Source organism: Chiloscyllium punctatum, chromosome 19, assembly GCF_047496795.1.
Source record: "Chiloscyllium punctatum isolate Juve2018m chromosome 19, sChiPun1.3, whole genome shotgun sequence".
In the NCBI taxonomy this organism is placed as follows: domain Eukaryota; kingdom Metazoa; phylum Chordata; class Chondrichthyes; order Orectolobiformes; family Hemiscylliidae; genus Chiloscyllium; species Chiloscyllium punctatum.
The window spans coordinates 94053045-94119520 of record NC_092757.1 but is presented as its reverse complement, the minus strand read 5'-3'; the positions used below and the strand labels follow the sequence as shown (position 1 = coordinate 94119520).

At 42.1% G+C, this 66476-nt stretch overlaps 1 protein-coding gene and 1 long non-coding RNA gene across 2 annotated transcripts; one reads left to right on the top strand and one right to left on the bottom strand.

Annotated features, from left to right (window-relative positions):
• Nucleotides 1-6475: 6475 nt before the first annotated feature.
• On the bottom strand, nucleotides 6476-16698 carry LOC140491640 (uncharacterized). Its single transcript, XR_011963348.1, has 2 exons — nucleotides 16344-16698; nucleotides 6476-8851 (listed from the first exon to the last, which is right to left on the bottom strand). It is a non-coding gene; the product is annotated as an uncharacterized lncRNA (long non-coding RNA).
• A 54-nt stretch (nucleotides 16699-16752) lies between these two features.
• Nucleotides 16753-59078, top strand: crk (v-crk avian sarcoma virus CT10 oncogene homolog). The gene is made up of 2 exons (XM_072590099.1): nucleotides 16753-17857; nucleotides 51265-59078. Exons 1-2 carry the CDS (start codon nucleotides 17072-17074, stop codon nucleotides 51400-51402), a joined length of 924 nt encoding a protein of 307 aa, XP_072446200.1. The 5' UTR covers nucleotides 16753-17071; the 3' UTR covers nucleotides 51403-59078.
• Nucleotides 59079-66476: the final 7398 nt, after the last annotated feature.

The window sequence follows — 66476 nt, the reverse complement described above, 5'->3', positions numbered from 1 at the left end:
CCCATATCCCTCCAAACCCTTCCTATTCATATACCCATCCAAATGCCTCTTAAATGTTGCAATTGTACCAGCCTCCACCACATCCTCTGGCAGCTCATTCCATACACTTACCACCCTCTGTGTGAAAAAGTTGCCCCTTAGGTCTCTTTTATATCTTTCCCCTCTCACCCTAAACCTATGCCCTCTAGTTCTGGACTCCCCAACCCCAGGGAAAAGACTTTGTCTATTTATCCTATCCATGCCCCTCATAATTTTGTAAACCTCTATAAGGTCACCCCTCAGCCTCCGACGCTCCAGGGAAAACAGCCCCAGCCTGTTCAGCCTCTCCCTATAGCTCAAATCCTCCAACCCTGGCAACATTCTTGTAAATCGTTTCTGAACCCTTTCAAGTTTCACAACATCTTTCTGAAGGAAGGAGACCAGAATTGCACACAATGTTCCAACAGTGGCCTAACCAATGTCCTGTACAACCGCAACATGACCTCCCAACCCCTGTACTCAATACTCTGACCAATAAAGGAAAGCATACCAAACGCCTTCTTCACTATCCTATCTATCTGTTATATTTATGTGGCACCTTTAACATAATGAAACATTTTAACCCATTTCACAGGACAATTAGGAAACAAGTTATGACCCTTAGCCATGTAAAGGGATATCAGGTAGTGACTACACAAAGCTCCAACAAAGAAGGATATTGCAGAGGGTGGGAGAAAGAGGCAGAAGGGTATACAGAGAGTATTCTACAGTTTGAGGTCAAGGAGAGACACACCAGTGGTGGAACCACTGAAGTCAGAAGTGTTTAGGAGGGTGGAATTGGCAGAGCACAAGGGTCCGAGATGGTTGTGAGCGTAGAGGAGATTGCAGAGATCGGGAGAGGTGAGAGCAGTGAGTATTCTCGAAACAAGGATAAGAATGTTTAAATTGAGATGTAGCTGGTTTGGGAGTCAGTGTGAACAATGTGAGGGGTGATGTATGGACAGGATGTGGTGAGAGTTGAAAATATATGCGGCAGTTTTTAGTTAAATTTCAGTTTGTGGAAACCTTGAACATTTCCTAGAGATAAGAGGAGGCTGGTCTGAGAATAAATAATTCTCAAACTTTCAGACAATGGGCATAGACAGCTGTGTAGCTGCTGAGTGGCAGCTGGAGGATGCTCTTGTACCAATCTAATTTTTCCCTTGTGTTAAAATATTTACTTACATCCATGGCACTGTGAAATACAGACTACTTTTAAATTAAATCAAAATGGAAAAACAAAATCATTTATTATCTCCTCCCACACTGTGTGCTGCTGTGAAATGAATGAGCTGCTGTAACTGCTCAGCTCTGCTGGAAATTTCTCATTTCTATTTAATATTGTCCCTTGATATTTCTGGGCATTATCCCTCCTTGTTAATTAACAGTAAGAAAAATAGGATTTGAACTGAAGGAGTGCATGGGAGAAAAAGGGACAGTGGGTGGATTGCGGGAGTAACACAGAGAAAGGTGGATAGGAGCAACAGGGGAGGGGGTGGGGGGCATTGTGGGTGTGGAGCTGGGGGGAGGGGAATGACTGCAAAGGAGGGAGTCAGTTTACGGCAACAGGAATGAAGCTGGTTGGGAATGTGGGGGAGGGAGGTGTGGTGTGTCAGAAGTGAGGAGACAGGTTCAGAGTGGTTAGGGCAGTAGGTGAGGAAGGAGATCTTTTTGATAGGAGTGAGGGAAAGTGGAAGGGGAGGAAAGTGCAAATAGTAAGGATAGTAAGTAAGGATGGAACCAGACAGAGAACAGAAAAGGAGGTGAGGGATGGGAGAGTGGTGGGTGAGGAAGAGGAGGAGCAATAGCAAGAGGTTTCAAGTACAGGAGCACAGATGACTTACTACAATTCTACAGGGCCTTGGTGAGACCATACCTGCAGTATTGTGTGCAGTTTTGCTCTCCTTATCTGCGGGAGAATGTTGTTGCTATTGAGGGAGTGCAGTGAAAGTTTACCAAACTGATTCCTAGGATGGCAGGACTGACATATGAGGATATTAACTTGATTAGGATTATATTCACTTGAGTTCAGAAGAATGAGGCAGTAGGTATCATAGAAAAATCTATAAAAGTCTAACAGACTAGACAGGGCAGATGCTGGAAGGATGTTCCTGATGGTGGGAGAGTTCAGAACCAGGGGTCATAGTTTAAGGATAAAGGTAAACTTTTTAGTACTGAGATGAGGAGAAATTTCTTTACCAGTGAGTGATGTGCATGTGGGATTCACTATCAAACAAAGTGGTTAAGGCCAAAACAGTGAATATTCAAGAAGGAAGTAGATTAAGCTCTTCTGACTAAAGGGATCAAGGGTTAAGAGGGAAGGGATGGGATTAGGATATCGAGCTGCATGATCAGACATGATCATATTGAATGGTGGAGCAGACTTGAGGGATCAAATGGCCCATGCCTGCTACTATTTTTTTGGACGTAGTGTTGAAATTAAAGGGGAAGATGATTCAGCTGAGGTTCAATTGGTTTTGGTCCATGGATAAAACTTCACCTCCATCCTCTACAATACAACACGATTCTCACAAATACTTTGTTTCTCTCTGAGTCAGTAGAGGAGTATATTCGGCCCCTTAGGTCTCTGCCAGCTTTCCTGTTCAAGACAAGCCACCTTTGTATTACAGCACCATCAAGTGGCTGTAAAGTGCACTACACCAGAATGATGCACTAATTCCATCAATTTTGATAATTTTCAAATTTAGATTATATTAGATTACTTACAGTGTGGAAACAGGCCCTTCGACCCAACAAGTCCACACCGACCCGCCGAAGCGCAACCCACCCAGACCCCTATTACCTAACACTACGGGCAATTTAGCATGGCCAATTCACCTGACCTGCACATCTTTGGACTGTGGGAGGAAACCGGAGCACCCAGAGGAAACCCACGCAGACACGGGGAGAACGTGCAAACTCCACACAGACAGTCACCTGAGTCGGGAATTGAACCCGGGTCTCTGGCGCTGTGAGGCAGCAGTGCTAACCACTGTGCCACCCAAAATTATCAAAATTACTGTTCAGAACTTCAACCTGAAAATGGAATAGTCATTGAATTGTCATGAACAATATCAATGTCTCTTCAATGAAATGTTAAACTGATTTCCCATCTGGCCTCACAGAGGGACGAGAAAGATCACCTACCTGCCACTAGATTGAAATGTTAGGGAATTTACCATGGAGTCCAGATCAATATTTAACTGCACTCCGTATAGATGTGTGAGTATTTAAAGTTGAATGTATAAAGGCAAGTGTTTGTAATCCTACAATCAGTAGTATGATCCTAACCTGATTTTTTAAAAATTCATTTACGGGACAAGGGCATCGCAGGCTATGCCCAGCATTTATTGCCCATCCCTAATTGCCCAGAGGGCAGTTGGGAGTCAATCTCATTGCTGTGGGTCTGGAATCACATGTCGGCCAGACCAGGTAGGGATTGCAGTTTCCTTCCCTAAAGGATATTAGTGAACCAGATGGGTTTTCCTGACAATCGATTCATGGTCATATTAGACTCTAGATTTATTTTAAATTCAATTCCACCATCTGCCGTGGCAGGATTTTGAACCCAGGTTCCCTGAACATTACCTGGGTCCCTGTGTTAACAGCCCAACAATAATACCACCAGGCCATCACCTCCCCCTAAAGGTTTAATAAGTAATGTCAGTTAATAGGTCAATGTTGCCCACAAAACTAGGTGAACTCCCCTACAATTCGAGTTACTTGTATCAGATCTGTAAGCGCAAGAGACAGCAGGCAAGGTCATGGTTTAACATTTCATCTAAAAATGGAGCATCTCCCTCAGCACTGATCCTTCGACAATGCAGCCTTCCCTGAGCACTGACCCTCCAACAGTGCGGCAGTCCCTCAGTACTGACCCCCTGATAGTGCAGCACTCCCTCAGCACTGACCCTCTGACAGTGCGGCACTCCCTCAGCACTGACCCTCTGACAGTGTGGCGTTCCCTCAGCACTGACCCTCTGACAGTGCGGGTCTCCGTCAGTACTGATTCTTTTACATTCTTTTGTTAACTCTAATTTATTGACTTTCTTCAATGAGTTTGTCAAAGGAACCACTTCACTGTGATACTCAAAAATCTCCAAGAAAATCCATCCATGTGAGCATGTCACAGAATTCTGTCTTCTGTCTTATTCACAGGAGAATCCAGGAGTGTCCTATGTTTCTGTACTTTATAAATTCATAAGATATAGCAGCAGAAATAGGCCATTTGGCCCATCAAGTCTGCTCCGCCATGGCTGAAATGCTTCTCAAATTTTCCTGCCTTCTCCCCATTACCAATTAAAAATCTGTCTAACTCCTCCTTAAGTTTACTCACTGTCCCAGCATCCACCACATGTTGGGGTAGTGAAATCCACAGATTCACAACCCTTTGGGAGAAGTAGTTTTTACTCAACTTTGTTTTAAATTTGCTACCCCTTATCCTACCACTACCATCTCTTGTCCCAGAATGCCCCACAAGAGGAAGCATCCGCTCCCCATCTATTTTATCCATACCTTTTATCATCTTGAATACCTAAATTTGATCTTCTCTCATGTTTCTAAATTCTACAGAGTATAGGCCTAAACTGTTCAATCTCTCTTCATATGACAAACCCCTCAACTCTGGGATCAATCTAGTGAACCTCCTCTGAACTGCGTCCGATGCTACTACATCTTTCCTCAAATAAGGGGACAAAACTCCACACAATACTCCAGGTGCAGTCTCACCAATACCGTATAGTTGCAACAATATTTTCTTACCTTTATATTCTATTCCTTTAGCTATAAAAGCGAACATTCCATTGGCTGTCTTTATTATCTGCTATATCTGCATGCTAGTTTTCTGTGACTCCAGAACAAGTACACCCAGATCCCTCTGCAACGGAGCACCCTGAAGTCTCTCCATGTTTAGATAATACATCACCCTCCCATTTTTTCGATCAAAATGAATGACCTTACACTTATCCACATTAAACTCCATCTGCCACATTTTAGCCCAGTCTCCTAACCTATCTAAATCCAGTTGTAAGGTTCTTATTTTTTTCTCCCATCTATTTCTGCGCTGTCCGCGAATTTGGCTTTCGAGCCTTCTATCCCTGTATCCAAGTCGTTAGTGTAGGTTGTAAATAGCTGGGGCCCAAGGACTGTGGCATCTCACTCGTTACAGCTTGCCATCCAGAAAAAAAAAACTCATCTATCCCGAATCTCTGTTTTCTGTCCATTAGCCAGTCACCTATCCAAGCTAATAAATTACTGAATCCCATATGATCCAACCTTGTGAATTAACCTTATCAAGTGCCATCCAGAAGTCCAGATATGTTACATCACAGGATCCCCATTATTCACTTTACTTATTCTCAGTGCTGCTTGACTTTGTCCTGCAGTGTGGCCCAAATATGTCATCTTCAGTTTTGTCAATTCACTTTTCACCAGATTTATTACCAAAGTGATGTTTTGGATCCAAGCAAACAATTTGTGTTGTTGTTGTAACTGTTCTTTCCAAGTTTGGCTGAACACAACCCAATCGCCAGTGTAAACCTCACAATTGTGTAATCCTTTTAAGACTTTGTTAAGACTTAATTAGCAAAACGTTGGCATGACTGGTGTAAGGATTGTGTGACTTTATTTTGTGCCTTTTGAAAAATTGTGAACTTAATTAAGAACGACCCAGTGTTTGAAAGGGTGGCTATGTGTTCTGATAGGCAAGTAACCTGACAGCCATTTCGAGTGTTGTGAAAACAAGCAGTAACTGAACTGTACATTTCAGACAATTTGAGCCAAGATGGTGGACACATGCTGCTCTTGTTGGCAACAAGTCTATGGACTAGTGTCCAGTTATTAATGACAAAGATGCTTTTGCCTGCCTGTGTGATTGATTCTCAGGTGACTGAACAATGGGGAGCTGGGAACATGTTACAGAGAGTTCAGTTCACCACAGGCGTGGTCTCTCTGATCTCTGTGGTTGGAACTCTATAAATCTGAAGAAAACATTATCTCAAGTTTATCCGTCTGGTAATCCGTCTGTTGTTAGCTGTGATTTTTGGACAAAAAAAGTCAGCAGTTATAAGGGAACCAGCCACCTTGTGTCTCTTACCAACCAGTGGAAGTATCCGGAGAAAGACAACCGATGCCACAGTTGGCCAGCAGCACACAAGTCATAAGATTTTCACAATAACTGAACTGAGGAACAAAGGTGATTGAACTCTTTTTCTCGTGTTTCTCCTTTATAAATAACCTATTTTACCTTGTGTGTTTGTCTGTGTGTGTTTTTTTAAGCAGGGGTTTATAAGGGAATTAGATTTGAATTAATCATGTTTTATACTGACTGATATAATTGTTTATCTGTAGCTAGAGTCTAATTACTTGTAATAAATATCATTCTTGTTCAGTACAGAAACTCAGTCCATGCTTTGTATCAATCTAGGTCCGAAAGTCAAGTAAATATGAGAACTTTGCATACTTTATAAAATCTTTAATGGTTGTGACATCACTGGGCATAGTGAGATTCAATTTCCAGGGCACTACCCAAGTGAGTTGTACACTTTACATTGATAAAGTTCATTTGGTGTTAACAAAAACTGAAATGTGGTTGGAATTATCAATTAATGGAACTTACCGATATCCTTTAAACACATCAATTTTAGTAAAATTAAAAATGCTTGTCCAATCTTCTCAATACAATATTCCAGTTGTGAAATCAGATATAAATCTGCCTTTTTTTTCACATTGACTTTGATTCAATGATCAATAATCTTTGTGACCAATCTGGTTTTTGCTCAATAGCTGAAATCAAGCTCCTATGATGCAGTTCATTGAACATAGAACATTACAGCGTAGTACAGGCCCTTCCACCCTCGATCAATAATATCATTGTCCATCATGAACTTAATTTCTTCCCTCATTTGAGCTAACTTCTTTGGAATGAATCTGTAAGGATGTTTGTTTATAGGTAATGCAACCCCTATATTAACATCAGGTATAACTAACTGCATTTTGCTTGTTTATTCACACAAATTGATTCTTGAATCTGGAATAACTTTCATCAGTTGCTTCAATGATTTTCTGGAAGAGAATATAATATTATATATAACTTTTAAGTGCATCTTGATTACCCAACTTTTTAAAAAAGCATTCATGGGATTAGGGCATTGCTCGCTAGGCCAGCATTTATTGCCCATCCCTAATTTTTAAAAATTCATTTTGTGGGACTTGATGGTTGCTGGCTGGCCAGCATTGATAGTCCATCTCTATTTGCCCTTGAGAAGGGGTTAGTGAGCTGCCTTTTTGAATCACTGCAATCTACTTGCTGTGGGTTGACCCACAATGCCAAAAGGAAGGAAATACCAGGATTTTGATCCAATGACTGGGGAGGAAAGGCGGTATATTTCCAAATCAGGGTGGTGTGTGGCTTGGAGGGGAACTTGCAGGTGGTGGTGTTCCCAAGTACTTGTCCAGAGGGCAGTTGGGAGGCAACCACATTGCTGTGGGTCTGGAGTCACATGTAAACCAGACGAGGTTAGGATGGTAGTGTCCTTTCCTAAAGGACATGAGTCAACCAGATGGGTTTCTCCAACAATCAACAATGGTATCATGATCATCATTAGACTCTTGATTCCAGAATTTTTTTTACTGAATTCAAATTTCACCATCTGCTGTGGTGGGATTTGAACCCGGGTTCCCAGAACATTATCTGGTCTCTAGATTAACAGTCCAGTGATAATACCATCAGGCCATCACCTCACCCCAATCTGATTAATAGAGGGTCAATGTTTCAATTTTCAATTTCAGATTCAGTTTGTATTTGTTCTGATATTTTTGTTTCATTCCTTACTTCATTTCACCACAGTAAATACAGTCATTTTTCCTAACTTTTCTTCCTGTTATAATAACTCTTGAAAATAGTTACATCATACCCTCACTGGTTTATCTTCTCCTGTCTGAAATACTCAGTACAGAATTCACATCATTGAGTTTAGTTTTGCTTTGATGAGGTTCAGTGAATCTCATTTCAAATGTTATCCCAAAGATAGGTATTAATTCAAAGAGCTTGTCTGCAGCAACAAAACTCCAAGCTTTGGTCATGATATCTGCTCTAGTTTTCATGGTTTGTTGAGCAATTTTCAAATCTTATTGGCCAACTCACAAACTTAGTTTGGTTATCTCTGAAACATGAAACATAGACTGCGTATGTAGCCTAGGTATTGGTTTATAATTTTAATTTTAATTTGATGAGTCCTTTCATCTCATGTCTGTACACCAATTCAAAAGGGTTATGTCCTGTGTACTCATTATAGACATCACAAATAGTAAATAATAACAAGGAAAATCAATTATCATTTGGACATTACTAACAATAAGCTGGAATAAGCTGTTCTTTAAAATTTGATGCCACTATTCCAAGACTCCTTGTGATTCTGAATGATAAGCTGAAGATGTAAGGTTTTATTATTCACAAAATATTCATTACTTCTTTGAACATTTGTAAAAATAAATTTGAAACTTGATATGGTTTTTTTTCTTTGAGTAATCCACGTCTTGTAAGAAACTGAATTCTAACCCAAATCAGATTTGAAATCCAACTACAGTAAGTCTGCAGACTCACCTGTATCCACAACAAATGTTACTCCTTCAGAAAAGGCCAACACATTTATTAAATACATCACTTCAGTCCATCCTGTTGACACACGACTGTGCAGCGGTGCACAGCTTGAACCACATCATCAAGTTCGCTGGTGATATGAATGTAGTGGGTGTCATCAGCAGGAACGATGAGTCAGCACACAGAGAGGGGGTGCAGCGGCTAACGGCCTGGCGCAGAGCCAACAACCTGTCTCTGAACATGGACAAAACAAAAGAGATGTTTGTTGACTTCAAGAGAGCATGGACCGACCACTCTAGACTGGATATGGATGGCTCCCCCGTTGAGATCGTGAAGAGCACCAAATTTCTTGGCGTTCACCAAATCTCATCTGGACCCTCAACCCCAGCTCCATAGGCAAGAATGTCCAGCAGCGCCTTTACTTCCTGCACAAGCTGAGGAAAGCCCCCCATCCGCCCCCCCATCCACCCCCCACCCCTACCCTCACCACATCCTACACAGGGTTCATTGAGAGGACCCTGAGCTGCTGCCTCACCGCCTGGTTCGGGAATTGCACCATCTTGGATTGTAAGACCCTGCAGCGGATAGTGAGGACAGCTGAGAAGATCATTGGGATCTCTCTCCCCTCCATTACAGATATTTACTCCACACACTGCAGCATTGTGGAAGACCCCACACATCCCTCACTCAAACTCTTCTCCCTCCCGCTATTCGGCAGAAGATACTGGAGCATTCAGTCTCTCACGGCCAGACTGTGCAACAGTTTCTTCACCCAAGCGATCAGGCTCCATAACTCTGTATGATCGGACTCCTTCTGAAACCCTTTGCACAACTTCGAATTGCTACTAGAAAAATGTCTATTATTTATCATTACTAGATTAGATTCCCTACAGTGTGGAAACAGGCCCTTCGGCCCAACAAGTCCACACCGACCCTCCGAAGAGTAACCCACCCAGACCCATTTCCTTCTGACTAATGCACCTAACACTATGGGCAATTTATCATGGCCAATTCACCTGACCTGCACATCTTTGGACTGCGGGAGGAAGCCAGAGCACTCAGAGGAAACCCACGCAGACTCTGGGAGAATGTGCAAACTCCACACAGTCGGTCACCCGAGGCTGGAATTGAACCCAGATGCTGTGAAGTAGCAGTGCTAACCACTGAGCCACCTATATGCTTCTACGACACTGTAACTTGCGTGTTTTCCACTTTTATGCACTTTATGCTGTGTACGATTGTGTACTTGTGCTGTCCATATAGCACCCTCCATCCTGGAGGAACGCTGTCTCGTTTTTAGTGTATCTGTTATTTTTGTTAGAAATGACAAATAAAGCTACTCTCTCTCTCTATTTTCACAGAAACCAGACTGTCTCTTCCAATTAGCTTCAGTTTTCCTAAATGGACATTTTTAACCTCCTTAATAATCAATTCTAACATATTCTCTACATGGATATCAAGCTAACCTGCATATAACGTCCCGGCTCCCTCTTTCTTAAATACAGTAGTTATATTTTCTAACACAAGAACAGAAGTTGCCGGAGAAGCTCAGCAGGTCTGGCAGCATCGATGAAGAGAAATCAAAGTTAATGTTTCGGGCACAGTGACCCTTCCTCAAAACTGACAAACCATTCTAAGGAAGGGTCACTGGACCCAAAATGTTAACTTTGATTCTCCTTTACAGATGCTGCCAGACCTGTTGAGATTTTCCAGGAACTTCTGTTTTTGTTTCTGACTTAGAACATCCGCAGTTCTTTCAGGTTTTTTAAAGTCATATTTTCTACTTTTCAGTCAAACAGAACCTTTCCAGAATCTATCTTACTTTGGCTAACGAACAACATACATCTATCATCTCATTAGCCACTGTTTCTGAGATCACTGGATGAAGTCCATCAGGATTTGTCGGTCTGCAACCCTATCGGTTTGCTGAATACCACTCCCTCCCGTCACAGTTATTACCAAAATGTTTTTGTATCCCCTACAGTGATGACAAAAAGCAAAATATTTCTGAATTCTGAAGAAGAGTCATACCAGATTGAAACGTTAACTGTTTCTCCCTCCACATGTGCTGTCAGATCTGCAAAGTTTCTCCAGCAATTTGCTTTTATTTCAGATTTCCAAAACCACCGTATCTTACTTTTATTATTGAAACAAAATATTTGTTAATTTAAACAATTTTCTTATTGCATGCTATTAACTTCACATACTCACTCTCCTGATGAAGGGCTTTTGCCCGAAACATTGACTCTCCTGCTCCTCAGATGCTGACCTGCTGTGCTTTTCCAGCACCAAACTTTTTGATTTTGACTCCAGCATCTGCAGTCCTCACTTTTTCCTCACTCTCTAGAGGACCAAATTGACATAACCTTTTCCTTTTTAAAAAGTCCACTTTCTGTTTTACATTTCTAGCTAACGTCCCCTCAGATTCTAATTTCTTTTTACAGTTTAACCTTTTAGTTATTCTCTGCCATATTTTATATTCTGTTCAATGATCTAACTTGCCACTCACCTTTGTGTTTTTTCCCTTAGGTTTGATGATTTCCTTAGTTTTATTCAGTTAGCCATAGATAATGAGATCTCCCTTTAGAATTTGTCATTCTCGTACATATTCTGATTCTGAGTATTTGATCTATCCTCTCACCCACAATCACTTCAACTAGTTTAGCTTTCATGCCTAGATGGTTGCCCAATTTAGGTTTAGAACACTAGTCTTTATCCCAGTCTTTCCCCTTTCAAACTAAAATATAATCATATTGTGATTGCTGCCACCCACGAATACAAAGAACAAAGAACATTACAGCACAGGAACAGGCCGTTTGGCCCTCCAAGTCTGCATTGATCCAGATCCTCTATCTAAACCTGTCGCCTATTTTCTAAGGATCCGTATCCCTCTGCTCCCTGCCATTCATGTATCTGTCTAGGTACGTCTTGAATGATGCTATCATTCCCGCCTCTACCACCTCCATTGGCAACGTATTCCAGGCACATACCACCCTCTGTGTGAAGAACTTTCCATATATATCTCCCCTAAACATTTCCCCTCTTACTTTGAACTCGTGAACCCTAGTAATTCAGTCCCCCACTCTGGGGAAAAAGCTTCTTGCTATCCATACTGTCTACACCTCTCATGATTTTGTAGGCCTCAATCAGGTCACCCCTCAACCGCCTTCTTTCCAATGAAAATAATCCTAATCCACTCAACCTCTCCTCATAACTAGCACCCTCCATAACAGGCAACATCCTGGTGAACCTCCTCTGCACCCTCTCCAAAGCATCCACATCCTTTAGGTAATGTGGCAACCAGAACTGTACGCAATATTCCAAATATGGCCAAACCAAAGTCTTATACAACTGTAACATGACCTGCCAACTCTTGTACTCAATACCCCATTCGATAAAGGCAGGCATGCCGTATGCCTTCTTGACCACTTTATTGACCTGAACACCCAGAATCTCTCTGTATTTCAATTTTCCCCAGGACATTTCCATTTACTATAAAGTACTTTGCTCTGGAATTGCATTTTCCAAATTGCATCACCTCGCATTTGTCCGGATTGAACTTCATCTGCCATTTCTCTGTCATCTCTCCAATCTATCTATGTTCTGCTGTATTCTCTGACGGTCTCCTTCGGTATCTGCTACTCCACCAATTTTAGTGTCATCTGCAAACTTGCTAATGAGGCAACCGACACCTTCCTCCAAATCATTTATGTATATCACAAGCAACAGTGGTCCCAGGACAGATCCCTGTGGGACACCACTGGTCACAGGTCTCCATTTTGAGAAGCTCCCTTCCATTACTACTCTCTGTCTCCTGTTGCCCAACCAGTTCTCTATCCATCTAGCTAGAACACCCTGGACCCCATGTGACTTCACCTTCTTCATCAGCCTACTAAGGGGAACCTTATCAAATGCCTTACTAAAGTCCACGTATATGACATCTGCATCCCTTCCCTCATCAATCAACTGTGTCACCTCTTCAAAGAATTCTACTAAGTTTGTAAGACGTGACCTTACCCACATAAAACCATGTTGCCTATCACTAATAAGCCTGTTTTCTTCCAAATGGGTATATATTCTATTCCTTAGTATCTTAGCCAGTAGCTTTCCTACCACTGATAGAAAGTGTGGTGCTGGAAAAGCACAGCAGGTCAGGCAGCATCCGAGGGGCAGGAGAATCGATGTTTCGGGCATAAGCCCTTCATCAGGGATGATTGATGAAGGGATTATGCCCGAAACGTCGATTCGTCTGCTCCTCGGATGCTGCCTGACCTGCTGTGCTTTTCCAGCACCACAATCTCAACTCTGATCTCCAGCATCTGCAGTCCTCACTGTTTACCTACCACTGATGTCGGGCTCACGGGTCTGTAATTATCTAGATTATCCCTACTACCCTTCTTAAACAAGGGGACAACATTAGCAATTCTCCAGTCCTCTAGGACCTCCACCGTTTTCAAGGATGCTGCAAAGATATCTATTAAAGCCCCAGCTGTTTCCTCTCTCGCTTCCCTCAGTAACCTGGGATAGATCCCATCCGGTCCTGGGGACTTGTCCACCTTAATGCCTTTTAGAATATACAACACCTCCTCCCTCCGTATACCAACTTGACTGAGAGTAATCAAAGATCTATCCATAACCTCAACATCCACCATGTCCCTCTCCTCAGTGAATACCGATGCTATTTACTCATTTTGTCTGACTCCACGCATATCTTTCCTCCTTTGTCCTTGAGTGGGCCAACCCTTATCCTAGTTACCCTCTTGCTCCTTATATATGAATAAAAGGCTTTGGGGTTTTCCTTAACTCTGCTCGCTAAGGATTTCTCATGACCCCTTGTAGCCCTCTGAATTCCTTGTTTCAGATTGGTCCTATATTTCCAATATTCTAACAAAGTTTTGTCTGTCTTCAGTTGCTTAGACCTTATGCACACATCCTTTTTCCTCTTAGCTAGTCTCACAATTTCACCTGTCATCCATGGTTCCCTAATCTTGCCATTTCTATCCTTCATTTTCATAGGAACATATCTCTCCTGAACTCTAATCAACCTCTCTTTAAAAGCCTCCCACAAATCAAATGTGGATTTGCCTTCAAACAGCTGCTCCCAATCCATATTCCCCAGCTCCTGCTGAATTTTGCTATAGTTTGCCTTCCCCCAATTTAACACTCTTCCTTGAGGACCACTCTCATCTTTGTCCATGAGTATTCTAAAACTTATGGAATTGTGATCACTATTCCCAAAGTATTCCACCACTGAAACTTCATCCACCTGGCCGGGCTCATTTCCTCACCCCAGGTCCAGTGTGGCCTCTTCCCAAGTTGGATTACTTGCATATCTTTACCCTGAGGTCATGAATTATTACAGACATATTGCATTATGTATTGACACATTGGATGAAGGAACTGAATGCATTGTTGCTAAGTTTGCAGATGACACAAAGATAGTTGGCAGGTCAGGTAGTGTAGAGGGAATGGGGAGGTTGCAGAAGGACTTGGCAGTTGGAATACAATGTGAAAAAGTGTGCAGTTTTCCCATTTTGTACGAAGAATAGGTGCATACACTATTTTCTAAACAAGGAAAGGCTTTGGAAATCTGAAACAGAAAGACTTGGAACACCTAGTTCAGGATTCTCTTAAGGGTTAACATGCAGGTTCAGTTGACAGTTAGGAAGGAAAATGCAATGTTTGCATTCATTTCAGAGGGCTAAAGTACAAGAGCAAGAGATGTGCTGCTAAGGCAGTATAGGACTCTGGCCAGACCATATTTGAAATATTGTGAGTAGTTTTGTGTCCCACACCTCAGGAAGGAAATGCTGGCGTTGCTGGCAGAGAAGGTTACAAGAATGATCCCGATGATGTAGGGCTTGTCAGATGAAGAGCGGTTGAAGACTCTGGGTCTGTACTCAATGGAGTTTCAAAGAACAAGGAGGGGATCTGATTGAAACTTGCAGAATACTAAGAGGCTGGATAGAATGGACGTAGAAAAGATGCTTCCACTAGTAGGAGAGACAAAGACCCAGGGGCACATCCTCAGAGTGTAGGGGCAACCCTTTTCTTTGGTCTGATAGCCATGACTCTGCAGAACTCATTGCTGCAGAGGGACGTGAAGGCTAAGTCATTTAAGACAGAGATAGGTTCGCAATTTTTGCGAAGATTTGTAGCTCAGGTTGATGATAAGTATGTAAGTTAGCTCACTGAGCTTGAAGGTTTATTTTCAGACATTTCATCACCATACTAAGTAACATCATCAGTGACAGTGTCTGGTGAAGCAGTGGTGGTATGCCCTACCTCTCTATTTGTAGGTCTTGGATTTTTAAGATGGGTGATGTCATTTCCAGTTTGTAATTGGAAAGGGAATCAAGGGTTATGGGGAGAAACCAGGAAAATGGGATCGAGGAACATAGCAGCCATGATCAAGCAGCAGAGCAACCTTGATGGGCCAAATGGCCTAATATATCTATGGTTGAAAAACAAGTGATTCTGATTTTTGAATTCCTCCAGGGAGAGATAGTGTTCCTCCATATCTCCCAGATTCTCAATTCTGTTACTTGAACATCCCAATGTTAATTGATCCATCACTGGTAGTTTTGCTATCTGGGCTGTCTGGGCTGCATGCTGTGGAGTTGTCTTAGTCCAACACATTATATATTTATTAAGCCAACAAACAATCCAGGTCTTTTTCAATATATAATTTCAGTTACATCACACTGTAAACTTTTGCTATAAATTCTGTGTCTTAAAATCTTATTCTCCACAACCACCTGATGAAGGAGCAGCGCTCTGAAAGCTAGTGCTTCCAAATAAATCTGTTGGTCTATAGCCTGGTGTTGTGTGATTTTTAACTTAGCCAGCTATGAAGAAAGGCTGGATAAGCTCATGATTTGGAGATGCCGGTGTTGGACTGGGGTGTACAAAGTTAAAAATCACACAATAGCAGGTTATAGTCCAACAGGTTTAATTGGAAGCACACTAGCTTTTGGAGCACTGCTCCTTCATCAGGTGGTTGTGGAGGACACAGTTGTAAGACACAGAATTTACAGCAAAATTTTACACAGTGTGATGTAACTGAAATTATACATTGAAAAATACCTTGATTGTTTGTTGAGTCTTTCATCTGTTTGAATACCATGATCGTTTCACTTCTTTCATGTATAAATCACAAAACTTTTTTTTTAGAAGTTGCATTCTCAGGTTAACTGTAACAATTGGTGTTAGCTGGACAATATGTTGAAGGTGTTAAGCCACACGTGTTCTCTATCTGTGCCATAATGTTTAGGCTGATTCTAATCTAAATAGAACAAGGGGCCACAATTTTAAAGTGAAAGGCAAGAGGTTTATGGGAGAATTTGAGGAAATATTATTTTCACTCAGAGGATGGTGGAAGTCTTCAGGGTAACTGAGGCAGAAAATCTCACAACCTTTAAAAGTACTTGGATGATCAACTGAAGTGTCATAACATTCAAGGCTGTGGGCCTTGACAATTCCAGATAATGGGGACTGGTGTGGATGTCAGCCTATTTTTGATGGTACAGACTCGATGGGCCGAAGCACCTCATCTGCACAGTATAGTTCTATGAATCGGTAACCTAAACTTCTCCACCCTCCCTCAGCCCTCAGGGCCTACCTGATTGTCAAGCTAACGTGACTTTAAGCGTTTCAGTCCCAAACACAATCTTCCCTTAGATGCTTCAACATTAAATCTTGGTTTGATAAGTGAAGCGTCACTGACCTCGAAACACTGACTTTGTCTTCTCTTCACGGATGCTGCCGGACCTGCTCCGTTTCTCCAGCAATTTCTGTGTCTGTTTATTTCAGATCCGCATTTTTTTTTCCCTCTCAGTTTTAATTTTGTTTGATGATCCCCCCTCGGAGCGCCCTGACACTTTTCTCTTGGTTGACTGGGGCAGTGCGACTTGTCATTGAGCGACCTCACCAAGATGGCGGACGGCATTACCCATCCCGGCCCGGCCCCCAACGAAATAGCCACCAACCGCCCTTCCGGGTGGGGGGGTGAGGTCATCGCGCGCCCTCTCTCTTCACCTCCCCCCACCCCCAATTCAAACACGCTCCAGGGAGTGCGCGTGCGCAGCGGGGAAGGGGCGGCCCCTTTTAGAGAACAAACGCCCTCGTCAAAAGTCGGCGGATAGAAATCGGCTAAAAGGGTCGGGCGCAGTTAACGATCTCGCGCGCTATTTTCCAATAGATTTACACAGAAAGAGGGAAAGCATAAGTTTCACAAACAAGAGTCCCAGCTGAGATTGACAGGGGGAGGGGCGGATTTTATGAAGTAAACCCGTGTCCGTTTGCCGCCCCGGGGGCTTTTTTTTTTAAATTTTATTTAGTGTGTTGTGAGGGGAGGCCTGAGGCCTAGGCGGTGAGTAGGCCGCTGCCGGCGCCGTTGGGCAGGCAGAGCAGAGCGGAGCCCGGCCTGGGGGCGCAGCTGACCACACGGAGGACATGGCGGCTAATTTCGACGTCCAGAAGCAAGAAAGCTGGTATTTCGGGCCGATGAGGCGGGACCAAGCCGTCTCTCTGCTGCAGGGCCAGAAGCACGGCACTTTCCTGGTGAGGGACAGTCGCACCATCCCAGGGGACTACGTGCTGAGTGTCAGCGAGAACTCCAAAGTGTCCCATTATATCATCAACAGCCGGCAGCAGCAAGGCCCAGGCCCCGGGCCCGGCCGTTACCGCATTGGCGACCAGGAGTTCGAGCACTTGCATGGCCTGCTGGAGTTCTACAAGATCCACTACCTGGACACTACCACCCTGCTGGAGCCTGTCCACAGGCCCAACGCCTCGTACATGCCTGCCAACAGCGTCCCGCCCGAGGAGGCCCACTTCGTCCGAGCCCTCTTCGACTTCCCCGGCAACGACGAGGAAGACCTGCCGTTCCGCAAGGGCGACGTGCTCCGTATCCTGGACAAGCCCGAGGATCAGTGGTGGAACGCGCAGAACGGCGAAGGCCGCTGCGGCATGATCCCCGTGCCTTACGTGGAGAAGTGCCGGCCCAGCTCGCTGCTCGGCCCGGCGAACAGCCCCGAGGGCGGCCCGGCGGCGGCGGTGGGGGCGGCCCAGCACCAGCCGCCGTCGGGGCTTGGCGGAGTCGGGCAGCCCGAGTTCGGGCCCTATGCCCAGCCCAGTGTCAGCGCCTCGCTGCCCAACCTCCAGAACGGGCCGGTGTATGCCCGGGCCTTCCAGAAGCGAGTCCCCAATGCCTATGATAAGACAGCCCTGGCCCTGGAGGTAGGTATATCCTCGTTCATTCTGTTGCCTCCCCCCTTCAGCAGTGGCCCTCTCATGCCTCAGCTTGGTCGCTACACTCATGGATGCAATGGCAACTCACTGAAGAGGCTGAATAAAATCGATGACGAGTACTATCAAGAATAAGAACTCTCCGTATTCTGCCCAAGTTTAAAAGAAAAGTCCGGTTGGACTTGAAACGTTAAGGTTTTCTCCAGGTGTTACCAGGCTTGCTGAGTTTCTCTAGCACTTTGTTTTTTTTTTATTTCAAGTTTCTAGCATCACGGTTTGTTTTTATTCAGCCTGAACATCTGACCTGGATTAGTATTGAGTTTTTACTTCACATTCTTGTTGGGTTCAGTGGTTAGCACTGCTGCCTCACAGCGTCAGGGGCCCAGGTTCGATTCCAGCCTCGGGCGACTGTCTGTGGGGAGTTTGCACATTCTCCCCGTGTCTGCGTGGGTTCCCTCCGGGTGCTCCGGTTTCCTCCCACAGTCCAAAGATGTGCAGGTTAGGTGAATTGGCCATGCTAAATTGCCCGTGATGTTAGGTGTATTAGTCAGAGGAAAATGGGTCTGGGTGGTTATTCTTTGGAGGGTCGATGTGGATTTGTTGGGCTGAAAATCCTATTTCCATACTGTAGGGAATCAAGTCTAATCATGTCAAGTAACTTGGGATGTTGAGGGTGCTACATCAATATTTGTGCAGTGTTGAAAAGGAAGCTGAGATTGTTCTATTTAAAAAATGAAAGTTATGGGGCATCTGGTGTCTTTGCTTAAAACATCACAAGGCACAGTGCTGTTATTAGATATGGTTTGAAATGTCACTTGAACTGATGTTAGAACAGGTGACTATTTTTGTTAGAAGTGAACTTAAAAAGGATAATGTTTGGGAGGGAGATGGATTCCAGAGTTTTAGGCATCAACTGCTGATGGCACAACCACCAGTAGTGGGCCAATTAAAATTAGGAACAAGCAAAATGCCAAAATTATGAATCTGGTTTGTTGAACTGGAGAAGCTTGTAGGAATCTGACAGTGATGCTTTGGACAGGTTTGAACACTAGGCACAATTTTAAAATTAAAGCATAATCTGAAGAAACTGGGGCTTTTTTTCTCATGCAGGAAAGATTTAAGGAGGGGTGTGACATCGTGTTTAAAACTCAAATAATTTGGGCAGGCTAGACAAGGATGAAACTATTTCCATGTCAGAAAGATCTGGAACCAGACAGTTTAAAAATCTCTCAACACCAAGTTATAGTCCAACAGGTTTATATGGAAGCACTAGCTTTTTGGACACTGCTCCTTCATCAGGTGGTTGTGGAGTATAAGATCATGCACCCAGAATTGGCTATAAATTCTGAGAGTGATCTTAACCTTCACATCACCTGATTAAGGAGCGGCACTCCGAAAGATAGTGCTTCTAAATAAACCTGTTGGACCATAGCCTGGTGTTGTGATTTTTTTTAACTTCATCCACCCCAGTCCAATACCGGCATCCCCAAGTCACGCAACCAGAAAGTACTAATTTATAGCTGTTGTCAGCGGACCAATGGGGGAGGTGAGATTTTTAATGGCAAATTATAATATAGAATGTGAAAGAGTGGAAATAAAGACATTATCCATTTCCACTTTGGAACCAATAAATATCTGGAAACGAGGCAAGGAATGATGGCGTTGGCCTGGGGAGATGAGTTGGATAGGTCTTTTAGACTGCTGGAAAGGGCTTAATGGTCATTTTCTGTTCAGGTGGTATTCTGTGGTATTGGGATGAGGGCCTTCAGTTGGGGAGATTGGAAGTATTGAAATTGCCTCTTTGGAGCATGATGGGCTAAGTGGCAACTTTCAACCAATTTGTTTGTAGGTGGTGAAAAGTTTCATTTGTAACCAGAGGGCATAGATTGAAATAATTGGCATGCTAGCAAGTTATGCTCTGGAATGCAGTACCTAAGGCTATAGTGAAGATGGATTTTGCATTTTTATACTACCGTTTGTCAAGTTGCTAGGAAATATTTTTTGAATAATTTTTCCTTTAACATGGGAAGTTGTGACCACCAATTTGCACACCACATGATTCGCAAACAGCACTGAGACAAATAAGAAGATAATCTGTTGAGAATTAAGTATTGTTCCAAGAAGCCAAGGAGAGAACTTCATACTTTTAAAGAGCAAGGTTGACCTAGATTTAGATTACTTAGTGTGGAAACAGGCCCTTCGGCCCAATAAGTACGCACCACCCCTCCAAAGAGCAACCCACCCAGACCCTGAGACAGCAGGGTTGGCTTGGGAAGAGGTTTACAGAAACAACATGTCTTCAGTGCATTGTGTAGGAGCTGGGATGTTGTCATGTGCCTGTGCAGGACATTGGTCAGGCCACTTTTAGAATACTATATGGAAAACTACAAGACATAGGTTTAAAGTGAGAGGGAAACGATTTTAAAAAAGAGCTGAAGGAGACTTTTTTTTCATGTAGAGGTTTGTGCATGTATAGCATGAGCTGCCAGAGGAAGTGATGGAAGCTGGTACAATTTATAACATTTAAAAGGCACCTGGATGGGAATATGAATAGGAAGGGTTTGGAGTGATATGGGCCAAATGCTTGCAAGTAGGACTAGGTGAGATTGGGATATTTGGTTGGCATGGATAAGTTGGACTGAAAGGTCTGTTTCTGTGGTGTGTGTGTGTCAATCATGTAAAATGTCAAATTAACTGGCAAAAATCAAGATACAAAGAAGTAGAGAGGAATGATGACTGAAAGCTTGGTTAAAGATGAGTTTTAAGTAGCATTTTTTTAAAAATAGTGTCAAAGGAGCTAATGAATGGAGAAATTGAGTTTATGGCCTGGCAGCTGAAGGCACAGCTGTCAAGTTAGAACACAGCAAGTGAGAGTTGGGGGGAGGGAAAATTCTTGATTGGTCTGAGAGCTGGAGTAGTTACAAGGATAGAGAGACAATGTTCAAACAACTTGGGTATAGACAATAAATGCGGATCTACTTCGTTGCTTGCATTCAACTGAAACACACACCATACAGCAGTGAGACAAGCATTTCAGAATTGAGGTGTAGGTTACCAGAATAACTAAAGTGCCTTAATTTTCTGTGAAGAGATGAGCGAAGTGGAAATGCTGTCATCTATTGGAGGGATGTTAAACGAAGGTAACTGCCTGTCGTAATGGAACACTTGGTGTTCTCTGCTCATGAAATGCATTGGTGGACACTGCTATTTCACACTGTGGTAGCTGTAATGCAGATAAAATGGTAACTGTTTTGGGCACAGCATGTTCCTGCAAGCAGCCTTGATGAATGATCATTTCACTTAATTTATTCCCTCAATATTGGAAAACAATGAAAGACTTGTGGCTCTATTTCTATATCCACAAAAATTGCAAGGCTGGACTTATATTTGATTTGAATGTTCCCTCTGATTCCATTACAACTTAGGGTCAAAGTTCTTAGTGTCTTTGCCAGTATTCCTCCCTTAGCCAACACAGAGGGGGAGTGGGATATGGTTTCCATGGCTTAAGGTTGGCACTGAATAGTTTGTCTTAAGACACTTACTAGTATTGTAAGCAAAGTATTTGGCAAACCTGCTTTTTCCTCACATGAGGATACCAAAGAAAAAGGGGTGTTAAGGGGTGCAAAAAGATGCGTTCTAATTGTTGAGAGTAATCAAGATGTACTTTGGTTTCCTGAAGCTTTCCAGTTTAGTTAATACTGTGACTCCGAATTAAAATGCAAGCTTTTTATGTGACAGTTTGTCAAGATTGCAACCAAAAGTTGTTTTTATTAAAATAGATATTGAAATATTAAGAATAAAGTCAGGGTCTAAATCACACTTGTGCATTAGCAACATTGGTACTGGGAAGAAGTCCCTGAACTTGTCGCATGATATAGAATGTTTTGCATGACATTTTCAATGCAGATCTCCATAATTTGTGCAACTCCATTAAATTTTGGCCCAGTCAGTTGAAACTCAAGCAGACTAGTGTTCTTAGAAATATTAAACCAAGGCCTATCTCGGATTAAAAAATCTTGGGGCCCTATTTGAAGTGAGCAGAAGAAACTCCTGGCGTGCTGCTCACATTCATTCTGCAACCATTGCCATCAAAACCCATTACTTATTTTTTCAGTTGTTTTGGAATTTAATTACAGTAAACTTCAAATATAATTGGAACAATGTTATACTTCAAAAGAAAATGTTTGTTATTTTGACCTGCCTATGCTTTTAGATGCTCATTGAGTTTGAGCTGAATAGGCCAGGATAATTCTGGTTTGGGTTGGAGGAGGGGGAAAGTGACCAGTGATTCTGCTCCACTTCGTGAACTTTATCCACCTGATTTTCTAGGAGTATCAGGTGAGTACAGGATTTGCATTGGCTGAACAACCATCACAAATCAGTAGTCTGACAACATTCGTCATCCAGCCTTTCATCAGCAATCTTCTGAGAGGTGTAGCATTGTTAATAACAATGTACTTGTTCGTATTTAATTATAATTGCAAATAGAATATGCTGGTTGATGAAGCAGCAGACCTCTCTGTGCTCCATGAAGGATTTTGGGATGTTACAATCATGAATATTGTTCTTTTGATTTCATGTTTTAATTCATTTGAGTTTAGATTATCTTGTTTATGCTTTGTAACTGACTATTGAAAAGTTTGCACGTACTTATTAACAACCCTTCAATTAACTATTTAGTCAGGAATCAAAACTTGGCACATGTTTCTGGAACAGTAACTTTATTAACTGCAAACAGCCCATTATTTTAAAGTAGAAAGGCATGTAAATTTGGATGATGAAAGATTGTGCAATCGTATTTCATTCACAGATTAATAGTTTGCATGCCATCTCTCTCACTTTCCTTTTGAAGATTGCTGCAAGGTCTTTGATAACACAATCAAATCCCAAACTTAATTGAGTACTGCCTTTCTGTAATTCAAGTAAAATCATAAGGTGGCTAAACCAATAAATGTATTAGAACAGAAATGCTTTCATATTTCACTTCTACTGAAATGGACTAACGTGAAAAAGGGTCCAAAGTTTTAATCGTTACATATTTTAGTTACTAAAACTTGAGTAATTATTAGATGTGGTGATTCAAGCGTGATAAAAGGTGATGCATTGCCTGAGGTCTGATGGCTGGTAACTGGAAAATGACATCTGTTTATGAAACTACCTAACATAAAAAAAATTTCCTTTTATAGTAAATTCTGGCCCAAGGTTGTGTCTTCCTCTTGGAATGCTGTGGAGTTTGCAATAAATATCAGTTGAGTTTCTATAGATCTTGTGATCCTTTGAGAAATCAAGTATTTGTAATTTAGTTTCAGGTATTCTTAATTGAATTAGAAGTGAGGCTGTAGATTTCAATCTTATCACTTAGTAATTTTCAGCATGGTGTTTGAAATTTGAGGTAGAAATAATATATTTATCTTTCAACATCCACGCATATGAAGAACAAGATAAAAGTTTGAGGAAAATGTAAAAGATTGGCTTCACAAATGTATTGATTTTGCTCTAAACTTCCCAAGTTCTTGTGTGCTAACACTAAAATATGCAGGGCAGCGCATGCTGAAGTCAGTATGCTGTTGCGATAACATTTCAGCTGAAATTGAGTTCCAGTGGCAGATCTATAATCGTCAATTTGCATTACAAAATTCAGAATGTTCTTTTAAAGCATGACGTGAAGTTGAAAAAAACCACGTCCAAAATTGGGTCTGTTTCACGGCTTGGGTAGACATGCAGGAAGTGAATTTCAGTTGTCTTCGCTAAACTGTCTTATTGTGATACTTGGTGTGATAAAGAGGGCTAAAGGAAGTTCATGTGGTGGCATGGTCTAGTGTGATTTGAAAACAGGTCATTGAGCTCAGGAGTGATGGGTGAATGAGACTTTGCTGCCTGTCCCAATATGCATCGACATTTGTATAACTTCAGGATTACAAAGGGTAGAATATAGAAGGCTCTCCAGGAGTGCAGTTGCATAATTTGAGTTTAGGGATAGCAAAACATAGATGACAGTTTCAACAGTAGAAGAGCCGAGGCTGTGACAAATTTGCATGTTAATTTTCTGAAAATAGCTAGTCTGTATGACAGTGTAGATATAGATGAAAGCTTGTATTGCAATATCTGTAATCTGCAGCAAAATTGTTATGTGGTAGTCCCATTTTGAAGCAAGATGATCAAATTCAATTCCCAGATTGGAGTTGACCATTTATAGCTCCTATTTGAAATACTGGTGTCATTGGGGAGGCGATGACAGTGATATTATTATTGGATAGCTTGTTCAGAGACCCAGTTAATGTTCTGGGGACTTGGGTTCAAATCCACAGCAGGTGTTAGAATTTGAATTACATAAAAATCTGGGCTGAACGATACAATGATGACCATAAATCCATTGCTGGGGGAAAACCCACTTGGTTCACTAATGTCCTTTCGGGAAGGAAAGTGTCATCCTTAGCTGATCCGGACTACATGTCACTCCAGACCCATAGCAGTGTGGATAACTCCAACTGCTCTCTGGGCAGTTAAGGATAGGCAATAAATGCTGGCCTGGCCAGTGAACCTCTCATCGCACTAATGAATTTTAAAAAGCTAATTTGTGGGGGAGGGAGGAAGATGCCAAAAGTCAAATAAAATTTAACTATTGGAAATTAGTCTAATGTAAAACAAATTTCATTGCTTTTGGGTGAAATCAATTTTACATTTCCTGTCTGGATATCTTATCAGTGGGGGACAATAAACTTCAAGCGTGATTTGCCCATGCTTTTTGTTTAGTCTTCCTGGGTACTGCAAGCTGACACGATCCCCATGTGAGACTCCCCTTCACTTATGATCTGTGGATCTAGAACAGAGATTTATTCATGGAGTTCCTCCTGGATTCAATGGCATTATTACAATGCTGACTTCTGCTTAGGAGCATTCAGGGGCATCACAGGAAGGGCTTTTCTTTTCCTTTGGATGGATTTTTGAGAGTCGGATGTGAGTTCTGTTCCACTGCCATACTAAAGCTGTTCTTGTTAAAGTCACAAATTATAATCTGTGTGTCAGGGGTAATGGGCTGGAAATAGAGCCCTGCCACTCCAAGTCGTCATCAAACTTAACTTCAAAGTATGAAAGTCTCCATTTTACCAGTCTGTCAGACCCAAGTTAACAGAAAATAGGCCACGTTTTTGTACTAAATAAGATTACTATTTATCACAGTCAAGATTTTAACCCCAATTAGACAACTATGAACTTTCAGCATATCTCTACCAGTAAAAACTCCAAACCCCTTCTAAAAATCTCCCTAAGTGAAAGGGAAAGTTGGAGGGGAAAAAACTGGCAAAGCATTTAAGGTGTCCTGTCCAGTATTTGCCAAGGTGATCCTAGTGCTTGCCAGGATTTTCTGTTCTTCAATCCTTTTTCCCTCTCCAGGTACGAATGCTCATTGTCATGTTTCGAGACTAAAGTGTGCTTTCATCACACACTCCTGCCATTATTAGAACTGCATATTTCAATAACAAAATGTTGTCCGACTCTGCTTCAGGCTTCGCTTTTTTACTTTTGAAGATCTCATCCACATTTAGTCATGCAGCATGGAAACAGACCTTTGGTCCAACTTGTCCACATTGACCAGATATTCTAGATTAACCTAGTCCCATTTGGCCCATATCCCCCTCAACCCTTTCTATGTGTACACCATCCAGATACCTTTTTAAATGTTGTAATTGTACCAGCTTCCACAACTACCTCTGGCAGTTCATTCCATACGTGCACCAACCTCTGCATGAAAAAGTTGCCTTTTTAAGTTCCTTTTAAATCTTTCTCCTTTTCACATTAAACCTAATGCCCTCTAGCTTTGGACTTCACTATCTGGAGGTAAAAACCTTGACTATTCACCATATTCATAGAGATGTATAGCATGGAAACAGACCCTTCGGTCCAACTCATCCATGTTGACTAAATGTCCTAATCTAACCTAATCCCATTTGCCAGTACTTGGCCCATATCCCACTAAATCTTTTGACATTTCTTTTAAATATTGTAATTGCTGCTAGCTTCAGATTTGACTGGTGTAATGCATTTTTTTTCTTTTTTCACTCGTGGGCTGTGGGCATCGCTAGCCGGCCAGCATTTATTGCCCATCCATAGATGCCTTTGAGAGAGTGGTGGTGAGCTGTCTTGAATTGTTGCAGTTCATACTCAAATTCTGTCATCTATGAATGTGAGATTGTGCAAAACTCTGTCCTTGTCCTAAATTAGACTGCACTTGCTAACCATATTGGCTTCTTAGAAAGCAATGTCTTGAATTTAATGTTCTTTGTGTTGCTTGACTACTGTCTCAAATCTCTTACAATCCTGAAGCCTCCAATATTTGTACTTGATTAATTCTGACCTCTTGTGCATCCTGAGTTTGGTAGCTCTACCCATTGGTAGTTGCTTGGGACTTAAGTTATGGAATTCCTTTCCTAGCCCCTTCCACGTTTTTTGCTTTAGTTTTCTCCTTTTAAGTTGCTGCATTATATCTTCTGCTTTGACCAAGCTTAAGCTGATCTGTCCTAGTTCCCATCTAGGATCAAAATACTTTGAATCCTGAATAGGTCAAGGGGTATGGGAATGTTGTGGGAAATTGCAATTGTGTTAGAAGGTTGGTTGTGACATGGTTGAATGTTGGTACAAGTTCGAGATGCCAAGTGACACATTTATGCTCTCATTTCCATTTTGCAGCAATTGGAGACTTTGTCCCTCACCCAGACACCCTATCTAATGAGGAAATAGAGATATGCCTTTTCTGATTAAAAGTCAATATCTATGTATGTTCTTAAGTGTGAAAGAGGTGCATAATGAAACTGTTTGTGATGGAAGGTTAGAGAGCAGGAGATATTAGATGGGAGTGTAAAGAATGAGGCTCAGCAAGACCATGTGGATGATAAAATGCCAGCAGGAATTGGGAGTGTAACAGCTAAGCTGAATAGCTATTGTATATCTTGCTCATGAGTAACAGCACAAGGGATCAGCTGGGAGTCAGTTTATAATAACTGGGTATCAGTAAACAGATCCTTCAAATAGAATGTCAACATATTTTGGAACTTTTATTGGAGGAGATGGAATAATTTAAGTTTTAAATGAAAAGGGGCAACTTTGGCTAAAGTTCCTGGGTATTAGTATAGAACTAGAGACTGGTTGTTCCTGTAGTTTAAATGACTACATGGTTTTTAAAAAAAAATTTCCCCTCAAACAGAATATACCTGGTGCATTGATCTGAGCCACTAGCCACTGTAGCGTGTTTAAAGTAGCTGTTTGACTGCTTATCATTTATTGATTCTGTTTTATCACAATGGGCAAACTGGTCAAAAGCCATCAACTGGCAGTGAGTTTTTCAGTCATGCAGATGTTTGAGAATATAATGACTCACAGCAAAGTTATGTCCCAGTGGGGAAGAAGGATTCTAGGAAGAGGATAAGCTGACTGTGTGCATAACGAAGGAAGTTGAGGCTAGTATCAAATTGATAGGGGGAATAAAAAGGTACAATGGGGCAAAGACTAAAAAAGTTGAAAAACCAACATCAATGACCAAAGGAAGAAAGTTAATAAATTGGAGCAAACCAACAAAGTAATATAAATTTTTTTTAAATATGTAAAAAGGAACAGAGGCCAAAGAGAACACAGACCCCTCTGACAATGAGGAGGGGGGTGTTGAATAATACTTTGCATCAAAAGGAGAATCGACATTTTGGGCATCAGCCCTTCCTGAAGGGCTGATGCCTGAAACGTCGATTCTGCTGCTCCTTGGATACTGCCTGACCTGCTGTGCTTTTCCAGCAACACTTTCAGCTCTGATACTCCAGCATCTGCAGTCCTCACTTTCTCCTCCAAATACTTCACATCAGTCTAATGGGACTAATGGTCGATAAGTCCCCTGGACCTGATGGGTTGCATCCCAGAATTTAAGGAAGCAGCTATGGAGGTAGTGGATGCACTGATTGTAAACTTCCACAAATTCTTAGATTCTGAAAAAGCCCAATAGGATTGGAAAACTTCCATTGTAAGGCCCTATTTCATAAAAGGTACACAAAATAAAGTAACTTAGCTTAACATCTCTCATTGGGAAATTTTTATCATAAAAGGTGTAATTTAGAAATGTGTAATATAATCAAGCATAGCTTCACAAAGGAGAAGTCCTACCTGACACATTTCTTCCAGTTCTTTGAGCAGTTAACAAGCAAGTATGATGGATAAATGGGAGCTGGTGGATGTAACATCTTTTGATTGGCAAAAGCTGTTTGATCAGGTACTGTAAGTAAAGCTGTTTTAAGATTGGTGTTGGATAATAGACCGCCCTGTGGCCCAACATTTCCACACACCACCTCCCCCCCCCCCCCCCCCCCCCCCCCCCCCCGCGCTCTCTCTCTCGCGCGCGTGCTCTCTCTTCACCGCCGCTCCCTCTCTCTCTCTTCACCGCCGCTCCCTCACCACCAGACACCTGGAGGAAGAACGCCTCATCTTCAGCCTCGGAACACTTCAACCTCAGGGCATCAATGTGGACTTCAACAGTTTCCTCATTTCCCCTTCCCCTACCTCACCCTAGTTCCAAACTTCCAGCTCAGCACTGTCCCCATGACTTGTCCTACCTGCCTATCTCCTTTTCCACCTATCCACTCCACCCTCTCCTCCTTGACCTATCACCTTCATCCCCTCCCCCACTCACCCATTGTACTCTATGCTACTTTCTCCCCCTCCCCACCCCCAGCTTATCTCTCCACGCTTCAGGCTATCTGCCTTTATTCCTGATGAAGGGCTTTTGCCCGAAACATCGATTTCGCTGCACCTTGGATGCTGCCTGAACTGCTGTGCACTTCCAGCACCACTAATCCAGAATCTGGTTTCTAGTATCTGCAGTCATTGTCTATTGGGTAAAAACAATAGGTGCAGGAGTAGGCCATTCTGCCCTTTGAGCTTGCACCACCATTCATTATGGCCATGGCTGATCATCTTCGACCAGTATCCTGTTCCTGCCTTATCTCCATAACCCTTGTTTCCACTATCCTTGAGAGCTCTATCCAACGCTTTCTTAAACAAATCCAGAGACTGGGCCTCCATTGCCTTCTGGGGCAGAGCATTCCACACACAGCCACCACACTCTGGGTGAAGAAGTTTCTCCTTATCTCTGTCCTAAATGGCCTACCCCTCATTTTTAAGCTGTGTCCTCTGGTTCGGGACTCACTCATCAGCAGAAACATGCTTCCTGCCTCCAGAGTGTCCAATCCTTTAATAATCTTATACATCTCAATCAGATCCCATCTCAGTCTTCGAAACGCAAGGGTATACAAGCCCAGTCGCTCCAATCTTTCAACATAAGATAGTCCTGCCATTTAAGGAATTGACCTCTTGAACCTAGCTGCACTCCCTCAATAGCCAGAATGTCTTTCCTCAAATTTGGAGAGCTGAAAATGTGTTGCTGCAAAAGCGCAGCAGGTCAGGCAGCATCCAAGGAACAGGAGAATCGACGTTTCGGGCATAAGCCCTTCTTCAGGAATGAGGAAAGTGTCCAGCAGGCTAAGATAAAAGGTAGGGAGGAGGGACTTGGGGGAGGGGTGTTGGAAATGCGATTGGTGGAAGGCGGTCAAGGTGAGGGTGATAGGCCGGAGTGGGGTGGGGGTGGAGAGGTCAGGAAGAAGATTGCAGCTTAGGAAGGCGGTGCTGAGTTCGAGGGATTTGACTGAGGCAAGGTGGGGGGAGGGGAAATGAGGAAACTGGAGAAATCATCTGAGTTCATCCCTTGTGGCTGGAGGGTTCCTAGGCAGAAGATGAGGCGCTCTTCCTCCAATTGTCGTGTTGCTATGGTCTGGCGATGGAGGAGTCCAAGGACCTGCATGTCCTTGGTGGAGTGGGAGGGGGAGTTGAAGTGTTGAGCAATGGGGTGGGTTGGGTTGGTTGGTTGGTCTGGGTGTCCCAGAGGTGTTCTCTGAAACGTTCCGCAAGTAGGCCAGAACTGCGCACAATATTCCAGGTGCGGTCTCACCAGGGCCCTGTACAGCTGCAGAAGAACCTCTTTGCTTCTATACTCGATCCCTCTTGTTATGAAGGCCAGCATGCTATTAGCCGCCTTCATTACCTGCTGTACCTGCATGCTTACCGTCATAGACTGGTGTACAATAACACCCAGATCTCTTTGTACTGCCCCTTTACCTACATTGATTCCATTTAGGTAGTAATCTGCCGTCCTGTTCTTGCCACCAAAGTGGATAGCCATACATTTATCCACATTAAACTGCATCTGCCATGCATCCGACCACTCACCTAACCTGTCCAGGTCACCCTGTAATCTCCTAACATTCTCCTCACATTTCACCCTGCCACCCAGCTTTGTATCATCAGCAAATTTGCTAATGTTACTATTAATACCATCTTCTATATCATTAATATATATTGTAAAAAGCTGCGGTCCCAGCACTGATCCCTGCGGTACCCCACTGGTCACCGCCTGCCATTCCGAAAGGGAGCCATTTATCACTACTTTGTTTCCTGTCAGCCAACCAATTTTCAATCCAAGTAAGTACTTTGTCCCCAATGTCATGTAGAGTATTAGCACGGCTAGAGGACTGCCTTTCAGTTCGACAGTTGGAATGAAGTTGATTTGATTTATTGTTGTCACATACCTGGGTACAGTGAAGCGTTTTGATTTGCGAGCAGTACAAACAGATCATAGCAAACAAGGACATATGGATCGTATGGTGCTTAGAACGAGGCATACAAGGTTCTGGCTGCACAGGTGGTGTACAAAGTAAGATGATCAGGATCTGCTAGGGCCACAGTCTGATATAGATTAATGAATTGGATGATGGAAGTACTAACGCTGTATTTGCAGATGACACAAAATAGGTAGGAAGACAAATGCTGACTATGACTGGATATAAACTGGTTGATTTTTGAGTTGACCGAAACTTGGCAGATGGAGAATAATGTGAGAAGATATGAAGTTTTGCACTGAGGCAGAATGAATTGAGCTGAATATCCTTCCAATGGGGGGAAAGACTGCAGAAACTTCACAGATGGATTTGGGGATCCTTCTGCTTGAATATCAAAAATTTAACATCTGAGTTCAACAGGTAGTAGTGATGGCATGCTGATAGCCTTTTATTCCAAAGGGAATGGAAACTTAAACTTAGACCCTTTTTGCTAAAATGAGACGAGGCATTTGTTAAACCACAGCTGGAATACAAAGAAGAGTAATGAGTCACTCATCTTAGGAAGTATACTGGCATTGGAAGCAGTCCAGAGAAGATTCACGATTTTGATTCTGAGGAGTGGTTGAATAGGTTGGGCCTGTGCTCATTGGAGTTTTGAAGAATTGAGATGACATTAATGAAGCATGCAAGAAATTTAGAGGATTTGATATGGTGAATTCAGAGAGGTGGATGCATGGTTGGGCAGTTGAGGGACAGAGACCTTGTTCTAAACAAGATATCCACTTAAAATAGATGAGGAAGATCTTTGGAATATAGATGTTAATTATTCTGTCACCTTTTAACAATTATTTGCATAATACTTGGTACTATTATAATGAGTTCATTTTTAATTTGCGTGACTTGCTAATTGCACCCAAATTAATAGGCATGATTTACCCATTTAAAGCAGCTGTAAGAAGCAAGACTCCCATTTGTAGTAATGAGTTATAAAACTGGGGGGTGGGGTGGTGGTGCTAATGACATGCTGATTTCTGTACTTTGTAGAATTGGGAAAATAGTTGCTGTAAATGGGGAAAATCAAACTATGACTTGGTTAAAGCCAATCTCTGAAATCTGGCCATTTCCTTCTACCCATTTGATTCAATAACTCAGACCCAGTTTCTGTTTCCTGTCCAGCTGCCCTTTTACAATCCGAGTAAAACAGCTGCTTGTAACAACACGCAAGAAGTACTGACTTCCCTATAAAAGGTTTACTGTATATGTTGCTTTTGTGTTATTGTGGATCGGGTATATTTATAGTGGGGGTGACTGCAACAGACACAAGACAACAGACTGGATCTCCTTCCAAAGCAATTTATGAATACTGTTATATCAAATTAATAACTAATCAAATGCAGGACATCTCCTGTGCTCTATTTACATCAAGCATGTCATTGGAGGCACCCTGGTAACTTGTATTATACTATAGTCGTGTTGAAGAAGTCCCTCCTGAGCATATGAATTTACTTGTTTTGTAATGAGGTGCTGTTACCAATGCCAATATGCTTTGTGTCGATTGTGTATATCTTGTGCATCCCTCCGGTTGGAGTTGAGGGTGGGGGGAGGAGTTGTGAATGCATTTCAGCAATACAACGTAATAGTTTGATATAAATTAAAATGCAGATTATCCATTAGCAAATTTTCTTGTGCTCTGAAAGGATTGCCAATCGTGTCGTGAAAGCATACCATTCAGTAACTTAAGGTTGGTGGCAAAGTACCTTCTGTTCAATTACAACCTGACTCTGCTTTCCTTTACAGAAATAAATTCCCTAAGTATAGACCTCCACTCAAATCTCAGTTGTCTGCTATTCATAACTTTTTCATACATAGCAGACACTAGTTTGTCTGAGTGAGAGTGAAGAACCTCTGTACGAATTTTACCAAAACAATTTATCTCCCTGCCTGAATCTTTTCTTGCATGGGGTGCCCTTTAACTCTTAACAATTGGACATTTTGTCAAATGATTTGTCTGCTTTATCCAATGACTTCCATAATTAGATCAGATATTGTTGCACAGCTAATTTCCTGTATAGCTTGATGTATAGCAGTTCAGATTCTTATTTACTCACAGTGGAGGGGCTCAGTGAATGGGGAAGGGCCTATGGAAGTGTGTTTGTATAGCATATTGTAACATATGCTATATTGTAGCCTGAGGGGTGATCTTATAGAGGTCTATAAAATCATGCGAGCCATAGATAAGGTAGATTGCCAATAGCTTTTCCCCATGGTTCAGGAGCCTAAAACTAGAAGACATGGGTTAAAGGTGAGAGGGGAGATATACAAAAGGATCCAGAGGGACTTTATTTTACAAAGAGGGTGGTGAGTATCTGGAACCATCTGCCAGAGTCAATGGTGGACAAAAGTACAATTTTGTCATTGAAGAAACATTTAGATCGGTACATGGATGGGATTGATGGATATGGGGATGTGGAAAGGAACCAAACATAGACAAATAGGGCTGACCTAATTGAGAAAACTGGGCAGTGTAGGCAAGTTGGGCATGCTGTAGACCTCTTTTTAAAAAAAAAAATTGTGGGCGGCACGGTGGCACAGTGGTTAGCACTGTTGCCTCACAGCGCCTGAGACCCGGGTTCAATTCCCGCCTCAGGCGACTGACTGTGTAGAGTTTGCACGTTCTCCCCGTGTCTGCGTGGGTTTCCTCCGGGTGCTCCGGTTTCCTCCCACAGTCCAAAGATGTGCAGGCCAGGTGAATTGGCTATGCTCAATTGCCCATAGTGTTAGGTAAGGGGTAGATGTAGATGTAGGGGTATGGGTGGGTTACGCTTCGGCGGGGCGGTGTGGACTTGTTGGGCCGAAGGGCCTGTTTCCACACTGTAAGTAATCTAATAAAATCTAATCTAATCTAATAGCAAGGCATTATGAGCTCTAGTAAATTTGGAACCATTGGTTATCAGGTGGAAAATTCTCTTGTTGGAATCATACCTAGTACACAAATGGTCATGATTATCGGTCAGTCTCCTCCACTCCAGGACATCTGTTCAGGAGTTCCTCGTGGTTGTATCCTCGGCTCAACCACCTTCAGCCCCTTCATTGACCTTCTCTTTACCATAAGGTCAGAAATGGGGTGTTTGCCAATGATTGTATAATATTCAGCATCATTTGTGACCCCTCAGACATTGAAGCAATCAATGTTGAAATGCAGCAAGATCTGGACAATATCCAGGCTTGGGATGACAAGTGGCAAGTAACATATGCACCACATGCCAGACAATGACTACCACCAATATGAAACAGTCTTGACATTCACTGGTGTTGCTATCACTGAATCCCCACTAACAATGTCCTTTGGGTTACCATTGACCAAAATCTCAACTGGACTCATCATGTAAATGCAGTCACTGCAAAAGCAGGTCAGAGGCTAGGAAAACTGCAGTGAGTAACTCAACTCCAGACTTCCAAAGCAAGTCCACCATCTACAAGGCATAAGTCAGGATTGGTGGCACTTCAACAGCACACAAGCTTGACACCATCCAGGCCAAAGCAGCTGCTTGATTTGCGCCACATCCACTCCCTCGTTCCCAGACACTCAACAGCAGTGTGTGCCACCTATGAGATGCATTGCAGAAATTTTCCCAAGATCCTTAGACTGTACCTTTCAAACCTACTACCATTTCCACATAGAAGGACAGGGCAGCAGATATATGGGAGCACCACCCCCTGCAAGTACTTTTCCAAGCCACTCACCATCCTGAGTTGGAAATATATTCTCATTCCTTCACTGCCTCTGGGTCAAAATCCTGGAATCCCCCCATAAACAGCATTGTGGGTTAACCCACAACAGGAGGACTATATTGATTCAAGAAGCCAGCTCACCCCTACCTCCTCAGAGCAGCTAAGGACAGGCAATAACTACGAAAGTCAGGAGCCCCTTCTCTGCAGCAGTCCCCACTTAGTACACGAAGAATGTGTCAGGCCAAATTCATGCACATGCCTCTGAAGCAAAACTTAAGCCCATGTAATTGTTCTAAATTGCAGGCATGATGTCACAATCATTATCTTAAACAGTAGTTAGTCAGCCATCCAGCATGTTGGCCTGCTCTGCCATTCTACAAAATCATAGCTGATCTAATCTTGGCCTCCACACCACTTTTTGATTATTCCCCATAACCCTCCAATTCCTTTTCATAGAGCTGCAATCCCCTTGTTTGATAGTCTTAATTACAAAACACAGAAACAGACCCTTCAGTCCAACCAATCCACATCGACCATGTTGCCCCTTATATCCTTTCTAAATCTTTCTCCTCTCACCTTTAAAATGTATGCTCCCTATTTTTGAACTCCCACTCCATGGAAAAGACCTTTGTCATTCACCTTATCAATGCCCATCATGATTTTATAAAACCTCTACAAAGTCACCTCTCAACTTCCTATGCTCCAGTGAAAACAGTTCAAGCCTATCCAGTCTATTTTTATATCTCAACCTTTTATTCCTGGCAACATCCTGGTAAATCTTTTCTGCAAACTGACCAGTTCAATATTGTCTTTGCTATAACAGGGTGACTAACCTTTTGTCCTGCATCCATGTTCAAATCAATGTATTTGCAATCGAAATATGCTGACGCAGTTCCCTCCTTGTTCCATCTGCAAACTAGATGCTTACCTACCCATTCTAAAGTTTGGTCAATATTGTAACCAAATCTAATTTTTAAGTCTTCCTTAATTTATGTTCCAATCTGTCAAACCATCTGTTACCTATCTTCTGTAAAATTGTCTTAATTTCATTGACTTGTATTTCAAGTTTCATAACTTTTTTTAATTTAAAAAAATGCAATTTAGAGCTGTTTCTTGATTAAAATTGCTGTGGAATTAGCAGTGTGGAACACAAATTTAACTTCTGACGGTTTTAAACAGAATTTTGGAAGTGTCACTTGGAGCCAGACTTTAATCGAATGATAATTTAGGAAGTGACTAGATTATGATTTAGAGTGTGACACTAAAAGCTGTGCCATTAGGAAGGATGAAACTGGTAGCTAGTGCTATTCCTTTTGTTTTCCCCTAACCTCCATTATTAAAACATTGGATAACCTTTCCTGGTCTCTTCTGGGGTGTCGCCAGTCCCCCTTCTGAAAATACATAGTCCTTTCATCCCTTTACTTAGCAAGCTTCTGTTTACCTTTTGAATACTTTTTAAGGCAAGGACCCTGCTTCCACTCTCTCTTGAGAAAGAGTTCCAAAGAGTCAATCAACAGAGGGAAAAAAAATTAAGAAAAAAATCTTAGTCTTGCATGGGTGGTACTTTATTTTGGCACAATCCCTAATTCTAGATCTTTCCAACTGGGGTTTTTCCCATCTACCCTGTCAAGGCCACTGAGAATCTTGTATGATTAATCAAGTTGCCTAATGCTGCAACAGAAGTCTAGTTTCTACTTTCGTAGGACAACCTGTCAGTTCTGGGTATTGATTTATTGAAACTTTTACTTAGATGCAAATGCATCTTTCCTTTTAAGAAGGTAAGCAATATTGTGCTTATCATGTAGGATAGTCACATACATGCACAAAAACTAACTGCAGTTGAAAATGTCACATTGGAATATGTCATGTGTTAATCTTTAACAATGTTTTTAAGCAGCAGTACCCATTCATCTGGTGTTGAGTAGATCTGAAGAATTTTGAGGTATCAATTCTTTTCAAATACGGAATTGTCAAGCTGTCTCATCCATTGTTTACATTATAAACTAAAGTTTTGCTGAGAAAAGGGAAAGTCTTTTTAATATTAGAACATGTTCCAACTGAGTAAGTGCATGATGAGTCAAGATGACATCTGTTCTTTTACATAGAAATTACATTGGTCTCTTCCAGCCATAAGCCTATTAAAAGTAGCACTGTTTCTCTCTCATTTGATGCAGGAATGCAACTGCACGAGCACTAGCAAAATTGTACTTATTACTAGGTGTTCGTTCTTGTGTGAATTATTGGGGTATTTATCCTGCTTCAATTATTTTCATCTTGAAGACAGGCACATTTTTTAGAGTGCTTATCTAGATTTATAAGCATGTTGAAGAGATTGTTCTGGTTTATGGTCCATTTCCAAGAATTGTACAATCCAATATTTTGTATTTTTCTCTGCCAATTTGTAACTGCTGTGCTTTTTTCAAAAAGTTGGCAGAGTTGTGATTTTATTGCTTTTTTGCATCTTACTAATATTCCTGCAAAACTGAAGATTCCGAAGTGAGAGTAATTTACTTGGACCTGAATTGAACTGCAGATTGAGGAAATGTGGACGGTATTGTGGTTCAGTGGCTAGCACTGCTCCTCTCAGCACCAGGGACCTGGGTTCAATTTTAACCTATGGTGACTGTTTATGGAGTTTGCACATTCTCCTTGTGTCTGCATGGGTTACCTCTTACAGTCCAAAGGTATACAGGTTAGGTAGAATGGCCATGCTAAATTGTCCAGGGATGTGCAGGCTAGGTGGATTAGCTATGGAAAATGCATGATTTCAGTGATAGGAGGGTGGGTCTGGGTGGGCTGCCCTTCAGAGGGTTGTTGTAGATCAATGGGCTGAATGGCCAGCTTCCACACTAAGGATTCTGATTCTGTGCGCAGTCACTTTGAGGATTTAACCATTTTTTAAAAAAATCTAGTTGGTGCTTTTGGAGTTCCTCTATATTGGCTTAATTGGAGACACCTACTTTAAAGTCTCAAAAGGTTACCGATTTAGTTGGTGTCCAAAATCTTAGGTCTGAGCTCCTGTAAGAATTAGCTTTTCTTGGGCTGCTGAAATCAGCAACATCTCAATTTGCACAATTTGAGGGGTTGTAATTGCTTTCTATTCTTGACTCTGGCCCTCTTTTAAATTTTACTGAAAGTAAAGCCTCTGCTCCTGCCCCTTGTTTAGAACACATTACTTGTCATTATAATTGCAAAATGTAAAAGGTAGAAGTGACTTGAGGTAGACAGAAGCACAATCCTAAATCCTTGTTGCAATAATTTAAGCATCTAAGGGCCATCATTAAATGCTGTGCATTGACTTCAAGCTCTGTGTGCCCAGTGCTAAACCAAGAATTTACTTTCCTCTTGTTTAAGTAAATAAACAAGTGGTTAAATAATTCCAAGATATACGCAGAGCGCATGCTGACCAGGAGCGGACACGGGACTGCTAAGTAAGTGAGGTAATATTTGGGCAAATGCTTTACCCGAAACACGACTGAGGTATTGTCTCTCACCCATCATCCTCCTAACCAAAATAAAAGTTCTGTATGGCGATCTGGTAAGGTTACCAGTTTTTTTTTAGTAGTTTCTTTGGGAACCTACTGGGGAAAGCCATAATAGCCATGACTCTGGCACTGAGCCTGGCTCTGTGGTTCGGAAGGGAAGGGGAAGAGCTACCGATCAAGCGAAAGGGGAGTTGTTGAATGGGCAGGAATGGAATGCAGAGTGTATGTCAGGAAGAATACGCAGTTGATGGGGCAAAGGGGTTGGGTTAAAGTGTCTGTTTCAATGCAAGGAGTGTCAGGATTAAGAGTGATGACCTTCGAGCATGGATCAGTATTTGGAACTACGATGTGTTGGCCATAACGGAGACATAGATTTCACAGGGCAGGAATGGTTGCTGGATGTTCCAGGGTTTAGATCTTTTTAAAAGAACGGTAGTGGGGGAGGTAAAAGAGGAGGGGGAGTAGCGTTGTTAGAGAGGGCACTCACAGCTGCAGAAAAGGTGGTGGTTGAGGAGGGTTCATCTACTGAAATTGTATGAGTAGAAGTCAGTGACAGGAAAGGAATCGTCACTTTATTGGGTGTTTTCTATAGATGCCCCCAATAGCAGCAGAGATGAAGAACAGATTGGACAGAAGATCTTGGAAAGGTGCAGATGTAACAGTTGTTATGGTGACTTCAACATCCCCAGTATTGATTGGGACATCCATAAGGTATGGTGGTCTGGATGGAGCCAATTTGTCAGGTTTGTTCAGGAGGGATTCCTGACTCGATATATAATATATAGGCAGATTGCGTTGGGCAGGTGCTCAACAATGAGCCACACCAGATGTCCGGTCTTTCAGTGGGAGTGTTTCGGTGATAGTGACCACAACTGCTTCACCTCTCCTTGGCTATGGAGGTGGTATCTGAGCAGACAGTATGAGGAGGGGAAATTTATACTGCTATTAGACAAGAGCTGTGGAGTATAAATTGGGAAGTTGTTCTAGGAAAGGCATAACAAATGTGGAGGCAGTTTAAGGAGCACTTGTTGCAAGTGTTGGATAACTTTGTCCCATTGAGACAGGCAAGGGATGGTAAGGTGAAGGAGCCTTGGATGACGAGAACAGAGGTGCTGCTTGTCAAAAGGAAGGAGGAATCTTAAGTTTGAGGAAGCAAGGATCTGGCACATCTTTAGCGGATTACAAAGTAGCTAGGAAAGAACTCCAAAATAGATGGAGGAGAGCTAGGAATGGGCTAGGGGAAAAAAAGCCTTGGCAGGAAGGATTATGGAAAACCCAAAGGCTTTCTATAAGTACATAAGGAAGAAGAGAATGATCAGAGAGGGTAGGGCCAATCGGGGATAGTGGAGGGAACTTATGCCTGGAGTCTGAAGAGGTAGGCAGAGGCCCTAAATGAGGTTTTTGCTTCAGTATTCACTGAGAGGGACCTTTGTTGATAGTGAGATCCCATGGACCAGGTTAATAGGCTGAAACAGCTTGATATTAAGCAAGTGGATGTGCTGGAAATTCTGGGAAACATCAAAATAGATAAGTCCCCAGGCCCAGGCCAGATATATCCAAGGTTATGGGAAGTGAGGGATGAGATTGCTGTGCCTCTGGCTATGATCTTTGCATCCTCACTCTCCATGGGAGTTGTACCAGATGATTGGAGGAAAGCGAATGTTCCTCTATTCAAGAAAAGGAATTGAGAAATCCCTGGGAATTACAGACCAGTCAGCCTTGTCTGTGGTAAGCAAGGTACTGGAAAGGAATCTGAGAGTTAAGATTTGAATATTTGGAAAAACCTAGTCAGGGTGGCTTTGAGAGGGAGGTAATGCCTCTCAAGCCTTTTTGAGTTCTTTGAGGATGTGATGGGACAAGGTGGTGAAAGTTGAGCAGTGGATGTAGTGTATATGGATTTCAGTAAGGCGTTTGATAAGGTTCCCCACGCTAGGCTCATTCAGAAAGTTAGGTATGGGATACAGGGAAATTTGGCTGTATGGGTGCCGAATTAGCTGGCCAAAAAAACAGTGAGTGATAGTGGATGGAAAGTATTCTGCCTGGAGGTCAGTGACCAGTGGTGTCCTGCAGGGCTCCGTTCTTGAGCCTCTGCTCTTTGTAGTTCTTATAAATGACTTGGATGAAGAAGTGAAAGGGTGGGTTAATAAGTTGGCCGATGACTGACTGAAGGGTCAGTGGTGTTGGTGTCTAGGGCTGTTGCAGGCTACAACATGACATTGACAGGATGTAGAGCTGAGCTGAGAAGCAGCAGGTGGAGTGCAATCTGGCTAAATGTGAAATGATTTTTTTTTGCAAGATTGAATTTGAATGCTGAATAGTATTAAAGACAGGATTCTTGTCAGTGTGGAGGAACAGAGGGATGCTGGGGTGCACATACATAGATCCCTCAAAGTTGCCACCCAAGTTGATAGGGTTGTTAAGAAGGCATATGGTGTTTTGGTTTTCATTAGTGGGAGATTGAGTTTGAGCTGTGAGATTTTGCTGCAACTGTATAAAACTCTGGTGAGACCACACTTGGAATATTATGTCCCATTCTGCTTGCCACATTATAGGAAGGATGTGATGCTTTACAGGGTGCAGAGGGGATTTACCAGGATGCTGCCTGGGTTGGAGGGCTTGTCTTACGAAGAGAGGTTGTGAGCTAGGGCTTTTCACACAGGAGAGAAAAAGGAAGAGAGGGGACTTGATAGAGGTGTACAAGGTAATGAGAGGCATAGAATGAGTAGATAGCCAGAGATTTTTCCCCAGGGCAGAAATGGCTGTCATGAGGGGTCATAATTTTAAGGTGATTGGCGAAAAGTATAGGGGAGATAAGAGGCAGGTTCTTTACGCAGGGAGTTGTGGGTGTGTGAAATTTGCTGCCAGTAGTGGCAGTAGAGTCCGAGACATTAGGGACATTTGGACAAGCACATGGGTGACAGTAAATTGAGGGGTGTGTAGGTTAGGATGATCGTAGATTAAGATAAATGCTCAGCACAACATCATGGGCCAAAGGGCACGTACTGTACTGCTCTAATGTTCTTCTTTGAAAGATTAACAATAGAATTGCTGCACAAGTTGTGTTAAAGATACATTTTTTAAAATTATGGAACAACATCTTAAGACATAGCCTTCAATGTCAGCACAATGAAAGGGTTGACAAGCTTGCAACCATGTCACTTGTAAAAGAGGAACCTGGAAACCTCCAGTTATAAGTGGCAATGCACATCCTGAGAATTTGTATGTGCTACAAAAATCTGTTTCAATTTTAATGTGATCTTGATCGTTGGTTTGTTTGTTTTTGTTTGTTTATTTATTTATTAATTAATGCAATAGGAAACATTCAAATCCTGTTAACACATCACATTCCCGCATTGGAATTTACAGGAACATTTTATTGTTAGCTGAATATGGTAATTAATTAATTAATTAATTAATTACCATATTCAGCTAACAATGAAATGTTCCTGTAAGTTCCAATGCGGGAATGTGATGTGTTAACAGGATTGGAATGTTTCCTATTGCATTGTCTTTATAAACAGCACCAAATTTTCCTAGGCTTACAAAGTGCTGGTCAGAATGTTGCATCTTGGTCATCCTCCAGATTTTTCCACTAGTTTGCAAGAAGCACAGCTGGTTCACTTAAAAGGTTTCTTGACTTAACAAGTAAAAGTCACCGATTACAGCAACAGCTGGAGGAATGGTAACCTGGTTTTATTCAAGCTTAAATGGCTTTTACTATAGAGAATAGAGCTCCAGAGCCTTTATCTTGTTCTCAGCCCCAAAGTGCTCAGATGTCCGAGAACCACTTCACATGCACAGGTCTCTGTCATTGATTTGTGGACGAGTGACCAGTTATCAAACAGCTACTTATTACCAGCTGAATTTCTATTTGCCCACAACCCCCTCAGCTCTAGTTTGTCTGAAACTGCATTTTTTAATCACCTTTGAACAAGCAGCAGTGTAAAATTGCTTGCAATCATCCACCAGTCCTTGTTTTATAACAATTATTGTTTGATCCATAATTAAAAGTACATGAGAAAATAACAGATTTTGCATTGGCCACAGGGAGCACAGTTAGAGTGTAACTTTACCTTTTTGTGATTTGAGTGAGTGGCTCCTGCAATCAGTTTTCTTATTTATTCACTAGTCATGTAAAACTGGTCCTCTTGTGCAGTTTCCTTGTTTATCAAAGATGTTTGTAGTGCATGCTCTGGGACATGTTAAACAGATTGAGTTGGATTCTTGTTGATCCTCTGCATTTTAAGTCTCTGAAAGAATATTGACTTATTGACACTCTTGATATCAAGGAAGAAGTAATGTAATTCCAGATTCAGGAAGATCTCAGTTTTTGATCACAGATGTGTTGGTCTGTGCCAGGACAGCAGAAGGAATGTTACAGCAAACAGGATATCGGCTTGAAGGAAAACACAATGAACTTGCGTTTGGCACCTTGCTATTGATTTGAATAACTTGTTGTTTTTGAAATATAGACTTGATTGGACCAAAAGCTGGTAATAGGAAGCAGAAGAGATGAAAAGAGTGATGTGAATGCTCTGAGGGGAACAAAGAAATAAAAATAAGGGCATCTGATCACCGATGCCTGGAATAAATGACTACAGGGTTTTATGGCCAACTCCTGACAAGTGAAATCCAGATGCAAAAACAATTAGACTTCATGCATGGATCAATTTAGAATCACATTCCAGTCACTCATAGAATTCCTGGTTAAGTCAGGATGCTTAAAGGTGGTTTCATGTTCGAGTTGAAATATCATTGGTTAGACTCCTATTCATAGTAGTGTTGCATCAAGAACTGCTTCATTTCAATCTTTTTTGTTGCTGTTGCAATGAATTATTTTTAAGTGCAATTGCCATCATGCTTGGAATGCTTACATGCAACATGTTTTAGTGTGATGCTTTTTTTTCCTGTTTAATTGACTGAGGACATAATTTCTCTTCCTTAAGTAAAGTGATCTGAACAGGTGTGGAGGACTGGATGAAGAGAACTGACTGTGGGTGAAGTTGAAGAAATAGTTTGTGGAGAATTTAGAGGAGGAAGATAACAACAGATCAAGCTTTGGATTCAAAACAATTTATCTGAGCCAGGGATGGCTGTCTCCACCATGTCAACGAAGAAGGAGATGTGCAGTTGATTAGAATTATGACTATTGTAGACCTTAAGGTTCTCAAGTGTGTTTTTGTAAATAAATTCAGGACTTTGAAATAAAAACAGAAACTGCTAAAAAGGCTCGGCAGGCTGTGGAGCAGTGTGCTATAGGAAAGGTTGGCCAGGGACTGCTGGTGAGTTTGACTAGGGTGTGGATCAGGGTGTTGCAGGTGGAATAGTACCTTCAGAATGTTTGAAAAGGGAGGGCATGGGAAGACGCACTTGCTGTTGAGCAGGATTTTGTCTTTTTTTACTTTGCAAATGTTTTGAGGTCTGAGCAGCAGCTACTTCCGGAATTGGAAGTAATGCTGCTATCTGCGTAAGCCCACCAGTTGCCATGTGCAGAATGTCAGCCATCACGAGGCTTGGGAGGTGGGGGAAGACAAGGGAAGCTGCAGATGAAGGTGGGGTTGGGGGACAGGGGTGGAATGGTGAGGTAGTGATAAGTGAACACAAGTAGAGGGTATGGCCTGATTGGGAGGAATTAATCCGGTTGGTCGCTGGAAGGAAGGGTTGGTCAGAGGAATGGAAAGGAAGAGGAGGGGCTCCAGATCCAGCCTCAATCCTCTTCCATTCCTCTGACCAACCCTTCCTTCCAGCTACCAATCAGGCCATACCTTCTATCTGTATTCACCTAACACTACCTCCCCCAACTCAAGCCCTGAAGAAGGGTTTCTCCCTGAAATATTGACTTCACCTCCTGATGCTGCCTAACATGTTGTGTTCTTACGGCCTCCTGCTTTGTCTGCCTTGGATTCCAGCATCTACAGTTTTTTTTTGTCTCAACATCTATTTCATTTTGCTCTACCATGGTTAGAAACCTACTGGTACTAACTTTCCCTGCCCAAGCAATTACCATGTAGCTGCCTCTTGAATGATTTTAGGCCTATATATATTGACAGTTTGTTATTTTATTTAGAATAGCTCTTTGTAATGATTGCTGTCTTTATCTATTCTTGGATCATGTTGTGCACTATTTAGTGACCACACAATCCAAAGTTCAGAGGTCAATAGTAGCAGCAAACTCAAACTAAGCTTGCAAGATTCTGGCAGACTAATGTTTCCTGGTTTTTGTTTCAAGTTAGCTTTGAGTTATTACTGTTTGCTGTTGTTAGACCTTTTTTATGGCTGAATTTGGTCTTGCAATATATAACAGTTTTTTAAGTGAATTGCTTGTAAACTCTGGTTATGAAATTTCACCTGTGAGGAATTTGTATTTTTCTCTTTGACTTTCAGGCCTTGGCCTTATTTCTCATAGATGGCACAATATCTAGAATAAGGAATCCTATAATTGAGGGATGAGGAATTATTTACGTAGCTCTTTATCACAGAGGGCTGTCAAGGCTGGGTCATTAAGGATGTATCTTCATGGCTGACAGACTTTTAATCAGTAAGGTAATTGGGGGCTGTAGGGCAAAGGGAGGAAAGTGGAGTTGAGGATTATATCCGTATTTTGGAAAAAATCAATTTTGTCTTAAATGTTTTTGTCCTCCTTTCTGCCTGCTTTCCTTAAACATTTTTTACTTGACTTTGAGGTGAAAAAGGAGCCCTGTTTGAAGTGTTACTGCAGGGAGACCTGCTCAGAACAAATGTGTAATGAAAGACACCGTATTAACCACTGTAACTGCCATGTATTGATTGGGTTAAAAACCAGTCATATATAGTTTGTTTCAATTTTTTTTTGAACTCGGAAAACTTGACTGGATGCTCAAAGGATAATTGGAACCAATCATTAAATGCTGGCATTTTATTCTGAAGCCTCAAATTGGACTTGAAACATTAACTTCAATTCTCTATGTCCACAGATGCTGCCAGACCTGAGCTTCTCTAACATGCTGTTTGTTTGTCTCATGTTAGATAGTGGTTTTAAACCCCTTTTTTTTTTGGTTCTGGAATTTTTTTCCAGATGAATATTTTGTGGCTTAACTGGTTCATGTCACAACTCTGAAATCATTTGGATAGTTTGTGTGTATTGACAAAATACAAATGATTTTGCCTAGGTCATTACAGCTGTTCCCTAGTTATTCTTAGCCCTTAATACAGCTGGGAGTTGGTGCCCAACTTGTGGTCTCGCATGATATTTTGATTTTGTGTGCAAATTGTTATTTTTACAGATAAAAACCAATTTAACTGTAATTGGCCATGCATTGTTTGAAAAGGAAAACTATGTTGGCTCCTCCTCTGTTATGGTCTCTGCTATATTACCATAACTGAAATTTGGCTTGATCGCACTTATTAATGAATGAGTGTGGTGGGCATACACTGACACCTGGGGATGAGGCTGCAGATTTAGTTTACCATGGAAATGGAAGTTTAATTTTTAACTTTAATGAAATTCACTTATGGAATGTGGTTGTCGATGGCTGCATTTATTGTGCATCCATACCTTCTCTTGAAGGTGAGCTGTTTATGAGCTACTGTCATGTATTTGGTAGACCCACTGTGTCATTAGGTATGGAGATCCAGGCTTTTGACCCAGTGATACCGAAGGAGCGGTGATGTTTGTAAATCAGGATGCTGAGTAGCTAGGAGAGGAACTTGGGAGGGTGATGATTTTATTCATCTACTGTCCTTGTCTTTCCGATTGGTAGTGGTCATGAGTGCTGCAGATGCTGTCAGGCAAGGCTTGATGAATTTCTGCACTGCATCTTTACAGTTAGTAGTGTGCAGTGCTACGGAGCATCAGTGCTGCAGTGAAACGTTGACTTTTTAATATAAATTTAGGATTGGGTGTTGCTTTGTCCTGAATGGTATCAAGCTTCTTGTGTTGGAACTGCACTCATCTAGGCAAGTGAAGAGTACAGTGGGTTCTCCTAGGATGTCGTAGTTGCGTTCCTGTGAAACCTTACTTAATGTAAATAATGGGACCTTTGGGAAAAGGTAGACCAAAAAAAAACACGATCGCTCAAAAATCACCCAAAAGGCTAACATAAAGTATAGCGCAGCCTGAATGAAGGTTTAAATTATTATATTTATCAATGAAACAAAAGTAAATTTAACACCGTATATTTAAAAACTAGAAGAGAGCTGCTCTGTACAGTACCCCTTCACAAAGCTGCTGTGTCGACACTGATACATGCACATGCGCAGGACAGCACAAAGACTGACACTGACATCGCGCACGTGCAGCATGGCATAGAGATTTTGGTGCATGTGTGGACTGGAAGCACGTGAACTGATTCCCCACCCCCACACTAGAATTGCACTATTGAGAACAAATAATTCCTCAAAAATAATGTTCCCAAATTCTTCAGTGACATTATAACCAAATCATGCTGCCAAAATGCACATTATCCCAGAATTAACTGTATTCCATCGCACTCCTGAGTTCACAAAATCTCAATTGTTTAACAGGAGGAGGCAATTCAGCCTCTTGCCCCTGCACTGTCTCTCCAATGACCTGTGCCGATCACTTTCTTGCTCCCCCATATTTTTGCACACTTTCTAACCAAGTAATTATATCAAAATACTCTTGAATGCCTAAGTTGAACCTACCCCCACTATTTCAGGCAATGCATTCCAGTCCCTGACTAGTTTGTGTGTGTTTTATCTTTCATCGCGCTTGCTTCTTATGCTGTCTTGTTCTTCCTTTTTTATGAGCAGGAAGATAGGGGGGTTGAGACTGGGGCTCGTCATCTCCCATTTGCTTTCTTTCTGTTTTAAGACTGGAAATTGGTGGATGAAGGAGGGGGCTCTGTCAGCAGCCAGACACAGTTCAGCCCTAGCATGAGATCTCCCGACGAGCGAGGAACAGGTCCGGGTTGACTCTCCCCTGCCTGGACTTGCAGACTAGGCCAAGGCTGTAGTTCCCTGAAGGTGGAGAAAGGTGGTCTTGGCCCAGAGTGGCAACCTTGTCCCCGTGTGAGTTTGTCTTTGTCCAGGTATTCCATTAGCCTAGCAGGTAGTCTCATCCAGGAGTGACAGTCATCTTTGGTGGAGGCTTCCAGTCTCATACTCAGTGGCCCAATGTGGCAGTCTTGTCCCAACTGCATCTTCAGGGTATTCTATCGTTCCTAACTTGGCTTTCCCCATGCCCAGGAGTAATGAACTGAACTGAGATTAACTTTGGTCTTGATTTTACTTTTGCTTTATTATGTATGAATTCTGTCATTGATGTAGGTGCCATGGTGGAGTGACTTATAAAGCATATCACTGTATTTTTCACGTAAAAGGACGTGACAAATTTCTATTGTATTCTGTCTAGTCCTGCTCATGATTTTGAAACCCTCCCCTCAGCCACTTCCTCTCATCACTGCAGTTTCTCATCCCTTGAACCATCCTTTTAAATGCTTCTGCACTCTCTCTCTGGCTTTATAACTTTCCTCAAGTATTGTACCCACAACTGTAAACGCTGCTTCAGCTCAGGGCTAACGAGCATCTTGTGCAAGTTCAACAATCTCCTCTGTGTGTTTTTATTCTCTGTCTTTATTAATAAAGCTGAGGACATGGTATGTTTTATGAACTGCTCTTTCTATCTGTACTGCCACCTTTTAATGATCTGTCATATTGGAGATTATATTGTCAAGCAGATATAGGGTCCAAGTGTTACTTGCCACCTATCAGCCATTCAATGAAAAATGCATGAGGGCATGTAAGGACCAACACTGGGGGCACCAATAAATGAGGGGTAAACCTGGTGAAGCTACATACAGGGCTAAATGATTCCACAGCCAAAGGATCTGATCATAATTTTGTTTTGCAGTCCTGCCACATCAAATTGTGAATGTTGGTCGAAAGCTCCAGCAATATCCCCATCTTCACAAATGGGGGAGCTAGCACATCAATGTAAAAGATAATACTGTTGCAAATGCTTCAGATCACAATGCTGGGTGGGTGAGTCAAATTAGCTACCTCCTGAGGTAGTTATCATGAAAGATGCCAGTCTTCCACCAATCCAAATGACTTCACATGTTATTGAGAAACAGCTGGAAGTACTGGATGCTGCAACAGCCAAGGGGCCTGACATTCTAGTAATACCTGTAGTCCTGAAGACTTGTGCTCAAGAGCTTGCAGCACTCCTAGCCAAGCTATTCCAGTACTGCTTCCATCTACCTGACATTATGGAAAATTGTACAGTGTACACCAAGCAGAGCAAATCCAACCTAGCCAATTACCACCCCATCAATCTACTCCGCATCATCACTAAAGTGATAAGGTGTCATCAACAGTGCTGTCGAGCAGCATTTACTTACTAATCTGCTTGCTCATGCTCAGTTTGGGTTCTGCCAGTGCCGCATCTTTAATAATAGCCTTAGTTCAAACATGGACAAAAGAGCTGAATTCCAGAAGTGAGGTGCGAGAGTGCCCTTGACGTCAAGGTTGCATTTTACTCTAGCTTTGTGTAATACTTGTAAAATGAGTCAATGGGAATTTAGCATGGGGAGCACCAGACTCCTCTGGTTAGTTAGACTGCTCACAAAGGCGGTTGTGGTTGTTGGTCTGTCATCTTGGTGTCACAATATCCCTTCAGGAATTAGTCAGGGTAGTGTCCTCAACCCAACCACCTTCAGCTGCTTCATCAATGACCTTCCCTCCATCATAAGGTCAGAAGTGGGGGTGTTCACCAATTGATTTGCATAACGTTCAGCACCATTTGCGACGACTCTGATACTGATGAAGTCCATGTTCAAATGCAACAAATCTAGACAATATCAAAGTTATTGCACAAAACAAAATACCAATATTGTCTAGTACTACCACTTACCAAAAACCCAAATATTGAAAAATGTCCCTTTTGTGTCTAACCTTTTAAGTTTGACTTGAGTGCTGCTTCCCAGTCTGTCCTGTGAACTGAAGACTTGCATGAATACTCCAAAAGCTGAACAATTAAGCTTTCTCAGACCTTCAATAACCTGCCAGTTTCTCATCAAACTCTGTTTTGGTCTGAAAGTTTCACAAGCTTACCTTTTACACAAAGGCAACAGAGTTTTCCCTGAACTGGCCTGTACTTGTTGACTATATTCACCTCTGATCCAAGTTTGGCCCCTTTCTTTTGGGCCTGTAAAGGTTTCAATCTTTGGGATTTCTAAACTAAAATTAATCCTTGATTCTTTCTAAACTAAAGGCAATCTAATTCATTGAATATTTACATCCTGGGGTTCATAACAATCTTCAAGCACCTCTGCAGTGTTAGCTGAAGTCTCATGATCTCTGACACTGATATGGGCACTGTCCTGGAAAGGATTCTGACCTTGGTTACTTTTGTCAAGCGCTTAAACAAGCCATTACCCATGTACCACTAGTTTAAACTCCTCACTTTTTAAAAATGATTTATATTTTTAAAAAATTATTAATAAATCTCACCACTTTTTGTCAAATCAATGGTGACCACTTCAGACTGAAGATTATCTATCTGCAGGTTTGATCTCCTGGATGGTGGTCACCTGAAGTGGAATTGGGACGTTGAAACAAATTAGTGTAAAGAGGGAGGGAGTTCTTGTGATTGCCATGGGATGAAAAGTGTAATCTTCGTCAGTATTTGTTTTGTTGTTTGCTACAGATGTACTTAACAGATTCCTTAATTTCCTCCTCCAACTTTGCCCCAACAAAATCCGTATTCCAACTTTCTCAACTTTGTTCAAATCAGCAGGGTGGTTTCTGTGATGGCTCTCTTGTTTGTAGAATGACTCATCCCTTTACATAGTTGTGGCTGATAGGAGGATTCAGCACTTCTCTGGGTGTGTAAGGGCATAGTAAAGCAGGTGATATATTAGTCTGAACCTGCCGAATTTCAAATGAGTGACTTTGTTTGAAAGAATGTTGCTAGATAGGATTGCTCTCTATATTAGATCTTTTGAGTTCTGCTTACTCAGATTGTTAGATATGAAGATTGCTGAATTCCGTTCATTGGTTCTAAGGGCTCTGACTAAAGTTGTGCAGCTTTCTCCTCCTGGCATTCATGTGCTTGTTCTTTAGGGAGTAACTAAATGGAACTCTCTTTTGATAAGGGGTGTAGACATCAAATGTAAAGCCCTTTTTTGTGGACTAACTTGGTTGAAGTTTTAGAAAACTTACTGCTGGCTGGGAATCAGACTTTGGATCATTTTTGATCTGTGTAGTTCAGGCCCATGTGTACCTGCTGACCTGTGGGAAAAGTTGTATTTTGCACCTCATACAATTTGCAAAACAACCTTCTTTACTTTGTCTCCCTGTGGATTCAGATTTATTTCAAATTTTTCCCTATATTTGGTGTGAATCATTCTTGTAAACTCTATATTTTTAAAAGCCTCAACCAATCTTTCCTGTGACTAACAGTATTTTCTAAAGGGGAGAAACTTTGGAAATCTGAAGCACAAGGGGACTTGGGAGTTCTCGTTCAAGATTCTCTAGGTTAATTTGCAAGTTAACTTGGCAGTTAGCAAGACAAATACAATGTTAGCATTCATTTTCAAGAGGGCTAGAATGCAACAGCAAAGATGTACTGCTGAAGCTGAGTGTGTCTCTGGTCAGACTGCATTTGCAGGATACTAAGAGGCCTGGATAGAGCTGACATGGAGAAAATATTTCCACTTTGAGAAGAAACCAGGACCTGGGGTGACAGCCTCTGGGTGACTAGATGACCCTTTAAAACTGAGATGAGGATTTTCTTCAGTCAGATGGTGCTGACTCTGTGGAACTCAGTGCTGAAGATGGCTGAGCTGGCCAAGTCGTTGAGTGGATTTAGGATCAGTTCTTGATTAGGAGATCAAGGATTAAGGGGAGATGGCGGGACAATGTGATTTAGAAGTATCAGCTGTGAACAAATAGCATGACAGACTCAATGGGTTGAATGGCCTAATTCTATTCCTGTGTCTTATAGTGCCTAAGTAAACTAAAGGCATCTGTCTGAAGTTCTGCAGTGATAGTTCAGGCTGTCCTTTTCCAAGAAACCTTTCTAAAACACTTGTGATTAGTGCTGGTTTTGGCATTGCTCCATAGTTGGTTGTATATGTGTTGCACGTTCCATTAATAATAATAATAAAGTTGGATGTCGACAGTTTTGATGGATTTTAGGATGTGGGACTCAAACTCTGCTCAGGATCAAGCAGGCACTCTAAAATACCCCTGGGAATTGTCAATGTTCTAATCACAGCTGAATAGTGAGGGGGTGGGGAAGCACCATGTCACCCCCAGCTGTTACTGCTGTTTAACAGGGTGTGAAAACATTTTTGATATGCCTGTCATGCATGCCTCTTTCAGTTCTTCCCTATGATGGACTTTACTGTGAAACCTCAAATTCACTGATTTTGTTGATGGGCATAGCATTTGTGTTAAAGATTCCTGGGAGAAGGTTAATATACACTCAGTCTTCTATGGAATTGTTGTATTGCACCATATTGATAATGACTTGTTTAAATTATATTAATATTGTCTGGTGTTGTGACCCTGTTTTTGTTTCTCTCTGTAGGTTGGTGACCTAGTGAAGGTGACCAAGATCAATGTGAATGGCCAATGGGAAGGAGAATGCAATGGTAAACATGGTCACTTCCCTTTCACCCACGTTCGACTCCTGGATCAACAGAACCCTGAGGAGGACCTAAGCTGAGTGCGCTTGTTTTTAAAAAAACAATGATTTGAATTACAAATGGGAACAAGTTTTCTCTAGTTCATTTTCTCCCCTGAAGACTTTGGCCCTTTGACGTTTACAGTAACCCAGTAAGATCACAGCTGGCTCTGAGTCTGCAGCCTGCGGATCCCAGTGAAGAACTGTGCTGGTAGATATTTTAATGTCACTTCTCATCTGACTTAATGATTTTGTTCATCAGTGCTTGCGTTTATGGCACACAATGTGATGTACAGCTTTCTCCATATCTAGCCTGCTCCAGAGCAGCCAGTTAGAGAGCTGGTCTAACTCTAGTTGACACTAATTGATGTCCACACAAGTATTGGTTGTATACTGTGGTCAGATGTGTGAGAGAATATGTTTAAAAACAACTCTCCTCAGTGGCCAAGTGAATAGCACCACCCTTTTTTTTTTTGCAGCACCAACCCATTCCGATCAGAGGCCTGGTTCCATCTTTGTTCTGCATTGAGTTAGCAGAAATTCTATTATAGTCCTGAACCAGAGGATTTGGTGTAAGAGATATGTAGCATATGTGGATTTGAACAAGGACAGGATTTACATCTGCTGTGATGCCATCTGTGGTTGAACAGCCTGCTCATCCTATACATGGCAAAAGCCCATTTTGGATGAGCATTGAAGGTTGGGGATTGTTGCATTAAAGCATTCCCTACACCTGCACCAATCAACAGCAGAAGAGGGGTTCAAGTTTAATCATTCTGTTTGTTACATGTCCTCACACATTATCTTTTACTGTTTGTTGTTGTAAATACTAAACACTACTGATTGGGAATATATCTTACTAATTTTGGATGATTTCAGGTACTTTAATAAGCCAATGAATATGTTCTACAGTTTCAACACATGATAAATGTTTTTATGGTAACACGTTGAGAGAGACACTACACTTGTATGGGCAATTGACCTGCCTAGTCTACAGATGGACCATCAGCTGTACGATGCATGGAAACAACTCTTGCCTTATTTGTTTTGGAGAACTCAAATCACAGATGTGGTGCTTTTACAGTTTCATCATGAGGCCAAGTCCAATCTCAATTAAAATACTACTTTCTCCAGTTGCAGCCTTCTCCCAGGCCTCACAATTTGACAAATAAAATTCTGAAGAGGCCAGGTCTTTATAAGAAATGTAATCATGTATTTTAAGTGCTGTCATGCCTGGGAGAATGGCAAAATGAAACACTAAGTACATTAACACTAAATGAGGAGAGGGTCATCAAATTTCAGCCATGGGTTTTCTCCAAATGATGTAGAAACTGTCCACCAAGGTGACAAAGAGCAGTGAATTTCAAGTTGGTGTTTGAGTTCCCTGGCGGATCTGTGCCTAATGTTAAATATTTCGGTACACTTGAACATCGACATTACGGGACAGTTATTGAACAATGAAAGTGCTCTGCAGATCTATAACTTAGACTGTTTAGGGACTAAATGCCTTGTCTTCCTATCTTTGGTGTGAATAAAATTACTTTACTCTTCAAACAAGTACAATTTCTACATGTGAAAAATCAACTTGATAGTACAGGAAGATATAAAGAAAAGCTAAATATTGAGAAACATTCTTCTGAACTGACTGGGTGTTTAATGTTTTACTGATGTTAAGTTAATTTACATCATAGTCAAATATCACTTTGCAGTTGTCCTCTAATTTGCAAAATATTTTTCCCTAAGTCCAGTTCTTGTCTGCCTTTTAATTCTTGTTCTGATTTCAGATTGTAATTTTTTTTTATTGTGACTTGGAACTGTAGCAACATCAGGACGTGGATGTTTCAGAAAGTACCATGGAGAAATAGCATGTGGGTGGGATCAGGGTTGGCTGCCTTCTGAGTTTGGTCCCCTGGGAAAGTCTTCAAGTGTTAATTGAGAGGGTGGGAGAGACCATTCCTTTCAATGGCATCTAGCTAGCAACCATTGTAAAATGTAACTGCAGTTATTGCCATTTGAATCCTATCCTGCTCATATCCTTGAAGCACTGGATCTCTGTGCTATCCCTCAGGAAGATGTTTTGAATATGTTTGCAGCTGTAGTTTATCTGTGTCTTTGTCATCTGTGTCAGGAGTTAAATTTAATTCAAACCATCTGCGCAGATTGCTAATGAGAGAAGTTGAACAGAAATTTAACATGTACTTATCTCATGTCTACTATTAATTGCCTCCTGTCCTTTCACTTGGGCTTAGTAGAATTGAGACATTTCAGTTTCCTCATTTCTAGAAGCCATACGGATGTGCGACAAAGCTTAAAACATCAGTCAGAAAAATTAGAGCTATGAAGAGGGTGGCACTGATTTTTACTCACAGTAATGAATCATCTTACCTAAAAAAGTGTTTGATTTGGATTTTAATTTTAAAACAGTTTTAGTATGAAAGACTGACAAATTTGGCTTGAGGGGGTGGCTGGATGACATCTTGGTATTCTTCAAGCTCTTTAACCTCTCTATACACTCTGGTATTCAGCTTTCCTTTATATTCCAATGTGTAAACATGACTTTTTCTGAAGTCCTTGAGGCAATGCTAAAATTGAAGTTAGTTGGTGTTTAAGAAGTGCAGTTACTTACCAATGTTCCTAAATTAAGTTGTCATGCTCTTTTTAAAAATCAATGGACAGTGGATTAATAGGAGTGGCCAGCACCTGTTGGAGAAAAGTTGGCCATCAGGGAACAACTGTAACCGATCAACAAAGATCACATTTGCTGGATAAAACCTTACAGCAATGGAAGTAGAGCCAAACACTAAGCATACTCTTTGGTTGCTTGCCTCATGTGTTAGTAACTCTTTGCTCAACCATGTTGATTAAAGTGGACTTTGCTTCCTGATGGTCACTCTGCTCATCCCAGCTGTAATAATGCACAGTCTGGAGCTCTAATGCATCAGTGCCAATCGGTATTTTAATCATCTATTAATTCATCATGGGCCTTTGGCACAGTCTCAGCCATGTCATGATTAAACCTTCACCCTAAATTAACACATTTGTTATGTAATGCTTGTGTGAATAGTATAGTATTTGATTGTTGATTAAGGACATTGAAGCTTCCTCTGTGATGGGAGAGGTGGTGTTGATCATTTGAGCCGGGTCTCTGAGCTTGCTCGATGGTTTCTCATTTTTCTGTGCCACTCCACTGTGTGCTACGATGTTGCTTCAGTTGCCATTCAGCAATTTTTGTGCCAGTTAAAGTTCCTCTGCCCAATCATTACTGCAATCTGCTAACCCATCCTTCTGTGCTACTTTTAAATCACTATGTACTGAACTGTGCATCCATACACTAATTCAGCACAGGCCAGGGATGGAACCTGCTCAACTCACTACATAAAGTTGCTGAACCTTTACAGCCTCAATTATTAACTTCGAAAAGAAAATAGACATTTTTAGTCCCTTCTGGTGTTTTTAACGTACTGTGGGGCAAAAAGGTAGCAAACGCACCTGGATTTCAGCTTTATAGAATATCTTGCTACTGTGAAGTCACTAACACTCTCTCCCTGCTTTTTCCGGTTTACCGTTTAAGCTCAGCACGTTTTCCTGCTACTTGTAATGGGTCATTTTGGGGCCGATGGGGAAGATTCCGAATGATCCTGAGATTAATGAAGGTGAGAAGTTGATGTGCTGAGCTGCTCTTCACACTAGTTGCCATTACCCTAATAGTGCCTTTTGAAATGTCTTGTGATTAATCAATCCAATTAACCCAATCCGTTGTAACATTGAAGTTGCTGGCTCTGTGTTAAAACCAGCCACTGGCCTAATAACCCTCTGGCCTGATTTTTTTTGGAAAAAAATCTATATTCAGGATTATGTGAACAATTTTTCATGCGTCACCTCCAAGTCTTTAAATTCAGGACTAAAGGTGAGCAGTAGTGTTTTGTACTTGGGGGCAGCTATCAAAGAATAGTACAGTAACTAGTCACTATACAAGGCATCCAGTTGTGTAGCAATAAAGATGCTCAACTTTTCATTTCTTCCAGTGGGGGCTTCTCTACCATGACATCTCTCACATCAGACTTTTTAATGGTCAAGATTACTTTTTCAGGATTTTCTGCTTACTTCTACTTGGCCTTCATGTTAAATAGACCTGAAACTCTGTCCTTGGGTCCAGTGGGCTGCTGCAGGATTCTCATGTCATCTTGTTGAAATCTTTCAACTGATGAATATAATATGCTACATGTCTGTGGCCAATTTGCACGATATGGCAAGTGAATTGGACCACTCTAGACTGCTACCTGCCTCCATTTTGTTGCTATTTGCATTGTGGGATAGGGAACTGTTATTTTATCTTTCTGGACTACATAGTACCTACCCATCCAATAACTTGTCTGTATCCTAATCTTTAAATTAGCTCTTATAGTATTTAAGAAAATCTTCATTTTTCTGTCAATCTAGCATTTAAAAGTTGTGAATTATGGGTTCTGAAAGTTTGGATTTGTCCTGTCTGGTAGCCTCATCACTGCAAACTGTACTGTTTGGGAAATGGCACAGCTGTTCATTGTTTAACTTTTTGCAGCCAGTAAAAGTGATTTTTTTGCAGCAATGGAACTTGATACTTAAATTCTGAAATAACCAGCTAATGGCTACAAAAGTTTGTTTTCTAGCAGTGAGATTTTTTTAAAATTTAAATCTCTGGTGCTAACAGTCAACAGTGCTATTGCAAGTGCAGTGTTAACTGCTTATGTGCATCAGACTATGTGCTAGTTAATGGTAGTAAGCACTTTTTAAACAAACAACTGTCAGTCCTGAATACTTAATATCGAACACCTTCCCAGTTGTAAAAACTTCTGATGGGTTTGCAGTGCAGATGGATATCTAAGAACAGCGCTTAATGTTATAATATACCTAAGCGAATCATTGCTCAGGCTAATCTACTTGGGCCTTTGTAACAGTATGATAATGTTGGAACACTTGTGCTGAAAGTTAGCAATATAACAGTGTAACTGAGTCCAGTGGACCAGGAATGACTGTAGGTTGTGTATGCAAGTCCTCCCATTTACTGTTGGAATGATAAAATTCACTGGATTTTGCCTTTTAACAAAAGACTGGATTTGCAAAGGTCAAATGATATGACATCTGTGGAGAAAAGAGGAGTTGATGCTTTGGGTTAGGTGGTAATCAGCTGATCAGAATGGGAGGATCTTGCCTTCCCCTCAGCTGCTATTAACCATGGGATGTTATTGTGGATCAATGCCCTTGTAACGCTATTTTCCTCCCCAGTATTTTTAGTAACAGTCTTGTGTCTTTAGGACAAATATAAAGTGTGATCACCAAATTATAAGAACTGAACCTTCACACAGGCTCACTTCTATAAGCTGATGCTCAGTTTTAATATAATTGGCTCCTTTATGTTGAAGTAATAGTCTGTTCGACTCCAACTATTCCATTCTGGCATTCATTCATTCTATTGGCTTCATATGGCCCAATGAGACCAGTTTCTTTACTGAAAAATGGCCTGTGGCTGCCAGCGGCAATATCTGCCCTATCCATGCTGCAGATTAAGAAAAAAAAACTGCATTTCTGCTCATTGTAAGGTGAATGCTGCAAATACTGGAAATCCAAAATTACTTTTTAAAAGAAAAAGATTCTGCAGAAGTTTTAACTCGGTATGTGCAGTAGAGAAATGAGTCAAAGTTTCAGATTTGAAACTTGTTCGGAACATTTGAGTAATGCAGATCTTTCTAAAGAGGCTGCTAGAATTGTTGAGCTTTTTCCACCATTTTCTGTAATTATTTGAAAGTTCCTGATTGCATAAGCAGTGGAAGTTTGAGCAAGTACATGGATGTTAAGTGAGATCTAGATGATCCAATGCAACATCGCCCCAACCCCAACCCCAAAACAAAAAGCAAGTACAAGTACCAAGGCTCCCAAGTGATGGACCACAGGATTGTGGTAACTAGGGACTGTAAATGAATTCACACCAAGGATCTGCATTTTTGAGTATGAGGGAGATAGAGCAAATTCTGCAGCAGCAAAGAGTAATGGAATTTCTCTGCATTGCAGCAACATGTGGTTTCAGGTCACTTGGCAAAGACATGCGATGGGGAGCATTTTAAAATTTTGTACAAACAAGGTCTTGCTTCTGGTAGATAATTGCTGAAGCTGTGTAGCTTATAGTTTGTAATAAGGTTTCAGGGCTAGTGACTGGAACAGAATTGAGTTCTTCACACTGATTTTTAAATCATTGACATATGAGAGTAAAGCAGAGACTTAGCTGCTGTGTGAATTGGAGAATCCTTGGATAGTCAGTACAACAGTCAGGTCATCCTATTGGAACACCACCCAGTGATGAACTGTCACCCCATGTTGTGAAATTATTTTATTTTTGGAGGGAGGATGGGAGAGAGGACTTGAACTGTACTATTTGGTCTCATATAGACCATATGTCAATTTTTATAAATGGTGTATGGATTGAAAAGTATTAATGTTTTTAGTTGCACTGCAATACAAGACTATCCTTGCATTTTGAAGTTCGACCAAGTGGCTGTGATCCATCAATTTGAGAACTTGAGGATGCAGACATCTTGGGCAAAGTAAACTAACTTTGCTGCTCCTGAATATGTTTGTTATCTTGGTGAGGCTGGATGCCTACAGAAATTGAAATAAGTTTGAGATTACAGACTTAACCCCAACCCTCAAATATTTAAATAGCTAGCCAGCACATTTGGAAAATGCATGGAAAGTTGCCCGTACGTGGTAGTACCCCAGCTTACTATCTGCAGTGCGATGAGTGAAAGCTGAACTGAATGTAGGTAGTGACAGCTTTTTCTGATGGGCTGTCGTAATGTGAAAAATGCAATGTGATGGGTCAAGAAACACTAAAACCAAGCCAGATATGCTGGTAATTTGACCATTTGTTTTCTTACTGTGGTTGCCTGACACTCTTAAACCATCCCTTTTTAAGGTACATTTGATCCCCTTTTCACGGAAGGATAACTGCAGTCCTTGCCTGGTCTGGCTGCATGTGACTCCAGACTCTCAGCAACGTGGCTGACTCGATTGCCCTCTGACGTAAGAAGCCACTCAGTTCAAGGGCAACTTGGGGGCTGCGCAACAAATGCTATCATTGCCTACAATACCACAGCCCAAACAATAATAAAGGAAGTCCAGACACCTTTTTTTAAAAGTTTGAACTCCGTTTTCTCTGCAGTTCTGTTCAGGGCTGACCCATGCATTGGGATGCTGACTGGTACTGGGCCGTCAATCCAAGTGTGACTCAGTGAGTGGTTACAGGATACAGGAAGAAAAGCAACACATTTCAACTTGAGATATTTCTGCTTAAAGGCAGAGATTTAAAGTGAGGGGCTCTAGATACTTTCTGGGGAAAAGATTTGGTTTCTGATTGATTTTTAGACCTTTTTTTTCCCCCCCAATATATTTTTTAAAAATGGGAAAGCTGAATCCATACCCACTGTTTTAACACTGCTCTCCCTCAGTAAGTGTCAATCAATGTTTTAAAATTCTTATTTTTGTATCTGTATTTGTACCCTTGTTAATCAGTTTGGGTTAATTCTGGGTTGTTACTGTGGAGATCTTAATGCATTGTGTTAATGAAAAGGTGTCATCTACAACACTATATCCTCCATGACAATTAAAATCCAGCTTTATTTTCTGTAGCATGTTCTGTATTGTATGTTTATTATACCTAGCGAATAAAATCACTTGAGAAATGAGTCTCTGTTGTTTGTTTGATGGAGAAATTATTCTTATTATAAAGCATTACACTTGATGGACTGTCTACTCATTTCCAGCCCTGTTGTTTCAAGCACATTTAGGATGAGCTCTGGAATGCAATGGCAGTCTATTTGACCACTCCCCTTCTTCCTTTGTAACTAACCTAGATCTTTGATCCATTGACCCAACCTTGATCCATCTGACTGCCAGCATCCCCCACCTGTTCTTTTATGGACGGAGTTCTAGATTGCCATGACCCTTCAGAAATCAGGAGTACTTTTTGATATTTTGCACAGTCTAGCTTTTAATTGTGAAATTATACCCCCTGATTGGGGTTTCTCTTCGTTATAGAGTCATAGAGATGCACAGCACGGAAACAGACCCTTCAGTCCAATTTGTCCATGCTGACCAGATATATCCCAACCCAATCTAGTCCCATGTACCAGCACCTGGCCCAAATCCCAGCAAACCCTTCCTATTCATACACCCATCCAGATGCCTTTTAAATGTTGTAATTGTACCAGCCTCCACTACATCCTCTGGCAGCTCATTCCATACACATACCACCCTCTGTGTGAAACAGTTGCTGCATGGGTCTCTTTTATATATTTCCTTCCTCACCCTAAACTTATACCCTCTGGTACTGGACTGCCCATCCCAGGGAAAATACCTGGTCTATTTATCCTATCCATGCCCCTCATGATTTTGTAAACCTAAGGTCACCCCCCCCTAGCTTCTTCTGCTCCAGGGAAAACAGCCCCAGCCTATTTAGCCTCTCCCTACAGCTCAAATCCTCCAACCCTGGCAGCATCCTTGTAAGTCTTTCCTGAATCCTTTCCAAGTTTCGCAACATCCTTCCGATCATCAGAAAAAAATAGTTTCTTCTGACCTGAAAAACATTTCTTTTTAAACCTCTTTGATCAAACAACCTTTTGACCTCCTGAATTTGGGGTACAACCAATGTTTGTGATCTGTTTCCACAACAAAGTGTGTGTGTATATATAAACACTTAGTTCCATTATGTCACATGGGTACCCCCAAGTTGTCTGAGGCGGTGGAATGAAATTTTTCAGGATATTTTACTAATGGAACCTTTTTTTTCCACTGTGCCCCTCCCAGTGGAATCTGCAGTACAATTGAAGGTAGGGATTGGCTGTTATGGAATTGTGGTATGTCGCTAGCTTCAAAAACCTGCCCACCAATGTGTATCCGTATCAAATGGGGCCTGGAAGTCCAGGCAACTGGCCTCGAATCCAAAGCCATATTATTAGTCTGTCTTGGGGTTTGTTTTGGCATGAAGCCATATGTAGGAGGAGGGGTTTGTTCTACATCACCCTCCCCCCCCCCCCCCCCCATATTGTTTTATTTTTAATTCTCCTTTTTAATATCACTGATATGGGGGAGATGGGAATCAGCTTCTGTTAGCATTCTACTCCTATTCAGTGATTTATGTTGGGTTTTACATTCTAAGGTTGAGATTGGATGATATCCAAGTTGTCGTGACTTGTGTGTATTTGACTGAGGTGCCAGCATGTGTGGAATGGAATATTGCACCAAGTTTGGAGCTTCTCTGGGTTGTTGGTGGGAGTGTATTGTGTAATTCAGCAGGATGGGATTCATTCATTGGGAGACGTTTCTACAAGACAAATGAAACGGAGTTTCCGATTTGGGTGTTGAGACAAGAGAGAACCTAGTTATATTCTGTAAGTATACTGCTGCCTTGGTCTTGACTGACTGCTGTATCTTTGATATTTTCCAGTGGCATTCACTGGCATTGCTGCCATTTATTGCCAATCTTTAATTGTCTTGGAGTTGGTGTTGGGTCACCTGCAACATGAGTCTGAACCTGTTAGCCATAACTCACTGACAACACTTTTTCTCTTGTCAGAATTGATGAATTCTAGTCTCTTCAATATGACCCCAATATCTAAACTTATTTTTGGTACATTGACTATGCAGAGTTTGCTCAGCAGGACTGAGGAAGTTTTGCACTTAGAGGGTCAGTGCTAAGGACACTTTTTTTTTTCTCCTGAGAGTCCATATTTAAAGTGAGAAATGGAATCTTGCACATCCATCTCCATTTAGAACCTCAAGAATTGCAGATATATAGGAACACGGCTCCCTGCAAGTTCCCCTCTACCACGCATCTGACTTGGACTGAGTGGCATTAAAGGAACGGCAGTAGATTTCCAAGGCTTGGGACTCCTGCCCTGACATTATTGTGGGTCTACCCACAGCATGTAGACTACAGTGGTTCCAGAAGCTGGTTCACCAACACCCTCTAAGGCAACTATGAACAAATGATAAATGCTGGCCTAGCCAGTAATGCCTACGTAATAAGAAACAAGAGTAGGCCATTTGGCCCCTCGAGCTTGCTCTGCCATTGAACAGGATGTCACATTCCTCATATCCACTTTACTGGCCTTTCCCCACAACCTTGGCCTTTCCCATTGATCAAGAATCTATTGCTGCCTTGAATGTATATAAGGACTCTGCCCCCACAGCTTTGTGGCAAGGAGTTCCAAAGATTCTCAACCCTCAGAAGAAATTCCTTCTCATCTTTAGTCTTTAATTGGCACCCCTTTCTTCTGAGACTATGCCATCTTGACCTAAATCTCCATGATGGGTAAACATTCTGCATTTATCCTGTTAAGCCCCTTAACAATTCTGTATGTTTCTGTGAAATCACACCTCCTTCTTTGAAACTCTAATAAGTAGACTCTCAACCTGTTCAGCGTTTACTCCCTCCATGCCAGGGACTATCCTTGTGAACCTTCTCTGAACTGCAACCATTGAAATAATATCTTTGCTTAAATAAGAGGACCAAAACTGCTGAGTGTGCTCCAGATGGTGGCCTCACCTTGTACACCTGCAGTAAGACTTCCTTACTCCTCTACCCCAATCCCCTTGAAATGAGGGCTGACATTCCATTAGCCTTTCTGATTACCTGCTGCACCTGGGTACTAATTTTGTGTTTCGTGCACAAGTATCCCCTAGTCTCTTTTTTTTTTGTGTTGCAGCTTCCTGCAGTTTTTCACCACTTAAATTACGATACTTTTTTTGATCTCGTTCCAAAATGAGCTTCACATTTTCCCACATTATACTCAATTTGCTAACTTTTTGCCAACTTAATGTATCAATATCATGAATTTTTAAAAACCTGACACTGTGGATGATCTCAAGATCTGATTTATTGTGAAGATTAATGTAATTCCCAGTGTCCTCATTTATCCCTCAATTAATGCCACTAGAAGCAGATGTGATGACATTCGGCTTGAGTGATAGTTATAGAGATGTAGAGCACTGAAACAAACCCTTCAGTCCAATTTGTCCATGCTGCCCAGAGATCCCAACCTAATCTCGTTCTGTTTTCCAGCACTTGGTGCATATCCTTCCGAACCCTTCCAATTCATATATTCATCCAGATGCCTTTTAAATGCTGCAATTGTACCAGATTCTACTACATCCTCTGGCAGCACATTCCATACATGCACCACCCTCTGTGTGAAAACATTGCCCCTTAAGTCCCTTTTAAATCTTTCCCCTCTCACCCTAAACCTATGCCCTCCACTTGTGAACTCCTGGACTCCCTCTCCCTCTCTCTATCCTATCCACGTCCCTCATGATAAGGTCACCCCTCAGCATCTGACACTCAGAGGAAAACAGTCCCAGCCTATTCAACCTCTCCTTGTAGCTCATGTCCTCCAATCCTGGCAACATCATTGTAAAGTTTCATGACATCCTTCAGATAGGAAGGAGACCAGAATTGCATGCAACATTCCATAAGTGACCTAACCAATGTCCTGTATAGCCACAACATGACTTCCCAACTCCTGTACTCAATGCTGTAACAAACAAAGGGAAGCATACCAAACGCCGTCTTCACTATTTCATCTACTTGCAGCTCTACTTTCCAGAAACTATGAACCTGCACTCCAAGGTCTCTTTATTCAGCAACACTCCCCAGAACCTTACCATGAAGTGTACAAGTCCTGCTAAGATTTGCTTTTCCAATTTGCAGCACCTCTCATTTATATAAATTAAAATCCATCTGCCACTCCTCAGCCCATTGGCCCATCTGGTCAAGATCATGTACTCTGAGGAACCTTCTTTGCCTCCAATTTTGGTGTCATCTGCAAACTTACTAACTATGTCTCCTATGATCATAAACAAATTATTTCTATAAATGATGTAAAGTAGTGGACCCAGCACTGATCCTTGAGGTACTCCACTGGTCACAGGCCTCCAGTCTGAAAAGCAACCCTCCACCACTACTCTCTATCTTCTACATTCCAGTCAGTTCTATATCCAAATGGCTCGTTCTCCCTGTATTCTGAGATCTGACCTTGCTAGCCAGTGTCCCATGGGGAACCTTGTTGAATGCCTTAATGAAGCCCATATAGATCACATCTACTGCTCTGCCCTCATCAATCCTCTTTGATCTTGCCGAGTATAAATTTGTTGTCACATTTTCTAATGATATTTCTAATCAACATGTTCAGAGCTGGTTAAGGGACTTCTTACTAGATGTACATAAATGGGTTGAAAATGTGTTGCTGGAAAAGTGCAACAGGTCAAGGAGCAGGAAAATCGGCGTTTCGGGCATGAACAACTTCTCTTTCCAATCCTCCCACTTCCTCCAAACCAAAGGAGTAGCCATGGGCACCCACATGGGCCCCAGCTATGCCTGCCTCTTCGTTGGATATGTGGAACAGTCCATCTTCCGCAGCTACACTGGCACCACCCCCCACCTTTTCCTCCGCTACATCGATGACTGTATCGGCGCTACCTCGTACTCCCACGAGGAGGTTGAACAGTTCATCCACTTTACTAACACCTTCCACCCTGACCTCAAATTTACCTGGACTGTCTCAGACTCCTCCCTCCCCTTCCTAGACCTCTCCATTTCTATCTCGGGCAACCGAATCAACACGGACATTTACTATAAACCGAACGACTTCCACAGCTACCTAGACTACACTTCCTCCCACCCTACCCCCTGTAAAAACGCCATCCTATATTCCCAATTCTTTCGTCTCCGCCACATCTGCTCCCAGGAGGACCAGTTCCAATACCAAACAACCCAGATGGCCTCCTTCTTCAAAGACCGCAATTTCCCCCCAGACATGGTCGACGATGCTCTCCATCGCATCTCCTCCACTTCCCGCTCCTCCGCCCTTGAGCTCCGCCCCTCCAACCACCACCAGGACAGAACCCCACTGGTCCTCACCTACCACCCCACCAACCTCCATCTACATCGGATCATCCCTCGTAATTTCTGCCACCTCCAAACGGACCCCACCACCAGGGATATATTTCCCTCCCCTTCCCTATCAACATTCCAAAAAGACCACTTCCTCCGTGACTCCCTTGTCAGGTCCACACCCCCCAACCAACCCAACCTCCACTCCTGGCACCTTGCCCTGCAACCGCAAGAAATGCAAAACTTGTGCCCACACCTCCCCCCTTACTTCCCTCCAAGGCCACAAGGGATCCTTCCATATCCGCCACAAATTCACCTGTACCTCCACACACATCATTTACTGCATCCGCTGCACCCGATGTGGCCTCCTCTATTTTGGGGAGATAGGCCACCTACTTGTGGAACATTTCAGAGAACACCTCTGGGACACCCGGACCAACCAACCCAACAACCCCGTAGCTCAACACTTCAACTCCCCCTCCCACTCCACCAAGGACATGCAGGTCCTTGGACTCCTCTATCGCCAGACCATAGCAACACGACACCTGGAGGAAGAGCGCCTCATCTCCCACCTAGGAACCCTCCAACCACAAGGGATGAACTCAGATTTCTCCAGTTTCCTTATTTCCCCTCCCCCTACCTTGTCTCAGTCCCAACTCTCAAACTCAACACCACCTTCCTAACCTGCTATCTTCTTCCTGACCTCTTCCCCGCACCCCCCCCCCCCCCCACCCCCACCCCCACTCCGGCCTATAACCCTCACCTTAACCTCCTTTCACCTATCGCATTTCCAACGCCCCTCCCCCAAGTCCCTCCTCCCTACCTTTTATCTTAGCCTGCTTGGCACACTCTCCTCATTTCTGAAGAAGGGCTCATGCCCGAAACGTCGATTCTCCTGCTCCTTGGATGCTGCCTGACCTGCTGCACTTTTCCAGCAACACATTTTCAGCTCTGATCTCCAGCATCTGCAGTCCTCACTTTCTCTGTACATAAATGGGTTGTTCAGTCTGAGTCACTAGTGAATGCTGAGGGGAAGGGAGCAGAGCACAGTTACTCCTGCCTTCCCCTCTTGTTCCATTCTGGTTGGAAAAGATACAAGATCCTTTCTGCTACCCTGGGCTGCTCAGAAACCTAACACAGGAACAGGACAATGGTTCATTTCTTAACATTGTAATTTCTTGAACCGTGGAACATTATCCTGTCTCTGGAAATCCTCCTTTCCCTGATTACTGTGAAATGTTCCCTTTCTACTGTAGTATTTCTGGACTGCAGTGACCTCTGCTGGCATATCAGATTGAGGATGTTGTTTACAATATAGTTTTCTTAAACTAGCTGGCCAGGGGTAGTCAGAGCAGTTTTGCATGTCAGGCTTTGCTGAATATAGAGTCATAGAGCTCTATAACATGGAATCAGACCCTTTGGTCCAACTCGTCCATGCTGACCACATATCCTAAGTTAATCTAGCGACATTTGCCAGCTCTTGGCCCATATCCCCCTCAACCCTTCCTATTCATATACCCATCCAGATGCCTCTTAAATATTGTAATTGTACCAGCCTCCACCACTTCCTCTGGTGACTCATATCATTTGTGGACAACACTCTTGTATGAAAAGTTGCCCCTTAGGTCCTTTTTAAATCTTTTCCCCTCTCACCCTAAATATACGCCCTCTGGTTTTAGACTCTGAGACTCTGTCCCTTTGGCTGGCATTCCTTGACCTCAGAAAAGGCCATTTCACCCATCACTATTCGGAAGCTGTCAATTAGATCATCTAGAATCCTCATGTCTGCACATCCTGGAACCCAGCCTCTAATGTAGCTGATTGACTCTGACCTTGGTTGTTTGATGAATGATCTGAAAACCCTGAAATATCCACTGTCTCTAGAGCTGTGCCAGCAGGCAGTCTGAGTTTGCGATTAATTTTCAAAACTCTAAATTCCCTCAAAGTGACCATGAAGCTGTTAATTTGTCACGAGAACATGACAGATCCACTCATTTTCTTCAGGGAAGGAAATCTGAAGTCTTTACCTGATCTGGGTCTATACATGACTTCAGACCGACAGCAATGTGGCTTATTCTGAATTGTCATACTGTCATAGAGATGTGTAGCATGGAAACAGACCCTTCAGTCTAACTCATCCAGGCTGACCAGATATCCTAACCTAATCTAGTCCCATTTGCCAGCACTTGGCCTA

Coding starts and splice junctions, on each gene's coding strand:
- crk (XM_072590099.1), top strand. CDS start 17,072: ATGGCGGCTAATTTCGACGTCCAGAAGCAAGAAAGCTGGTATTTCGGG. Junction 17,858..51,264: donor AGACAGCCCTGGCCCTGGAG/GTAGGTATATCC, acceptor TTCTCTCTGTAG/GTTGGTGACCTAGTGAAGGT.